Source organism: Silene latifolia, chromosome 5 (assembly GCF_048544455.1).
Source record: "Silene latifolia isolate original U9 population chromosome 5, ASM4854445v1, whole genome shotgun sequence".
NCBI classification, from domain to species: domain Eukaryota; kingdom Viridiplantae; phylum Streptophyta; class Magnoliopsida; order Caryophyllales; family Caryophyllaceae; genus Silene; species Silene latifolia.
In genome coordinates, this window is record NC_133530.1 from 63,181,097 (window position 1) to 63,253,185 (window position 72,089).

Below are 72,089 nucleotides of genomic sequence, written 5' to 3' on the forward strand. Positions count from 1 at the left end.
GAATTGGTTTTGGTTTAGCGCTGCGACTACCGTCTTAGCTCCACATATCCATAGCGTGCTTTGGCACAAACCATTTCTATCCCTTTAACCCATTTGCCACCTTTATTGTCCTTGATACATGTACTTGTGTCTACATATTGGATGCATACTAGTTGGGAAAATCTCTATCACATTAGATTGGATGCATGTTTCATAAGTTGAGTGAATGTTTTTACTTATTTCTATCTTCACATATAAATCACCCTTACATACTTATGAGTGCATGAGTGAATCCGCGATAATCCGACTAATTTGTATTGCAAGATCGAAAGGTATTTGGCATTTGTCTATAGTATGGCGACATGAGACTTGAGCTACGTTTTCTATTTCCCGTACCTTTGAATTTGTTTTATTGGTACACTTTGGTTATTGCTTTGTTACAGTTATGGATAGCTCGGGATTTGTATGCATTAAACATTAGCTCCGAGTTATTTGTTTGCCATTTGTATGATTGCCTTATGTTATGTGTGATGCTTTGCTTGAGGACAACCAAAGAGATGGTTTGGGGGAGTTTGATGAGTCATAATTATATGCATATTTATGCCTCCCCTTAGTTACTTTTGATACGGTTTTCGTACTAATTTATATTAAATACATGCCTTTTATGTTAGAATGTTGTTACTTCCGCTATTTGATGTTTAATGCAGGAATGATGCATTTGAGGAGCAAAGGAATGAAATGGGCATCGCGGAGTGGGCATGAAGGAATGCACGAAGCATGGCACGGGAATTTAGAAGAATAAAGGAAGAGAAGTTAAGAAGACAACACGAAGAAAAGATAGAAATAAAGTGGATACTCGATCAATCCCACCTAGGCTCGATCGAGGAAGTAGTGTACTCGATCGAGTGCACCTAGGCTCGATCGAGGATCCTATATTCTCAGGGATTTTTCGCAATTTCCATAAGTCGGTTGTGTTTTACAATAAATACCCAATTCGTACCCTATGTTTATTTACGCATTATTTTACCTAGCTACGCTTTATATTACCCTAGAAACTCTTAAATACTCTTAGTTTTAGTTTTATTTTTACTGTTCGGATCTTCTAAGCTTGTTCTTCATTATTATTACGGTATTGTTTCTAATCTTTCCTTAATTATTAATAATTCAATTGCTTGTTCATCTTCTATGCTTTTAATTATGTTTTCCTTTACTATTATTATTATTGTTGTTCCCTCTATTATGCGTAGCTACACCTCTAATCTAAGGTGAATGGGGATCTAGGTTGTTAGAAGGGGGATCATATTGATGAATTGATAGTTAAATTGCTCTTTGTTGTTGATAGAACCCTGAACTAAACTCCAGGAGGTAGAAATCCAGGGTTAATCCAGCTTAGTTAGTTCAGTACTAGCAGCCAAATAACAAGAAGAAGGCAGATGAGAAGTAGGAGGAATGTCAGTATCAATGTCACTATCACCTTTCCTTAACTGTTCAGACAAAGGCTAAAGTGAAGAGCTCGAAGAATGCAGGTTTGCCCAACACCTTTTTACTAAACAACAAAGACAATTAGAGTTTTTGAAACTCTAAAAAGAGCACCACCACAGACCTGCATCAGAATAAGAAGCCTGCACCAGAACAAGACAAAAGGGACTGAACTGATTTCACCTTGCTTTAAGTTGACTCCTTTTGGAATATATTTATTTTATATTGTATGTTTCCTAGATGGATTTTTAGCCCTTGGATCAATCGTACTCAGAACTATAACCTAAAGCTGACCTATATAAGGACCAGGCTTCTACTGAATTCAGCAGACTTTTGATGAATAAAAAATTAAACCTTGAGAATTCTCTCAACTTTCAAACTTGTGCATTGCTGTAGTTTGAGTCCAGGCCTAACTAACTTGTGCCTTGCTGTAGTTAGTTGAACAAAGTCTGTTGGCATAATTGAGTCAATCCCGTGCACTGCTGTGGATTCATTCAGTTGTGTTGTTTCAAGTCTGAGTCTTAATCCTGTGCCTTGCTGTGGATTTGAGTCTTAAATTTATTAAATTATTATCTTAAGTTTCCTGTGCCTTGCTGTGGAACTTGAGGTCATAGTTATATGCAGTCACCAGTCCAAAATCCAAAGAGTCATCCAAATTAGCCTGTTTTTCCTTAGAATAGTAACTGCCCTAAGGTATTACACTACAAATTGGTAACCAGAGCCAGGTTATAACACAATTCCACCTTTATGTTAGTCTTGGGTTGAGAGAAGTGTGAGTTCATTATCCCTACCTACAACAAAAACACAAAAACAACCATGAGTGAAGAGACTCTTACTGGCATTGAAACCAGGACAGAAACTCTTGTAGAAAATGTGGATACACTACTCAATGCTGTCCACACAGTAATTGAGAGGTTTCCAAACCATGATCTAAGAAGACAGCCACCTGCCAGAGGAAGAGGAAAAGGCAGAGGCTTCTTTGTGGGAGCAGGGAGAGGACAACCAATACATGAGTATGAGTCAGATTCTGAAGAAAGCAACAGGACTCCAGAGGAGGTTCCTGAACACACAGACAAGCATCTAAAGGTAGAAATCCTTGAATTTTCTGGTAGCCTAAATCCTGATGATTTGTTATAATGGATTAGGGATATTGAGAAAATCTTTGAGTATAAACGTTACACTGATATCAAAGCCTTTAAAATTTCTATCTTGAAATTAAAAGGTTATGCTTCTCTATGGTATGATAATTTGAAACACCAAAGGATTAGGGAAGGGTAATAACCACTTAGGTCTTGGTCTAAGCTTAAGAAAAAAGATGCTGGGTAAGTTTGTCACCAAAGATTATACTCAAGATCTCTTTATTAAACTGTCCAAACTTAGGCAAGATGAGAGACCCATTGAGGTCTACCTGAGGGAGTTTGAGCAATTGACCTTACAGTGTGAGATTAATGAGAAACCTGAGCAAACGATTGCTAGGTTCTTGGAAGGCTTAGATAAGGGTATTGCTAGAAAGGTTGGGATACAACCTCTGTGGTCTTATGATGATATTGTCAACTTATCATTTAGAGTTGAAAATATGGGATAGACTAAACCCATAGTACCTAAACCTACTACTAGACCTGTGTTCAGGCCTTACACTAGTGTCAGGATTAGTGAGACACCTAAGCCTGCAGCCCAACCCATACCTGATAAAGGAAAAGGAGTCCTGGACCCAAAGCCTAACCCAACCCCAACTGAGAACATGATCAAGTGTTTCCAGTGTCAGGGTTTTGGTCATTTCAGGAAGGATTGTCCTTATAAGAGAACAATGACAGCCATGGAAGTGGAAGAGTGGGAGAGAGATGGGATATTTATGGCTAAACAGGAGGATCTTAGTGGGGAAGAGACATCTATTGAGGAAGGGCCTAGTCAGGATATGATCTTGGCTCACCCTGATACAGGCCACGTTTTGTCCTTTGGAGAGTGATGCACTCTCAGCAAGCACCATTTAAAGAGGATCAAAGTTCCCTGATTTTCAGGAGCAGGTGCACCATTCAGGGTAGAGTGTGTAACCTGATCATTTATGGAGGAAGCTGTACTAATGTAGCATCTATCACCTTGGTTAAGAAACTGAATCTCAGCACTCAGGAGCACCCACACCCTTACAAGCTCAGGTGGTTGAGAAAAGGAACCGAGGTCAGGGTTGACAAGCAATGCTTGGTCCCATTTTCAATTGAGAATGTTTACAAGGATGAGATTCTGTGTGATGTGGTTCCTATGGATGCCTATCATCTACTCTTAGGCAGGCTATGGGAATTTGATAAGAACTCAGTTCATCAAGGGAGGAGAAACACCTAATCCTCTAGGCAGGGTAGCAGGAAGATAACCCTGACTCCTCTACCTCCTAAACAAAAGAGTTATGGAAGTCCCAGTATGACTGATGGACTCAATGGGGTCTTATTCTTGTCTGAAGTAGGGATGATTAAGGAAATACAGCAAGAGCAACCTGTTCTTATCCTGCTGTTAAAGGAGATTACAGACAGGGAGGAACCTCAGGTTCCTGATGGGGTTAAACCATTGATTGAGCAGTACCAAAATGTGTTTCCTACTGAGCTACTCAGTGGATTGCCGCCCTTGAGAGGCATTGAGCACCAGATTGACCTTGTGCTAGGATCTGTACTCCCTAGCAGACCTGCCTACAGGTGTGATCTTGATGCTACCAGAGAATTGAAAAGACAAATTGATGAGTTGATGGCTAAGGGATTTGTAAGGGAATCATTAAGCCCTTGTGTTGTACCAGTCTTGTTGGTACCCAAGATAGATGACACCTGGAGGATGTGCATAGACAGCAGAGCTATCAACAATATAACTGTTAAATACAGATTTCCAATTCCCAGAGTGGATGACATGCTTGATGAGTTGAGTGGTGCCAGGGTCTTCTCCAAGATTGATCTCAGGCAAGGTTACCATCAATTAAGGATCAGGGAGGGAGATGAATGGAAAACTGTATTCAAAAGAAAGCAAGGGTTGTATGAGTGGCTTGTAATGCCATTTGGATTGTCCAATGAACCTAGCACATTCATGATGTTGATGACTGAAGTGCTGAGGCCATGCTTGGGCAGGTTTGCTGTGGTGTACTTTGATGATATCCTGATCTACATTAAAAATAAAGATGAGCATCTGAGTCACCTTGACTCTGTGTTCAAAATCCTAAGGAACAGCAAGCTGTTCGGTAAACTAGAGAAGTGTACATTCCTGACAACTGAGTTAAAATTCTTGGGATATATAATCTCTGGGAGAAGGATCTCTGTGGACCAAGACAAGATTGAGGCAGTTAAGTCTTGGCCTGTTCCTCAAAACATTACTGAAGTAAGGGATTTCTATGGCCTTGCTTCCTTTTATAGGAGATTCATCAAGAATTTCAGTGCCATCACTGCTCCTATCACTGAATGCATGAAGAAAGGAGAGTTTAAGTGGACCGAAAGTGCCCAGCAGGCCTTCAGAAACATCAAGAAGCTGCTGTGTGAAGCACTTATCCTCAGGTTACCTGATTTCAACTGTTTGTTCGAAGTTAAATGTAATGCCAGTGGTGTGGGTATATGAGCTGTTCTCATTCAGGAGAAGAACCATGTGGCATATTACAGTGAGAAGCTGAATGGGGCCAAGCTGAGTTACTCCACTTATGACAAGGAGTTCTATGCTCTTGTCAGGGCTCTTATGCATTGGAGCCATTATCTCAAACCTAAACCATTTGTGCTGCACTCAGATCATGAAGCCTTAAAGTATATCAGTGGCCAGCACAAGTTGAACCACTAGCATGCTAAGTGGGTTGAATTTATACAGTCCTTCACCTTTTCAAGCAAGTATAAAGAAGGCAAGCAAAACATTATTGTTGATGTCTTGTCAAGGAGGCATTCCCTACTAACAGTCATGAAACAAAGGGTGCTTGATTATGAATTCATGAAGGAACATTACAAAGATGACCCTGACTTCTATGAAGATTGGCAAATTCAAATTGAGGGAACCAGGGTTCAGGGAACTAAATTCTTACTGTAGAAAGGGTTCTTATTCCATGGGAATAAGCTGTGTGTTCCAAGAGGCTCCTACATGGACCTGTTGATCAAGGAAGTCTACTCTAGTGGACTAAGATGACACTTTGGGGTCCAGAAGACATTGGAAATATTACAGGACCAGTTTTATTAGCCCAAAATGATGGGGATGTTCAGATTTCCCTGAGAAGGTGTTCTGTGTATCAACAGGCCAAAAGTTCTTTTCGGGCTGGGCCTTACACTCCATTGCCAGTGCCTAACAAGCCTATGGAGGATGTTAGTATAGATTTCATGGTGCCATTGCCTAGGACCCAGAGGGGCAATGACTCTATAATGGTGGTTGTTGACAGGTTCAGCAAGATGGCTCATTTCATAGCTTGCAAGAATACTGAGGATGCTGCAAGTATTGCTGAAATCTACCTGAAGGAGATAGTCAGGCTACATGGTGTTCCTAAAACCATTGTATCTGATAGGGATGTGAAGTTTATGAGCTACTTCTTGAAAACCTTATGAAGGCTGCTAAACACCAGGTTGCTATTCAGTACCTCTCACCACCCTTAAACAGATGGCCAGACTGAGGTCACAAACAAAACATTGGGAAAGTTTCTGAGGTGCATTGTTAACAAGACCCTGAAAGATTGGGATTTGAAGCTATCCTAGGCCAAATTTGCCTTCAACAGGGCACCAGCATCTGCAACTGGTCATAGTCCATTTGAGGTGGTCTATGGGGTCAATCCTTTAATGCCCTTAGATCTGTCAAGTGTGCTAAGGAAGAAATGAGCTATGATGCAAAGAAGCAGGCAGAACAGATGATGAAATTGCATGCTGTAGTCAGGAGGCAGATTGAGAAGGCTAATGAATCCTACCGGAAACAGACCAGGGTCACAAGGAAGAAGAAGGAATTTGTGCCAGGGGACTTAGTATGGATCCACCTAAAAAAGGAAAGGTTCCCAGCCAAGAGGAAGAGCAAGCTAATGCCAAGAGATGATGGTCCATTTGAGGTCATTGAGAAGGTTGGTCCAAATGCTTACAAGATTGACCTTCCTGGTGACTATGGAGTGCATGGAACATTCAATATTGGGGATCCAAGCCCGTAAGATGGAGAGTCAGAGGATAAAGAGGAACCAGGCTTGAGGTCAAGCTCTTTTCAACCAGGGGAGGATGAAGCAGGAGCTGACATACAGGGCTCAGTTGATTCTAGCCCGAGCTTAGAGCTAGGGTCAACCAGGTTCCAGTTCAGGCAATGCTCAGGCTTTCAGGAGGATGACAAGGTCTAGCTATCAGCTGCCTACCTAGCCAGCAGATAGAACACTCAACTAAACTCCAGGAGGTAGAAATCCAGGGTTAATCCAGCTTAGTTAGTTCAGTACTAGCAACCAAATAACAAGAAGAAGGCAAATGAGAAGTAGGAGGAATGTCACTATTAATGTCACTATACCCTTTCCTTAACTGTTCAGACAAAGGCTAAAGTAAAGAGCTGGAAGAATGCAGGTTTGCCCAGCAAGCTAAACAATAAAGATAATTAGAGTTTTTGAAACTCTAAAAAGATCACCACCACAGAACTGCATCAGAACAAGAAGCTTGCACCAGAACAAGATAAAGGGGGACTGACATTCACCTGTTTCACCTCTGATTTCACCTTGCTTTAAGTTGACTCCCTTTATAATATATTTATTTTATATTGTATGTTTCCTAGATGGATTTGTAGCCCTTGGATCAATCGAACTCAGAACTATAACCTAAAGCTGGCCTATATAAGGGCCAAGCTTCTACTGAATTCAGCAGACTTTCGAAGAATGAAAAATTAAACCTTGAGAATTCTCTCAACTTTCAAACTTGTGCGTTGCTGTAGTTTGAGTCCATGCCTGTTAACTAACTTGCGCCTTGCTATAGTTAGTTGAATAAACTCTGTTGGCATAATTGAGTCAATCCTGTGCACTGCTGTGGATTCATTCAGTTGTGTTGTTTCAAGTTTGAGTCTTAATCCTGTGCCTTGCTGTGGATTTGAGTCTTAAATTTATTAAATTATTATCTTTAGTTTCCTGTACTTTTTTGTGGAGCTTAAGGTCATAGTTATATCCAATCACCAGTCCAAAATCCAAAGAGTCATCCAAATCAGCCTGTTCTACCTTGGAATAGTAATTGTCCTAGGGTATTACACTACAAAAGTGAAAAGAATCAAACCGTGCAAACCCCTATTTAACTCGGTTTTAGACCTCGTCCTAATTTGAGGTCTAACTCCAAAACCGTCTAAGAAGTCATGGCTCCAACCATCCTTATTCTTATCTTGGGTGAGTTTGGGATGTTTTTGTGTAGGATCTTTTATCTCCAAGAGTTACCATTCAGAAACTATTTGAAGAATCATTGCAAAGGTACAAGGGGAACCGGTTTTGAACAATGAGCTAAATGTCGCTTTCAAACTTTCCTCGTTTGATCCAACAAAGCTCAAAGGACTTTTGGGAGCTGCAGAAGAGCCTTACATGGTTCCACAAGGCCTTCAAATCAGTCTATATATCATAAATAAGGAGTTGAGCTAACAAACAAGGAGGGTTGGACTATTAGTTTACTTTATCATTTCTTTGCTTGCTTTATGTCATTTTCAATTTCAGCATTGTGTAAGGCATCGATCGGCTGCCGTTTTTCTTGTAATATAACAGCTTAATTTGGGTCCCTTGGATGTAACTTATAATCAAAGGTCAAGATTGTAAGCCTTGGTCAATATAAACCAAGCTACATACAAGAGAACTTCAGATTTGATTGAACCTTAATACAAGTGAAAACCTAGTTTTTCTCTCTTAAATTCTTTGCTTAGTGCAAGAAAACCATCCTTTGCTTAGTGCTAGGGGCTGAGTGAGTTCTTGCTAGATGCTTGGACAAGCTCGTAGTCTTAAACCTTGGCTTTGTGTTTGGTTTAATTCATATCCCATTCACTCAACTCTTAGCATTTGAGCATCCATTTTCATGCATAATTTCTGTCCAAAATCGAGTCTTTTATGTTTTACTTCAAATTGGTACCAAGAGCCTAGGTTATAACGTAATTACATTGTTGTGTTAGTCTTGGGAAAAGCCTTTCTTTGTGAGTTCATTATACCCCAACTACTTTAAAAATACAAAAACCAACCATGAGTGAAGAGAGGCTCACCGGAATTGAGGGCCAAATGACACAACTTTCTGAAAAATGCGACTTGTTACTAGATGCTTTCAACACCATAATGGCTAACATTCCAACACCAACAAGGAGTGGGAGACCACCTAGAGGCAGGGGTAGAGGCCGTGGCCTCATGGGGGGAGGACGAGCTCATGGTGGCCGTGAGGAAGAGGCATTTTCAGATTCGAAGGATTCCATGGCCGAGGCATTTCAAGGAGAGCCCAACAAAGACTTAAAGGTAGATATTCATGATTTTCATTGTAGTTTAAACCCCGAGGATTTGTTAGATTGGTTTAGGACCATTAAAAGTGTCTTTGAGTTTAAAGGTTATTTCGATAGCAAAGCTTTTAAAGTTGCAATCTTGAAACTCAAAGGCTATGCTTCCCTTTGGTATGAGAACTTAAAAAATCAGAGAAGAAGGGAGGGTAAGGAACCTACTAAGTCTTGGTTAAAACTGAAAAAAAAGCTTAATGAGAAGTTTATACCTAAAGAGTACACCCAAGACATTTTCATTAAGCTCACACAACTTAAATAAGACCAACAACCACTTGAGTCATATCTTAGACACTTTGAACAACTTACTTTGCAATGTGAACTCAATGAAAAGCCCGAACAAAAGATTGCTAGGTTTGTTGAAGGTTTAGATGCTAAGATTGCTCATAAGGTTCGAATACAACAAGTATGGTCCTTTGATGAAGCCGTCAACTTGGCTTTAAGGGTTGAGAAATTGGGTAAGGGGAAGGCCACAACAACTAAACCAGCCGCCAAAACCTCCCCATACAAACCCCCAACCGGTGTCAAAATTAATGAACCCACTTCTCAAAACAAACCCTCTATACTTTGACAAAGGAAAAGCACCCGAAACCACATAAAAAAAAGACAATGCCTCTAAAAAAATATTACCAATGCTAAGGTTATGGTCACTTTGCTAGAGAATGCCCAACCAAGAGAGCCCTTAGTAGCTTTGAAGTGGTCCATTGGGCTGATGATGAGATCCCTGTGTGTGATGAGGATGAGGAGGGGACAGACCATGAGGAGGCTGATGTGGTCATGCCGGATGCGGGTCTTAACTTGGTTACTTGGAGAGTGATGCATACCCAACCCCAACCCTTGGAAATGGACCAAAGACAACAAATTTTTAGGTCTAGGTGCACCATTAAGGGAAGAGTTTGCAATCTTATCATTGATGGGGGGAGTTGTACCAATGTGGCTTCTAGTAATCTTATTGAGAAGCTATCATTACCTACACAAGATCATCCTAATCCTGATAAATTGAGGTGGCTTAACAAAGGGGCTGAAGTTAGAGTGGATAAGCAATGCCTAGTGTCCTTCTCCATTGGTAAGAACTATTCGGATGAGGATCTTTGTGATGTCTACCTATGGATGCTTGCCATCTTCTTCTTAGTAGACCTTGGGAGTTTAATAGGGATTCGGTACACCATGGGAGAGACAACACTTACACCTTCAAGTTTGGCTTAAGAAAGGTCATTCTAACACCACTTCCACCCGTCCTTAAGCACACTACACCACCATCCATGCTTGAGCCTTCAAGAGAGGTATTGTTGATCAATGAGGCTGAGATGTTCCAAGAGTTAAAGGGTGATGAAGATGTATATGCTCTTGTTGTAAAAGATGTGTCTTTTGGGCAGAATATTTCACTACCTAAAGAGGTCCAAGAGCGTCTCCAATCCTATGAAGATGTGTTCCCAAATGAGCTTCCAAGTGGCTTGCCTCCTCTTAGGGGCATTGAGCATCAAATTGATTTTATTCCGGGTGCTACATTACCAAACAAGGCTGACTATAGAAGTGATCCTAAAGCTACTCAAGAACTACAACAACAAATTAGAGAGCTTGTGAGAAAAGGCTTTGTGAGGGAGTCCCTTAGTCCGTGTCCTGTCCCGGCCCTCTTAGTGCCAAAGAAAGATGGGTCTTGGAGGATGTGTACGGATAGTAGAGCCATCAACAACATTACCATCAAGTATAGGTACCCCATGCCTAGGCTTGATGACATCTGGGATGAGCTTAGTGGAGCTCAATTGTTTTCAAAGATTGATTTAAGGCAAGGCTACCACTATGTAAGGATCAAGGAAGGAGATGAATGGAAAACGGCTTTCAAAACTAAGCATGGGTTATATGAGTGGCTTGTGATGCCCTTTGGTCTTTCTAATGCACCAAGTACCTTCATTATACTCATGACCGAGGTACTTAGGCCTTACTTGGGCAGATTTGTGGTTGTTTACTTTAATGATATCTTGGTCTATAGTCTATCCAAGGAAGAGCACCTCAAGCATTTGCAAGTGTTGTTTGAAACTCTTAGGGAGCACAAGTTGTATGGCAAGCTAGAGACGTGTTCTTTTTGAAAGATCATAGATCCTAATTAGACTCTCTAATTAAAAATAAATTATCTCATAATATGTTCATTTAGTGATCTATGTAACATGCATGCAAATATAAAAGCATAAAAATAAAAGTTAAGGAAAAACAATTTCCTTACATTGATATTTATGGTAAAAATGGGCACAAACTAGATCACCTATCTAGTTTGTTCTTGAGCTAAATAACGATGGATGATCCTCCTAGAAAAACCTTCAAAAAGAAAGTCTCCTTCAAGTTGCACCCAAGAACAACACCCAAATAATCTTACAAGTATTAACTAGATACTTGTAAAATTTAACCCTTGATAATATGTGAATATTACTAAAGAAAACTTAGTAATTATTTTCTTTTTACTAACAACTTAGTAATTTATGGGTTTTATTATTTTAGAGAGATGAAAGATATACACATACAAATGTTCAAAGTGTAGTGTAAAAATGAACAACAATTGGAGTGTATAAAGGGGGAAAGTGGCGGGTGGAGTGAGGTGGAGTGAGGGAGTGATTTTTCTTTTTTTTTTTTGTCCAATTCATTATTACATGCATAATGATCACATGACAACTTATGGAAGAAAAATCAAGCAAAGTTAAATGATTATGATCATCCACTACACTCCATTTACACAGTCCAATGTCCCATTTACGGGTCCATTTTGGTTCTTATATTTGTCGCACAAATACGTGTAAATTTTATTTAAACATTGTTTTATGTTTAAATACTTCCAATTAATTTCGTCCAAATCACTCCGTAAATATACGTGTACCGCTACACATATTATTTACGTGCTAATATTAATCACATTAATCAATTAGTACAATTTTAGTGAATTAACAATTAATTAACTAAAACCCGTCTCCCAAAAATTTATTATTCAATTATCGCATAATTAAATAATAACTGTCGTGCCTCGAGTTCGCAACTCGAAATCTCTCTAGAAATAATCGACTAACCTTTTAGTCTATAAATCAAGGGACTAAATAAATTGTATCTCATACAATTAATTAGTTATCAATTGGGGTTCGTTCCTATAGGTGTGACCGAAAGGGGTCAGTTGATCACCGCCGTCTCACGACAATAACGTCAAACTCTAGTTAGCCAACCGTTATCGATTTATGTTAATCAATTGACGAGGATCAAATAATTAAATATCCTGATGATATTCCTTTAATGAGATTTATTATGTAAATGCACTATTGTGGAGGACACTAACTCCAACAATCTCCCACTTGTCCAACACAAGGTGTGCGCGACCAATTCTCTTGTCCATTTTAATCTCCCACTAAATGCAAGGTGTCTTTCAGGTCGCACTTGCACATGAACATATCGCGAGTGGTTTTCTCGATCAGGAGTGTGATTATCTGAACGGAAAATCTCCCACATATTACTTCCGAGCGTGGCCACGCATTTGTAGTCATTAACTCCTCGAGTGGCCTTGAGATATAGTTACTCAACGTGGGTGGACAATTCCTGTATGCCCTATCTATCTTTGCCCAATACAGCTCATCATGACTCAGAAGATGTCCTTTTAGCCTCCTTTCATGGCACGACCTAGGACAAAACCCAAAGTCACTCAGAAACTGCATTGACTTGGATAATAGTCTCCAGTCAAAAGAATCGACTCATAGGAACATCTTAGAGATCCCTGCCATGACTAGGCGTCTATAATAGAACTTAGGGACTCTCTAAATGATCACTGTTCGGCAAAGTGTCACACACTCTGCCTATATAATCGACTAGTCATCACGTATGACCTCATGGTGTTGAACAACCATCAATCGACTTACAATCTAGTGACTCCGAGACGTCACCTCATTAAGTGACTAGGGACAAAATACAATGTTCATCTTATTCACTTGAATAGTGTTCAACATTGTCTCCACAACTTATTCAGATAAACAAGGTATTAAAAATTTAGTCACACTAAATAAAAGATTCATAAAAAAATGAATGCAAAAACAATGAATGTGATTATCATATATATAAAATAAGAGATACACTCTCCAATTATTACATATCCATAATCTAAAGAAAATCTGGTATTCGTCTCAATCCCATTTCGATGACATGACCATCATGCTTAGCCTTTGATAAAGGCTTGGTTAAAGGATCAACAATATTATCATCTGTCCCAACCTTACAAATGTCAATTTCCTTCCTTTCCACATAATCTCTAATTACATGGTATTTCCTTTCAATGTGTCTAGATTTGTTACTAGACTTCGGCTCTTTGGCTTGAAAAATAGCTCATTTGTTATCACAATATAGAGTGATCGGATCTTCGTCGGAATGGACTACTCCTAGTCCCTCCATGAATTGCCTAATCTAAATAGCTTCCTTTGCAGCCTCAGACGCTGCAAGGTACTCAACCTCTGTTGTAGAATCCGCGGTAACGCTTTCCTTGAAGCTCTTCCAGCAAACATCTCCTCCATTTAGCATAAACACATAGCCGGATTGGGATTTCATATCATCTCGATCGGCTTGGAAACTTGCGTCTGTGTAACCTCTTACACGCAACTCAGTTTCTCCTCCAAACACTAAGAGCGAATCCTTAGTCCTTCTCAAGTACTTAAGGATGTTCTTTACGGCTATCCAGTGACTCTCACCAGGCTTGGCTTGATAACGACTTGTTATGCTCAAGGCATACGCAACGTCGGGACGAGTGCAAATCATAGCATACATGATAGACCCAACAACGGAAGCATATGGGACGGTCTTCATGTGTTCAATCTCCTTAGGGGTAGAGGGAGACTGTGACTTGCTCAAAGTAATCCCTTGGCCCATAGGTAGAAATCCTCTCTTGGATTCTTTCATATTGAACCGGTCAAGAACTTTGTCAATATAAGCTTCTTGACACAATGCTAGTATCCTTTTGGACCTATCCCTATAGATCCGGATACCCAAGATTCATTGTGCCTCTCCCAAGTCCTTCATCTGGAAGTGTTTCCCTAGCCACTCCTTAACGGAAGTGAGCGATGGAACATCATTCCCGATGAGCAATATGTCATCCACATATAGGACAAGGAATGCAACTTTACTCCCAATAAACTTCATGTATAAACACGGTTCTTCAACACTTCTAGTGAAACCGTATTGTTTAATGACATGATCAAAGCGATGGTTCCAACTCCGAGATGCTTGCTTAAGACCATAGATGGACTTCTTGAGCTTACACACCTTCTTAGGGTTAGATGTATCCATAAAACCTTCAGGTTGTATCATGTACACTTCCTCTTCTAGAATCCCTTTTAAGAAGGCGGTTTTGACATCCATTTGCCAATCTCATAATCATGAAATGTGACAACCGCTAAGATTATCCTAATTGACCGAAGCATAGCGACTGGAGCGAAAGTTTCGTCATAGTGTAAACCATGAACTTGGGTGAAACCTTTTGCCACCAATCTAGCTTTGTAAACATCTATATGTTTATCCACGCCGAGCTTAATTTTATATATCCATTTACACTGAAGGGGTCGCACTCCCTCAGGTAAATACACCAAGTCCCATACTTTGTTCTCGTACATGGAATCTATTTCGGACCGTATGGCTTCTAGCCAAAGCGAGGAGTCGGGACAAGACATGGCCGATTTGTAGGTAGTGGGTTCATCACTTTCCAAAAGTAACAAAACACCTTCCTCTTCGATGTTACCAAGGTAGCGGTCAGGTGGATTAGAAATCCTACTTGACATTCTAGGAACAATTACCGTTTAAGAGGAAGAGGAAATGCTATCCTCCACGTTCTCATCTACCTCATTCTCGGTTTGTGGCTCTCGAACTTCGTCAAGTTCAAATTTTCTCCCACTCTGTCTCCTAGAAATAAACTCCTTTTCTAGGAAGACAGCATCATGAGCTACAAACACTTTGTTCTCGTGTTTATTGTAGAAGTAATAGCCACGTGTTTCCCTTGGATATCCTACAAAAAGACATTTGTCAGACCTGGGTGCAAGTTTATTGTCAGACTTGATCTTGACGTACGCTTCGCAACCCCAAATGCGCATAAATGACAAATGATGGACTTTCCCTGTCCATATCTCATATGGAGTCTTATCGGCCGCTTTAGTCGGGCTTCGATTTAGTGAAAATATTGCAGACAAGAGGGCAAAACCCCAAAATGAATCAGGAAGCTCGGTTCGACTCATCATAGACCGAACCATGTCTAATAAAGTTCGTTTTCTCCTTTCGGCCACACCATTTAATTGTGGTGTGCCAGGAGGTGTCCATTGTGATATTATACCATAATCTTTTAGGTGTGAATCAAATTCAAAATTTAGGTATTCACCACCACGATCGGATCGTAGGGTTTTAACCCTTTTATCCAATTGGTTCTCTACTTCATTTTGAAACTCTTTGAACTTATCAAAAGCTTCACTTTTATTCTTCATCAAGTAGACATACCCATATCTACTCAAGTCATCAGTAAAAGTAATGAAGTAGTGAAAACCTCCTCTAGCGGTGATGGTTAATGGTCCACACACATCCGTATGTATGAGAGCCAAAACCTCACTAGTTCGTGTCCCTTTTCCCGCAAAAGGTGCACGAGTCATCTTGCCTAAAAGGCAAGACTCGCATGTACCATAAGATTCGAAATAAAATGGTTTGAGCACTTTTGATGAAGCAAGTCTCTTAATGCGTCTTTCGTTTATGTGGCCTAAACGACAATGCCAAAGGTAGGATTCGTTTGGATCACCCATTTTGAGCTTTTTAGTTTCCACATGATAAACGTTATTAACATCATTTAAAACATAAATGCCTCCAATTGAAATGGCCTTGCCATAAACCACATCATTCAATGAAAAAGTACAACTATTGTCCTTAATCATAAAACAAAAGCCTTCCGCGTCTAACGCGAAAATGGAGATGATGTTATTGGTTAAAGTTGGTACAAAATAACACTTATTTAAATATAACTCTAGACCATTATCTAAAGTGAGCACATAGGTCCCCACGGAAACGGCCGCTACTCTAGCTTCATTGCCCATGCGGAGATCCACATCACCTTTTGCTAGTGCTCGCACGTCCCTTAAACCCTGCAAATGATAACAAAGGTGAGAGCCACATCCGGTATCAGGTACCCAAGTGGAAATGCAAGCATAATTAACGTCTATCACATAGAGAGAGGAAATCATCTCAATAGGCGTCACACGCCCTTCCTTGAGATCCTCCAAGTATTTGGGACAACTACTCCTATAATGCCCCTTTCCATTACAATGGAAACATTCGGCCTCGGAGAGTTTGACACCTTTTGCCTTGGGTTTGCCATTCTCAACGGCTTTCCCCTTTCCCTTGTCTTGTTTCTTTGACGATTTCTTGAATTGGGACTTTTCCTTCCCCTTTCCCTTTTTAACTCCAAGGGACATGTTCTTTAACTTCATGGTTAGAACATCCCCTTTTTCACTCCCACTAGCTTCCATATCCGTCTTCGATTGGGTGAGGAGTGCATGAATTTCATGGTAACTCTTATCCATGCCATTCATGTTGTAGTTTACCCTAAAGTGGGCAAACTTGGTGGGAAGTGAGTGGAGGATACATCCACCACAAGAGTCTTAGCAATCTTACACCCTAGACGCTCTAGGATGTCGACATATTCGACCATTTTTAGCACATGGGGACCAACCTTTTGGCCCCTCTCAAGCTTAGCTTCAAAGAAGCGTGCCGCCGCATCGTATTGACGGACTTTAGGTGTTTGTGAAAACATAGTAATCATACGAGTGAATATCTCGTACGCATTTAAAGAAATGCATGAAAGCTTGAGCTTTGGGGACATCGACTATATCAACACATTTTTGATATCATTCGACATCCTCACATGGTCATCATAGGCGGTACGCACCGCCGATGTAGCCTTTGGACTGGGCTCGATAGGAGGAGCATCGGTTAAGTAAGTGAGCACGTTGTCGGACAACGCGGCGCTATTGATGTTGGATTCCCATTCAAGAAAGTTACTATCGTCATCTTTTAAGATACATTTATCCATTACGGACCTTAGCCATGAATCTTTGCCTCGTGAAGTAGTCGATGGAGTTGAAGAAGTTGCCATTGCGAATTAAAATGCTACAACAAATAAGGAAAAATTAACATCCATTGTTTTAAAATTACTTGTGAAAACATGTTTAACAAGTTTTAGCATTTATATAATGATCTCCCACTAAATTATATAAATGATTCCAAGACCCAAATATTAAACAAAAATGAGCATCGCTTGGGCGAAACATCCCATAATCGTGTAAATTCGATAAGTCAACGGTTGACTAATTCTACCTCTAGAACTCTTGGTTGACGAATTTCCTTAAATTCATCTAGTAGCCCCGGAATACAAGACCGTCTTATACCCCGTTGAGTCCAACCAATTTTGGCGCGTGATAACCGTTTACCACCCTACTTACCCAAGGTAAAAAGAGAACACCCCGCTTGGGCGAGCGTGGCTCTAATGAACAAGGGATTCATAGGTGTTACTAATTGGTAAGGCTAATATCAATTTTAGTTATGTGAGGGATCTTGTTAATTTAGTCATAAATTACCTATAAGTGAACTAAGTCGGTGAATGTAAATGACGTGAATTGACAAACGCGAAAATAAAATGCATGTGAATGGCGATTTTGGCATGCGCGAAAATAAACAAGCAAGCATATGAATAATCCTAGTATGGCCACCTAGTTAAAATAAACTAGACTATTACATATCAGAAACCAACTCCTTGGTCCCTTGCCTCTTCATTCCAAAAGTGGCTCCTTCTTGTGGGATTTGGAACACCTTCCAAAAATAGACTCCGTCTCGATGTAATCCGTCTTTTGGAAACGCCGGTAAGAATAACTATTACAATTTAAATTACATAGCTATTCCTATTATACATTAATTAATTAATAAAATAAATAAAACTATTAATTAATTACAAATCGACGATATGAGATCGTATTTAATTACAAACAAATCGCTATTCCCATTCATTTCGGGCAATAACGATTAAAATAAACTAGGCCATACTAGGTACAATAAAATAAATACTTTAAATAGATGAAAATCATTCATTCAACATAAATAAATATGCTTAAAATCGCCCTATCTATCAATCGTTGGTATCCATCTCGGTTTTGTGGATTTAATCGATTTTTAACTTGTAAAAATCAATCATCAACTCTTAAATCTCATTTAAGTCCAAACTAATTTTTCAAACTGTTTTGGACCTCAAAATTAGTCCTCACTAATTTAATGATGAATAATTAGTTTGATTTGGTGATATTTTGCTAACTTAATCGGTAAAATCATAACTTTTAAGTAATAAATCCAAAATAATTGAAACATTACCCAAAAATTGAAACAAAAATATTGAGTATTCTGGAACACTCTCAAGAACACCAAAATGTCAGAAAAATTGCCCAAAAATTCGGATAAAATTTTATGAAGAAAAATATCGATATTTATCGGTTTTTAACCACTAAAACCAATAAACATCAAAACAAGGTGAAATCATATTTTAAATTTAACTTTTACCTTTAAAATCATATTTTTAAATTTACATAAATTTATCATGGGCAGGAACAAATGTTTCGAGTATATGATTAATTTATTTCGCTTTTATCGACTTTTATCTCATAAAATCAATAAACATACAAAACTTCAAACCAACCTTCGAAATTTTACTTACAATCTGTAGAAAATATGCATGAAACACCATAAATATTTTATGACCCGAATCAACTTTTAACTATTTTTAGTTAATTCTTAACTAAAATACGGCATTTTGACTCGATTTTCTACCAAAAAACATTAAAAATAGCAAAATAACTTCATAAATCACCAAATTTTACCACAAACCTTTTGAGATCAGTAGGCATGCATGCCCAAAAAGTTTCGTGGCAAAACCGCATCTAACACAATTTTTGAGTTTTTATAAATTATCTCATAATTTATTAATATGCTTAAAATCAACATGCAAATTATAAGCCTAGCTCTGATACCACTTGAAAGATCATAGATCCTAATTAGACTCTCTAATTAAAAACAAATTATCTCATAATATGTTCATTTAGTGATCTATGTAACATGCATGCAAATATAAAAGCATAAAAATAAAAGTTAAGGAAAAACAATTTCCTTACATTGATATTTATGGTAAAAATGGGCACAAACTAGATCATCTATCTAGTTTGTTCTTGAGCTAAATAATAATGGATGATCCTCCTAGAAAAACCTTCAAACAGAAAGTCTCCTTCAAGTTGCACCCAAAAACAATAGCCAAATAATCTTACAAGTATTAATTAGATACTTGTAAAATTTAACCCTTGATAATATGTGAATATTACTAAAGAAAACTTAGTAATTATTTTCTTTTTACTAACAACTTAGTAAATTATGGGTTTTATTATTTTAGAGAGATGAAAGATATACACATGCAAATGTTCAAAGTATAGTGTAAAAATGAACAACAATTGGAGTGTATAAAGAGGGAAAGTGGCGGGTGGAGTGAGGTGGAGTGAGGGAGTGATTTTTCTTATTTTTTTGTCCAATTCATTATTACATGCATAATGATCACATGACAACTTATGGAAGAAAAATCAAGCAAAGTAAAATGATTATGATCATCCACTACACTCCATTTACACGGTCCAATGTCCCATTTACGTGTCTATTTTTGTTCTTATATTTGTCCCACAAATACGTATAAATTTTATTTAAACATCGTTTTATGTTTAAATGCTTCGAATTAATTTCGTCCAAATCACTCCGTAAATATACGTGTACCGCTACACATATTATTTACGTACTTATATTAATCGCATTAATCAATTAGTACAATTTTAATGAATTAACAATTAATTAACTAAAACCCGTCTCCCAAAAATTTATTATTCAATTATCGCATAATTGAATAATAACTGTCGTGCCTCGAGTTCGAAACTCGAAATCTCTCTAAAAATAATCGAATAACCTTTTAGTCTATAAATCAAGGGACTAAATAAATTGTATCTCATACAATTAATTAGTTATCAATTGGGGTTCGTTCCTATAGGTGTGACCAAAAAGGGTCAGTTGATCACCGCCGTCTCACGACAATAACGTCAAACTCTAGTTAGCAAACCGTTATCGATTTACGTTAATCAACTGACGAGGATCAAATAATAAAACATATCCTGATGATATTCCTTTAATGAGATTTATTATGTAAACGCACTATTGTGGAGGACACTAACTCCAACACTTTTATGCAAAGTGAAGTCCAATTCTTGGGTTTTATCATCTCTGCCCGGGGAATTCTAGTTGATCAAGAGAAGGTTAAAGCTATCAAAACATGGCCTAATCCAAAGAATATCACGGATGTAAGAAGCTTTCATGGGTTAGCCTCTTTTTATAGGAGGTTCATCAAAGATTTCAGCACCATCACGGCTCCCATAACCGAGTGTATGAAAAAAGGGGAGTTCAAGTGGAATGATAAGGCCGAGAGCTCCTTCCAAGCTATCAAGGGAATGCTTTGTGAGTCTCCAATTCTTTCCTTACCAAATTTTGATAAGTTGTTTGAAGTAGAGTGCGATGCTAGTGGTATTAGCATAGGGGCTGTCCTATTGCAAGAACGCAAACCCATTGCTTACTTTAGTGAGAAATTGAGTGGTGCCAAGCTCAATTATTCAACCTATGATAAGGAGTTCTATGCTATTGTTCGAGCCTTAACCCATTGGAGACACTACTAGAAACCACAACCATTTGTTCTCCATTCGGATCATGAGGCTCTCAAATACATTAATGGCCAACACAAGCTCAATCATAGGCATGCTAAATAGATGGAGTTCCTACAATCCTTCAACTTTTCAAGCAAGTATATAGAGGGAAAAGATAATATAGTGGCTGATGCATTGTCTAGGAGGTTCATTATGTTGAGTTTCATGGAGCAAAGGGTCCTTGGGTTTGAGTACATGAAAGAGTTATATGTGGAGGATCCGGAATTTAAAGAAGAATGGGAGCTCCTTCAATCTAGCCGAATCAAGCTTGGGAGCAAGTACTTGGTTTAAAATGGGTTCTTATTCTTTGGAAACAGATTGTGTGTGCCTAAGGGACCTTATAGAAGTTTATTGATATGGGAAGTGCACTCCAATGCTTTTGCCGGGCACTTTGGCATTCAAAAGACCTATGACATACTCCAAGAGCAATTCTATTGTCCTAAGATGCTTGGGGATGTCCAAGATGTGATCAAGAGGTGTGCTCCTTGTCAACAATCAAAATCCTATTTCCAAACAGGCCCTTATACTCCTTTACCGATTCCAAATCAGCCATGGGAGGACATAAGCATGGATTTCATTGTTGCTTTACCAAGAACTCAAAGAGGGAAGGATTCAATCATGGTGGTTGTATATAGGTTTAGCAAGATGTCACATTTTATTGCTTGCAAGAAAACTGAAGATGCAACTAGTGTGGCCGAGCTCTATTTCAAAGAAGTGGTCAAGCTCCATGGTATTCCTAAGTCCATTGTCTCGGATAGGGATTCAAAGTTCATAAGTCATTTTTGGAGGACCTTATGGAAGCTACTCATGACAAGTCTCTTATTTAGCACCTCCCATCACCCTCAAACTGATGGGCAAACAGAAGTTACCAACAAGACCTTGGGGAGGATCCTTAGATGCACGGTTGCTAAGTCATTAAAAGATTGGGACCTCAAACTAGCTCTAGCCGAGTTTGCCTTCAACCGAGCACCCTGCACAACCACAGGTAAGTCTCCTTTTGAGGTGTTTTATGGCGTGAATCCTATGATGCCTACTGATTTGGAACCCATCAAGAGGAATACCATTGATTATTATGCTAAGAAAAGAGTTGAACAAATGCTCCATGTCCATGAACAAGTCAAGAAGCAAATTGAGAAGGCTAATGAAACTCATAAGGCCAAGTCCAAGGGTGCTAAGGGAACCAAAAGCTTTGAACCCGGAGATCTTATTTGGATACACTTGAGAAAGGAAATATTTCCATAAAAAGGGAAGAATAAGCTTATGCCTAGAACTGATGGTCCATTTGAAGTCCTTGAGAAGTTTGGGTCCAATGCATACAAGATAAACCTTTCCGGAGAGTATGGTGTCCATGGAACTTTCAATATTGGAGATTTAAGTCCTTACTATGAAGAGATTGAAGAGGATGTGCTCAAGGATTTGAGGGCAAATCCTTTTCAAGAAGGGGAGATTGAAAAGAATCAAACCGTGCAAACCCCTACTTCACCCGGTTTTGGACCTCGTCCTAATTTGAGGTCTAACTCCAAAACCGTATAAGAAGTCGTGGCTCCAACCGTCCTAATTCTTATCTTGGGTGAGTTTGGGACGTTTTTGTCTAGGATCTTTTGTAACACCCCCATATACCGAGGAGCCTTATCTAGACCTCCTTAGCATATAAGGGCGTTACCATCTCGGTTGCCAGAGGTAAATAATCATCAAAGGTGGAAAACAGAACAATTGTAGTTAAATTTACAAGTGTTACATTAAACCAACAAAATAAAGGTACAACTCGTCAGCTACACACTATCTCTATCAGTACTGGTGATGACTCATCCCCGCCAGAACTCCAGCCATCAACCACATCAACACCTGCTAAGACTGACTGCTCACCATAAGGGATCACGGCAGACACATAAACAAACAAGACAACCACACAAGGTCAGTAACCGAGGCAAGACTCAACATGAACCAACAACAATTATCAACACGACACAGCACAACCAGTCACACACAATCACACCCACTCCAATCAATCTCCATCACCCACTGTCCACTGGACCAGCCCTGCCAGTGGGGGACCGCAGCCGTTCCCACCTAAGCCTCACTCATCATACCGAGCGATAACCCTGTCCCATTAATGTGCACATCCCCTCCCGTGGCGGTTTCCACGGAGGGCGAAACTAGGGCGTGAAGCCACTCCCGCAAGTGACTCCACTCAGCCGAGGACGCACCTCGAGAACCAGAGACAAACAATCGCTGCATACAATTTGCAATACAACAACAACCAACAAACTGTATACACCAACCAAATACCGCATATACGCTGCCACACAAACACAACTACAACACAATAACCACGACACAACAACCGACACACTAGACCATCCACATAAACTGAGTAGGCGAACCTACCTTTAAGCAACTGCAACCGTTCCATGCCAACACACGCAATATCCAGCAATCAAGCAACACCTATATACACAATACAATCATCTATTACTACCATTCTAATCCTAACTGAAAACACAAGACACAGATGATAATGACGGCATACTTACATAAGGAAAACTTGGCAAAGGACTGCTACCCGACTCAAGCTACGCACTCCTAAGGCAATTGGGCCTTCAAGGGCTTCCATGGAGGACATATGGTGAAGGGAAGAGGAAAGGGCGACATTTAGGTTTAGGAGAAAGAGGCGGAAATGATTTGCGGATTTAACAAAACACGATTATAAACCCTCGTTGAAAAGACGTTACTCGATCGAATGGCCCACCTACTCGATGGAGTGGCCCCTACTCGATCGAGTATCCAAGCTACTCGATCGAGTAGCCTCTACTCTATCGAGTACCACCCCTAACTCAAAACACAGGATAACTTTGGTACGCACTTCTAAGGACTATCACTGCTTCCAAGGTCGGTCAACGCTGGTCAACTGGTCTCTAAAAGGGCGGGTATTATAATCTTCCCCCCTTAAAAAGAACTTCGTCCCCGAAGTTCAACTCACCTAACCAAATCACAAGATACGGAAACAAGCAACATCACAACTCCTCCGACATAGGTCACTATTCTCGAAAACACTATCCCCCCCCCCCCCCGTGTCATCATCATCAACTATCTAACGCTCCATATAGATCGACCTATACAAACTACCACTTGAAATACTAACCTCACAACACGAACCGGCACAACCAAGGATTACCCAACACTTAACGAGATTACACTTTCACTAGCAACAACCATCAACACGAAATAAATCTCATTAACACAACTATGTTATCCAACGATACGGTTCTATTCCCAACACATGACATATTAACTAACTTTCAATGACCGTCTTTTAAGCATACTATTCAACTTTACTTCAACATACAAGTTACTCAACGAACAAGTGTAAACAGTTATAATTTCATACAAGAAATGTAACCAAAGTAATAGAAAACATTATAAACAAACAACAAAATAATTGCAATATCGGCCTTTTTATTTTGCGCCATTTTGTAACACCCCTATATACAGAGGAGCCTTATCTAGACCTTCCTTAGCATATAAGGGCATTACCATCTCGGTTGCCCGAGGTAAATAATCATCAAAGGTCGATAACAGAACAATTGTAGTTAAATTTACAAGTGTTACATTAAACCAACAAAATAAAGGTACAAATCGTCAGCTACACACTATCTCTATCAGTACTCGTGATGACTCATCCCCGCCAGAACTCCAGCCATCAACCACATCAACACCTGCTAAGACTGACTGCTCACCATAAAGGATCACGACATACACATAAACAAACAAGACAACCACACAAGGTCAGTAACCGAGGCAAGACTCAACATGAACCAACAACAATTATCAACACGACACAGCACAACCAGTCACACACAATCACACCCACTCCAATCAATCTCCGTCACCGACGGTCCACTGGACCAGCCCAGCCAGTGGGGGACCGCAGCCGTTCCCACCTAAGCCCCGCTCATCATACCGAGCGATAAACCTGTCCCATTAATGTGCACATCCCCTCCCGTGGCGGGTTCCACAGAGGGCGAAACTAGGGCGTGGAGCCACTCCCGCAAGTGACTCCACTCAGTCGAGGACGCACCTCGAGAACCAGAGACAAACAAGCACAGATAGCTGCAATACAATAGCAACCAACAAACTGTATACACCAACCAAATATTGCATATACGCTGCCACACAAACACAACTACAACACATCAACCATGACACAACAACCGACACACTAGACCATCCACATAAACTGAGTAGGCGAACCTACCTTTAAGCAACTGCAACCGTTCTATGCCAATACACGCAATATCCAGCAATCAAGCAACACCTATATACACAATACAATCATCTACTACCATTATAATCCTAACTGAAAACACAAGACACAGATGATGATGACGACATAATTACATGAGGAAAACTTGGCAAAGGACTGCTACCCGACTCAAGCTACGCACTCCTAAGGCAATCGGGCCTTCAAAGGCTTCCATGGAGGACATATGGTAAAGGGAAGAGGAAAGGGCGACATTTAGGTTTAGGAGAAAGAGGCGGAAATGATTTGAGGATTTAACAAAACACGATTATAAACCCTCGCTGAAAAGACGTTACTCGATCGAGTGGCCCCTACTCGATCGAGTATCCAAGCTACTCGATCGAGTAGCCTCTACTCTATCGAGTACCACCCCTAACTCAAAACACAGGATAACTTTGGTGCGCACTTCTAAAGACTATCACTACTTCCAAGGTCGGTCAACGCTGGTCAACTGGTCTCTAAAAGGGTGGGTATTACATCTTTTATCTCCAAGAGTTACCATTCAAAAACAATTTGAAGAATCATTGCAAAGGTATAAGGGGACCCGGTTTTGAACAATGAGCTAAATGTCGCTTTCAACCTTTCCTCTTTTGATCCAACAAAGCTCAAAGGAGTTTTGGGAGCTACACAAGAGCCTTACATGATTCCACAAGGCCTTCAAATCAATCTTTATATAATAAATAAGGAGTTGAGCTAACAAACAAGGAGGGTTGGACTATTAGTTTACTTTATCATTTCTTTGCTTTATGTCATTTTCAATTTCAGCATTGTGTAAGGCATAGGATGCCGTTTTTCTTGTAATATAACAGCTTAATTTGTGTCTCTTAGATGTAACTTGTAATCAAGGGTCAAGATTGTAAGCCTTGGTCTATATAAACCAAGCTAGACACAAGAGAACTTCAGATTTGATTGAACCTTAATACAAGTAAAAACCTAGTTTTTCTCGCTTAAATTCTTTGTTTAGTGCAAGAAAACCCTCCGTTGCTTAGTGCTAGGGGCTGAGTGAGTTCATTGCTAGCTGCTTGAACAAGCTCTTAGTCTTAAACCTTGGCTTTGTACTTGGTTTAGTTCATATCCCATTCACTCAACTCTTAGCATTTGAGCATCCGTTTTTAAGCATAATTTCTGTCCAAAATCGAGTCTTTTATGTTTTACTTCAAAAATCCTTACCTTAATCGTCTCTTGGAAGGTAAATTATTGCTAATAAGGCAAAATGTTGTGTCAATGGGAAAATTTCGTCTTAAAAATCATCCAAAATTTTCGAAACACATAACCTTATTTTAATTTTTTATACTCTAAAGACATGATTTACTTGCCTTATAATGCTTCAAACTTGGTTAATAATACAGAGTATTGTTCGGAATTGCAAATGTGTCTTAATACCTTCAAATTTCGAAGTGGATAATGTGCAAACCCAAAGTTTTTATTTTTATGTTCAATCCTTATTCTAATTATGTCAAAGACTTTGACAATTGCTAAAAGTTTTGTGTATTGCCTTGAATTGGGATGAATTGCTACATAGTTTCATAAAAACTCCATTTTTCCGATTTTGTGTTTTGAGTAAACCTTGTGTGGAAATGGGCCACCTACATGCCAAACCAATCTGTGGACGTGCAACAGTCGGAAAGCCACGCTCAGTGGCTCAAAAATACTTTCAACCAGATCGCTTTAGAGCGGTCGGTTTCGTCTCGGGGAAGGTTTCGAAACGATGCATAGATGTTCGGAGTCGCCACCACGCAATTATGGGATTCCTGAAAACCGTTCGAATCCACTTTGTACCTCGGTCAAACGAAGCAAAAAGCGGTGCTTGACATAGGTACTAAAGATAAGGAATCGTCCCTCTTTAGCATCCTATCGCTAGAATGACTCTCGTTCACCCTGGATAAGGTCGTCCACTATCCAAAATTTCTGAGTAAGAGGTGATGGTACATATTGGAAAGCTCTTTATTCAAACACCCAATCCCGCCTGCGGTAGCTGCTTCTACTGATCGATCTTGTTGGTTGGTTAAGTGCAAGAGTTAATAAAAAAGGGTTAAATGCATGAATGCGCATCCACAAGTTTAAACCTAACATGTGAGATTTTCTATGTCGGTTGTTTATCCAAGTATCAAGTAATTGATGTCAAGTTGGATTTAATGTTAATTTGCATACAAGACGGAAATTAAACATCCATTTACCAAGTTAGGTTTGTGGTGCTTAACACGATCCATTTGTCTTAAAAAGTGTTTTAGAATGCAAAGTGTAAAATGCAAACTCATCAATCTGACCTGTCCTGTATTCGGGTTAACCAAAGTCGGGATCATCCTCGATGAGTGCTGGAAATAGGACAGGAGCAGTGCCAGACAGTCATTGAGGCGTGAGCCTATTGGCGATGCAAGAAAGCCTGTCCAGATTGAAATGTGGAAAACAGGAGCTGCCTTGGGGCACGAGCCATCGGGCGACTTATAGAGACTCTCTTGGTTATTAAAAATGTTTGTGAAATCATTTGTAAAAGGGTGCTAAAACCCACTTTTGTTGAAAAGGTCGCTAAGACCGTTTTTTGTGCTAATATGAAGAACGGGACTTGGAAAAATTATCATTGTCTTGATAATATTCGATGTCGGGTTCGGTTTTGCAAGCTTGACATGAATAGTTTTGGAAAAAAAGGGTGTAGAAATGTTTGATATGAACTAATTATATTAAGTTCATTGCTTTGTAATTAAAGTGTAAAAAAATGCTTGATATGAACTAATTATATTAAGTTCATTGATTTATAATTAGTCAAAGTTTATCAACGTACTCGGGTTAACCGACATGGTATGTAGAACCAAGGACGATTATTTATGTATGACTAATATGTTTTTTTGCAAATGTAAACGACTGAAAAGAGGGCTTTAAAATACCTTTAGAAAAATGTAATTAACCAAATATTATCACTGAGTCTCGGATTAAACCGTCATGGTATAAGGAACCAAGGGTTATTATGATTCATGGTTAAAAATGCTTGTTATAAAAATGGTTTGAAACATTTGAAATGGTAAAAACCGATTGCAAATAAGAAATGAAATGAAGGAAAGACGAACTCAAACACATTTGAGTTCTGACCTGGGGTGCCATAAGAGGCGCGAGGTACCTAGTTGTGACTAGGAGCTTCTGCCTCAGGTCAAAACTCGGTTTTGGCCCGATAAATACATATTTTAGATCACGTTATGCATGTTTTATCATGTTAAAGTCATAAAAACAGATAAAAGAACATGAAAGAAGAGGATTAATTACACCCTCATACTTACATTCTAGGTTACTTGACGAGAAATCGACAAAGTGTAAAAACTCGTGAGTCGGAAAACTCAATTTAAAATCATTGTTGTAAAATATGGAGTATTTCTTTGCTTTAGTGATGGTGTAGTTGGTAGAAGTGGTAAGTCAAGTGATTTAATGTACGATGATAGTACCAAACAATGTGTAAGGCTTGTATTTTCAATCGGTAGGTCGAAAATACGCGTCGTTTGTTGACTCGAGAAGTCGAGGTATAGAATTTTAATATCTTTTATCAATAACTCGATTATGGAAGGATAATATATGGCGTAGGAGTCTATTGAAGGTGGTTTTATTGAGGTTTAAGGCAATGGGTAGGAATGAGACGGGAATAGGAAACATCGAAAGATTGTTGCGTGTTTTTGGTAAGTAGTATGTTTTGGTTTTGGGAAGGGATTTCGAGCTAGGTTTGGCAAATATTATGGAGGATTATATGATTCTTGGGGACCAAGGACAAGGGTGGCTAGGTTGTGGTGGTTCGTGGCTCGAGCCATGGCTGGAATTTGGGTTCGAATGGTGCGGGTTTAAGGTGCGAAAATAGAGCAGGAGAGTGCGTGTTTGTGCTGCTCTCTTGCGGGTCTGTTTTTGCTTGGTTGGTTGCTGGGTTTGGGTTTGGATCATGGGTAGTAGGTAATCTAAGTGAGGACTCGGGATAGAGCCAAGTAGGTGTCAGATTGGGTGTTGTTGGAGCTAGTTTCGAGATGGGTAAGCGAGCTGAAACGAGCACGGGTTTGGAGGGGATTTGGGCTATTCTAAATGCGAATACGGGAAGGCATTTGGACGTGGCTTGGGTGGCAGTTATTGGGGCTTGGACACGAGTTATAGGAGAAGGGATTGGGCTAAAAACTGCATCGAAATTCGTGCCCAAATCGCATAGAAAACGACTCTGAAATCGTGTATAAAACCGTCGTAAAATCGAGTTTTTCAAATACGATTGATAAAACAATTTAAACTTTCAAAATGGATTTTCAAATCAAAATCTATTTTGTTTTTAATAAAATAAATTAGAAAATAAATTCAAATTAAAATAAATTAAAATAAATAAAATGAATTTAAATTCTTTATTAATTTGAATATCATTTAAATTAAATAACGCTTCATCGACAACGCCCGTTCTACGTCGTAAAACGGATCCAAATAAATGACAAATGCCAACTAGGAGTACATGCTTTCCTATCATCATCGGGTGTTTGACGGGATTCTATAAATTTTAGTATCGACAGATATGGGTATCTACACCTCTGAACCCATAACCCTCCATGGTACAGACGAGAAGTCACCTGCCTACAAAGCCGGTTCTTCAGAAGATCTGATGGCAGGCTACATACTACCTAGATGTGGGTGGGATGCAACTTACATAAGGAAGGCTATAAAGGCTTGCCAGTGGTGGTTCAGATCAGCAAAGAGGATGTCAGATCTAGAAGCAAAAGCAAAGAACGATTTAGACATTTTCAGTATCACGGATGGGAAATTGTTTTGCCCTTTAAGGCAAGATGTTCAAGACAGATGATAATTATGGGCCTGGGTCTGAGTCTGAGTTGAGTCCTAGGGTTGAGTCTAAGGAGTCAAGTGTTGAAAACACCCCATCTCCAGTCTTCCTTTTTCATGTACCCCTTTCTATTCTAGTATTCCGTGGCATGTCCCGAATACCCCTACCTCGCCACTGACCTCTGGTCAGTTGGTTCAAATGCCGGCTCAATTCGCGCGATTTCAGATCAATAACAACATGAACTAGTTTGCTTATGACTTGTCTTTTTTACATTGCAATTCGATTTTTGAAAATGATTGTTTTAGTAATGACATTGAGAATGAGGTCAAAGACGAACAGGTCGAAGATGATGAGGAATTTGAACCACCTCCAGAATTGGTCAAAGGGTTGGAGGAATATGATCAAAGGAATTCGATAATTGAAGATACCGAAACCATTAATGTGGGGACCCTAGTAGAACCACAAGAGCTTAATATAGGAACTACCTTAGATCCCGGTCAGAAGAAAGGGTTCATTGATATATTTGGTGAGTTCAAAGATGTGTTTGCATGGTCTTACAAAGATATGCTGGGAATTAAGAGGGAAATTGTAGAGCATAGAATTCCGATTAAACCGGGTTTTAAGCCAGTAAAACGGAAGCTACGCAGAATGCGAACCGAGTGGTTCTTAAAAGTTAAAGAAGAAATTGATAAACAGTTCAAAGTTGGGTTCATCAAGGTTTCGGAATACTCATATTGGGTTGCCAACGTGGTGTTAGTACCGAAGAAAGACGGGAATGTTCGGGTTTGCGTCGATTTTCGTGACCTAAACAAGGCGAGTCCGAAGGACGATTTACCATTACACTAGTAGAAAAAACCCCTATCACGACGCAATTATCGTGGCGGTTCTAAAAGAAACAACGCGAAAAGCCCAATAAATTTGCGAGAAGGAAATTTTTAAGTATATAAGAGGTCTATAGTTGCGGTTTAAGTAAGAACCGACGTGATAACAAAAGCTTTTTATGGCGGTTCCAAATAGAAAATGCCACCATAGGTCAATTGTGGCGGTTCTATTAACAACCGACGTTAAGAATGACGCTAAAAGTTAATACAAAGTGACAATTTTTTGGGCTAAAAAACCGCCATTATTTGTTTTTGTATCAATTTTTAATTAAAACCGACTTTAATAGAAAAAAATTAAAAAAACTCCAAATAAAAACCCTTTACAATTCCCTCACAATCAAAACCCAAAAACTCTTTACAATCCCCTCACAATTCAACTCCGGCAACCACCGACATTAGGCCTCCCCCCACTTTCCCACCACTGCATCCCGTCTGCGAGACCACCAACAAAGCGCCGACCACACTTATCTCTCCTTTCTTCCATTCGCCGCTGCTCACGAGCACTACTCACCTTACAATCACCACCAAATATTTGTAATAAGCTGTCACAGATGCATATATGGAAGATTACAGATTTGATTACTCCGACGACGATGCCGATGAACTAATTGTCGACATTGAGGACCAATACTACAATTCCAAAGGCTGCTTCTTTTAATTAATTTTAAGCTTTTCGATTTTGTCCAGTTTTTAATTGCTTGATCGCTTATTACGGTTTTAATTATTTGCTATAATTTGTTGTTGGTGTACTTTAATCATGTCATTGATGCATTTCAAGAAGCGATTTTGATGGCTGTTCCAAACACGTAAACATTATTGAACCTTTGCGTCTAAACAACAACCTTGGTCACAGTGTGAATATAGGTACGGTCTAAAGTTCATGCTTCTTAAAAATAGTTGGCCAATTTTTAAGTGTTTGCTTATGTGGTTGTGTTCTTTATGCGACTGAGATAGTGTTAGGAAAATGGCTGCCATCTTGTGGCAAGAAGTAAGTAAAAAGCTTGAGGTGTAGTGGACATGATTTTTTTATCTTTGGACTTCTCATTTTATTAATGGCAACACTTGATAACAAGTTTTGTATATATTTACAACTTCAAAGCTTATTTGTGATATTTTCTTGCATAGAATGGCCATATGTTTGGCTTAGAAACCTTGAGGATCATGCTCTATGATGAATAAAGTGAAATTAATGCATAATCACCTCGATGTCAAAACTTGTTAACCGTTGGGAACTGAAATGATTTTAGAATTTGACTTGGTTACCACAGCTGTGCTTTTCTGCAAATTCCTTTGCAAATGGATTGATAAATTTTGTACTGCCTCTTATTCTAAATAACTCTCCCTATTGGAGGGTATCACGGGAATTAAGGGTGTTTAAATTAAATAAGCTAAAGTCTTGTAGTAGGGTGAAGTAATTGTAGTGAGGAAAGGTATTGTGGGGTGAGGTGATTAAAATAAGTATTGTTGTGGGATGAGGTGATTAAAATAAGATAAATTATTATACTGTGGGGGTATAGTTGTGGGGTGAGGTGATTCAAATAAGTATAAAACATTACTAAAAAAAGGAAAGGGGTAAAGTATTGGGAATAGATGAATAAGGAAAAAGGGAGAGTTATTTAGAATAGGAGGGAGTAATTAATACGAAGTATAATTTTGAAACCATTCTTGCCAAGCTTGCTATCTATTAACGCATACAAACAAAAACACTACCCCGGTGCCTCAAGGGCTCCCACAAATTGCGGGGATAGGGTAGGAATGTCGAAGGTGTAATACATCAGATATTTGAGCTTTTGGTTACTCTATCGAGTAGGAATTACTCTGTTGAGTATGTCTTGGTTTCATTCTGGACAGTATTATACTTCATAGTTACTCGATCGAGTAGGGCAACTCGATCGAATAGCCGGTACTCGATCGAGTACGTTAGTTACTCGATCGAGTAAGTCGGATTTTACGGGTTTTTGGCCGGGTTTGATAGTAAAGCGTGAAGAGCTATATAAAGTCAATTCGACAGTTTACCTTTACTTTTTAATTTCATTCTCTAAACTTTTTACAAAAGAAAAACAACGACGTTCATACTCTTCACTCTTTACTATCAAATCAAGGGCTAGGGTTGTCGGATTTATGAGTTCATCGTACCTTTGTGATCGTCATATTGTTGGTAAGATTCCTATATTATTTTTATGTCAGATAGTTAATGTTGTTTAAACCCTAATTGGGTGATTGGTGGTTTTTAGGAGTATTATGTGATAGATTTGTGATTATGTGATTTTGAATATAGGAGGTGATTTCGTAAAGGAGCTTTTTTGATCTGCTGCGTTGGTTGTTGGTGATTTCGTCTCAAGTAGGGTTTCCCCACTCAGTTGACCATGTAAATATTATAAGATGGCTTGATTGGTTGATTGGCATGTTATTGTTTTCGTTAATTGGAACTGGCATTGTTTACATTGGTATTGTGGATTGGTTGTTTGTTTGCCTATGGTTCGCAAGGTGCGCCTTCGGCTGAGTGGAGTCACTTGTGGGAGTGGCTTCACGCCCTTGATTCACCCCTTGTGGTTCCCGTCACAAGGGGAATGTGCACATTAATGGACATGGATTATTCGCTCTATGGCATTGAGCGGGGCTTAGGTGGTACGGCTGCAGACCCCACTGGCGGTGCGGAATATCTGTTGCAATGGATATTCTGGAAGGGCTACACACTTTAGTGTGTAGTCAGATGATTGGTGATGATACGGAGTTGGAGGAATATGATTGTGTAATTAACTGTTGTTATTGGCTTATCTTGTTTATGCAGTAACTGACCCCGTTTAAATGTTTGTAAAACTTTGGTGATCCATTCGGGGATGGTGAGCAGTTGATTAGTAGGTATATCTTGGATACGCGCGGGATCTAGCTGGGGAAGGAGTCACCACGTGTCAGAGTCGTAGCCTTCCACTGTTTTGTCATAACACTTTTGCTTTAGTTGGATTTTGATTTTGAGACATTGTATTTTACTTCTCAGATGGTTTTGTTGTACGCACGTTTAACTTAATTGCTTAAAATATGTTTCTTTATGGTCTACTTTGATAACTATACCTCGGGTAACCGAGATGGTAGCATCTCCATGTGCTAGGGTGGTCTTGGTAAGGCACCTTGGTGTTTGGGGCTGTTACAAAGTGGTATCAGAGAGACGATTTTGGAACTTATAACCAATGAATTTAATGAACTTAGGGAGTCTAATTAAAATGAAACCGGGTAGGAGTTGTTCGGAGCTAATGCAAAGGCTTGGGAGACGTCCTAAAGTCGCAAACTCGCCTTACAACTTTGAACCGGTCACTTTGGTGTGTCATGGGATCGCTATTTGTTTATTGTTGTCTCATATGCACATGTTGGATAAAGATATGATTGATTTGAATGGAAAGTGTTTGATTGTATGCTGGATAAGTTGAAGGATATACATGACCTTGATGAATGTTAATGTTTGGCTTAGTAGTAGTAACATGCGATAAGAGTGTGATATTTGTATATATATATATTTAAGGTGGAATATAGTGGTATATGAGGCATGCTTTGGTGTTTCTTGTATCGCTTTTGATTAGTTAGTAACTTGTGGAATAAGAGATGTTAGTCAGTAACATGTGAAACCGAATAGTTATGTTGTTCGATTATAGAGGAGCTATCTTTAAACTATTATAACTTGAGATTCATATATGATATTGATGTGATTCTAATTGGATATGATAGCTTGTTCTCTTACGATTCTAACGATAGGTCACATGCTAAAAACGACCAAGAAACGAGTGAGATACGAAAATTTTATGAAAATTGGACAGTGCTGAGAACTGCGTAGGTTACTCTATCGAGTACACCTCTTGGTACTCGATCGTGTACTCCGTACTCGATCGAGTAACCCTGGTAATTTATTATGCGTGCTTCTGATCTTCACCTACTCGATCAAGTAGGTTGTACTCGATCTAGCTGTAATGCTACGGTTTTCTATGTCTATGGGTACTCTATCGAGTGGGGCTGACTCTGTCGAGTAAGTATGTTTTGACGCAAAACAGTAGTCTGCCTGTTGGGTACTCGATCGAGTACGTGTGGCACTTGATCGAGTATGGGGCACTCGATCGAGTAAGTCACTTACTCGATCGAGTAAGTGAGTCTTACGGGTTATTTTAGCCGGGTTTTATTAATAACACGTGATTAGTATAAAAGGATTTCATCATCTTTCTTAATCACTTTTTCATCTTTCTAAAACCTTTCAAAAGAAAAAGAAGTTATGTAGTTCTCTTCCATCGCGTTGTTAGCAAATACCAAGGGCTAGAATCGTCGGATTGTCTTGTTCTTTCTGCCGTTGAGATCGTCGTGTCAAGGGTAAGCTTCTTGTATAATTTTTATAATATTTCGTTGAGTTTGATTAAAACCCTAATTGGGTAGAATTGAGGGTTTCGGGAGGATTATATTGATTAGGTGATAATTGTATGTATATGTGAATATAGGAGGAGGTTTCGTAGAGGAGCATTACTGATTAGCTGCTGTGACGGTCTTGTTGTTGCTTATTCCACGTAGAGTTTCCCTACTCGGTTATTATTTACATAGTATGGTTAATGGTTGATCATTGTTGTTGGTTTGTATCATTTTGGAATTAGTAACTGATAATTGTTTAGGTATAATGTGGTTGGTTGTGATTGTTTGTCTGTGGTTCGCGAGGTGCGTCCTCGGCTGAGTTGAGTCACTTGCGGTAGTGGCTTCATGCCCTTGATTCGCCCTCTGTGGAACTCGCCACAGAGGGGATGTGCACATTTAGGAACTTGTGTTATCGCTCGGATGAGATGAGCGGGGCTTAGGTGGGGACGGCTGTGGTTCCCCACTGGCGGTGTGGAATATTTGTTGCGATGAGTATTCTTGTAATACTACGGATTTTATAGGCTGGTACTCGACCGAGTATGGCCTACTCGGTCGAGTAGTGTGTGTCGTGGAGTCTGTTTGGCTACTGCCGAGGAACACTCGGCCGAGTATGACGAATACTCGACCGAGTAGAGGATACTCGGCCGATTATACTCTATACTCGACCGAGTGTCCGGTCCGCGAGTGATATTTTAGCGGTTTGATTCGGGAGTAATTAGAGGTTATTTAATCTCGATAATCAGTTTCTAAACATCATTTTACAAAACCTAATCCAACGTAAGACGCTCTAATCACTCTTAATCTCTCCTCTATGTATGTGTGGACAATCTTAGCAATCGCATTCAATCCTTCATCCTTTCGTGGGTAAGTCTTTATTCCCATAATTGTTGATGATTAATTCTAGGGTTTGCGTTTAATCATGAATTGGGGGAAATTGGGTTTTGCAGTTAGTGATTGGAATTATGTAATTGTTGTTTTAGGTGACGATGTGGTATTTGTTATGCATTTGTATGGTTGATTGCAGCGTAAGTGGATTGCGAAAACGTAGGGTTTCCCTACTCAGTTACTGTTAATTGATTTAAGATTGTGTTCATATTTTAATTGTTGTTATTTGTTGATCATCGGATTATGGGTGTGTGGTGATGGTGGTGATGTGGTAGTGTTGTGACGGTGGTGGTGATGTGACAGCTGTGATGTTGTCGCACTGTGATGTGTGTGTTTATTGTGGTGGAGTCACTTGCGGGAGTGGCTTCACACCCTAGTTCGCCTTCCGTGGAACCCGTCATGGGAGGGGATGTGCACATTAAGGGACATGGATTGTTCGTCGCTCGTTGATGAGCTGGACTTGGTGGGGATGGGCTGCGGTCCCCCACCGGCGGAGTGGATTACCTGTTGCGATGGGTAATCCGGCAGGGCTACACACTTTGGTGTGTAGTCAGTTACTGTGGAGGATGATCAGCCGGTTAGATTATTTGTTTGTTTTATCTTGATTGAACGGTACTGACCTCGTGTTGTTGTTTTGTAAAACCTGCGGTGATCCATTCGGGGATGGTGAGCAGATTATGACAGGTAATGCAGATTTTAGCTATGGGACAGTCATGGGGAGTCATCACTCGAGTCTAGCTTCCGCCGTCAAGAGACTTAGCTTGCATTCTTTGTAGTTGTTAGACCTTTCACAGCTATACTTTGGTTTGGTTTTGAAAACATGTAATCACTAACTCTTTATACTTTAAGAAAGGTTGTTTGGAATTGGTAACTTTGATATACTAACCTCGGGAAACTGAGATGGTAACCCTCTTTCATGGTAGGGTGGTCCTGGTAAGGTACCTTGGTATGAGGGGGTGTTACAAAGTGGTATCAGAGCCGAAGATTCCGGCACCTAAAACAAATGAACATAATGAACTTAGGGAGTCTAAATAGAATGAACCTGGGGAGAGTAGTTTGGAGCTACCGCAAAGACTCGGGAGACGTCCCGGAGTCGCACTATGGCCCTCACAAACTTAAGCCGGTCACGGGGAGAACTGTGTTTTGTGTTTATTTGATTCATGCGTGTGGTGTGTCGAAAGTGAATGCTTGGAACATGTGGTAGAAGGTGTAATGTGTAAAAATCTGTGAAGGACATTGTGGAAGTGGTAGAAAGGCATGATGGAATTGATGTGTGAAATCAGTTGAAACAGTTTTGGCATGAAAAGTATTGGCATGTTACGTGTTTACTATGTGGCTTTCAGATTTATGACGTAATATGCTTAACCTTGGGTAGCGATGCATAGTATATAGAATTGCATGCTTAAGTATGCTATCGTAAGTTTATGTTGTGTTTAATGCACGTGTGGATATGATGAAAGTTCACCTATGTACTGGTTTTTAGAAGTATTGAGTTGTTATGGTTTGCTTTATTCATGTTCAAGTTGTTGTGTTTAGAAAATTTGATTTGTATGAAGATCGATTACGGAAGGGTTGTCTTAAAACTTTCATAAGTCTAGTTTTAGAAATGATATTGCTGTAATTCTAAATTGAGGTGATAGCTTGTCTTCTTACGATTCTAACGATAGGTCACACGGCCAGAATGACCAAGTAACGAGTGAGATATGACTGTTTTACGAAAACTGGACGATGCTGAGAACTGTGCCGATACTCGACCGAGTAGTCCCTACTCGGCCGAGTATCTTTCATACTCGACCGAGTATTCCATATTCGGCCGAGTAATCTCTCTGTGATAAGTCTGTTTAGCTTCTGGAGTCGTGACTCGGCCGAGTAGTCTCAATACTCGACCGAGCACCCTGTACTCGACCTAATATGCTATATACTCGATCGAGTACCTCACTGGGCGGTCATTATGAGTCGTTGGCTATGTTCTTACCTTTGTTTTGAGTCGGTGGCTATGTTCTTACATTGTTTTGAGTCGTAGGGTAGGTACAGATGTATGTTTTTGAGTCTTAACGTGTTCTTTTATATATATGACGGTCTTGATACGTAAGCTACCCGATGTTATGATAGGGAGAATGCCGGCTTATGAGGGATATGTGTTGGATAAGGAGACATGTGTTAATGTGGTTTTGAGATATAGTGGAAAAAGGAAAGGGAAGAATGATGAGCTAATCGAGGTAAAGAGCATGTTTTGTGAGATATGATGAGTGATACAGTCGTGTGTTGAGTAATATAAAAGTAGGGGTATATGGGCAGGATAATGTAAGTGTAAAGAAACGTGAGAACTAAAGATTGAGATGAGGGATACGAATAGTGGCATATTGGGAGGTGTAAGGATCTATGGAGGGAGACGGTTAGGATTTTGTTGGCTAAGGATATATGTGATGAAAGTTCGTTATAGAGGGATGGAAACCAATGGTGCACAATTAGATCGAGTTATGCCGCGATGGGAAGATAGTGGTCGAGTTTGGGAATTTGGAATATCTAGAGGTGAGCCTAGTGTGTAATTCTTTGGGCAAATAACGGTATGAGGTGAATTTTGGTTTCTAGAGATACGAAAGGGAGATACGACTAATTGAAGAGTAACCGTTAGTGTGTGGACTTGATGGTGACAAGGGTGGATGAGAAGAGAGATGAGGGGGGATAAGTGATAAGAAAGAATGAGAAGATATTGATATGAATTAATGGAATTTGAGTTGTGGAGCAAACAGAAGGTAAGCGGATTACTAAAGAGTTAGGTAGGAGAAGAAAGGAGATGAATTATTAATCATTATTATGGGGTGGAAGTAAGTTGGGAGAACATTGAACAAAGTGATGGGACATGGAAATAAGGAATCAGGGAAAGGCAAGATAGCATTATGAGAGGATGTTAGTTAATAGTTATATAGGAATTCAGGACGGCATATTAGTCGTCGGTTTTGAGGTATTAAGGGAGTAAGAAGCTGGCAGAGTGTTTACATGATATGAGGTTTTGGGTGGAGAGTTAGGTGACGATGCAATAAAAGGTAGAATTGGAAATAATGTCGAGGTGAATTTTGTTGATGAATTTGATGTTCGTTATTTGGGATGATAACCAAAGAGAGGAAACAAATTGTTATATTAAGAAATGATAGTAAGAGAGTGGTCACATGAAGGGTGGTGGTGCTTTAGTGTTGTCACTAGTGGTTGAGGATGATGTTACTTTAGGGAAGTTAGTTGTTCTAATGAGGTTGATTTTGTGGAGGTGATTAGTATGATTGGTTGTGAGGGAGTATAAGATGTGGATATATGAGGTGTTCGCTGGAAGTTGGGTACTGATGTTATGGCTACATTTGCCGGAGGGATGATAATTGTGTGTATGAGAGGATATGTTATGAAGGGCACCTGAGTTAAGTCCGGATGAGAAGTATTCATTGTCAAGTGGTAACTTACGTGATCAGGATTGGCTAGTTAGATTCGATTATGGGTCCATGAGGTGTGTAAAACTTTTTGTGAGGTCCTGGCCTCACGAGTAATGGTGTGGCGTGATAGTTATGAGTCGTTATATGTGTGTGTTCCGCGTCATATGTTATACTTATATGTGTATGTATGATCTCTGTAAGTAATGGTGTGAGGTTCCGGCCTCAAGAGTCATGGTATGGATAATAATCATAAGGTTGGTATTTGTGATCCCGTCAAATATGTTGTCTCGTGATCTGGTAGACCAGTTTTAAGAAAGTCTTGTGGTCAAGGAAGTTGTGCTGAGTCAGTGTTATGAGATTGTAAAAGTTGTGATGGCTATCGATGTGGTTGTTGTGCATTATGCACGGTAATTCGTGTTGTGATATGAGTATTTTCGTGTTGTCATAGATTGTTGTTTGTTTACTGCTATTTCTTGTTAGTGTCGGTCGGGGCATATAGACCATTGTGTTGTTTTCCGATGTTTCTTACCAGTGTCGGTATGGGTATGGCCCTATTAGTTTTTATAGAGTATGATATGAAAGAGAGTTGGGTATGGTTCTGTTGTTGTCATGGTAAAGTAATATTCTGTTAATGGGACAACGTTGTGAGAGGTTGATTGGAGTACTTTTGATCTTGTTTTAGATGAGGCATTGGTGGACATAGTTGTGGCAAGAAAATTGTGGAGCATGTGTGGTATTGAACTGGAACTACATGTGGTTTAACACCTTTTCTTAAGACAGTGAGTACGGAGTTTTGGGACTTAGCATCATGTCAAGTTAAGGGTGAGTTTTGTGGTAATAAAGGAGATGAACTTGAGAAGCTAATGTAAGTATGTGTAACACTTGAGGATTGTGAGATAAGATTGTGGAGATGAGTGTATATGTATATAGAAGTATGTCGTGTTTGTTGGGAAATGTGTCCTCAACAATAGTGCGATCATATGATTTAAATATCATTATTAAATCTCATACTAAGAATACGTGAGGGATGATTCTTTATATAGTCGACTGACCGTCATTAATCGGTAATGATTGGCTAACTAGAGTTTGACATTACTGTCGTGTGACGGTGGTGGTCAGTTGATCCCTTTAGGTCACACCTATAGGATGAGGCCCAAATAGATATTTAATTAATTGTATGCGATACAGATTAATTAATTCCTTAATTATGGGAGTGTAATTTTGCGTCTTATTGTAATGTGATTAAATAAGATTAAATTTAGTAATTAAGTGTTAAATTACTAAATTGGTTGAGGTATTATATAAGTTTTGAGGTAAAGGTAATTAGTTATTTAAAGTTACAAGAAGTTGTAATTTTAACCAACTAGTGATTATGGGACCCATTATATGTTGATATAATTGAAGTATACTACTCAAAAAGTGGAGTGTATATTATATTATTAATTGTAATATTTAAGTGTTAAATGATTACATTAATAATTAAATATGTAAGATAGTTAAACATATGACTTATAAGCATTTGTGGGACAAATGACAAAAGGCAAAAATGGACCAAAATAAGTCCAATATTTCGGTCATATTAAGAGCACAAGAGATGCTCTTTTGTCTTTTGCTTGTGTTGGTTATTGTGTGATTGTGACATATCACACAAGCCTTTTCATGCTACATCTTACACACTTGCTCCCTACACTCTACATATACTAAACAAAAGAGTAAAAACAAAAAGAAAAAGATTCCCCCATGACCATAAGGCCACCGGTTTTTTGGCCTTTTAAATGGGCATTTTTGGTTGCTCATTTGGGGTTATTGAAGTCTTCACTTGTTTTCTCTCAAGTTTTTTCTCACATGCAAAATCATAAAACCTCTCTAAAATACTAATACTCATTATCTATTACTAGAGGTAGTAATACAAGAACATTAGTATTATTAAGGTTATATTTCTACTACATATCTAGTTAATATTAGTAGGAATTTTTGGGATTAATCTTGGGTGCAATTTATTGGAGTGGCTTCTATACTTGGAGTCTCAGGAGGATCATCCATCATATTTAGCTCAAGAACAAGTGAAGGAAGGTGACCTTACTTGTGCCCACATTTTCGAAACACATAACAATGTAAGGAACATTGTTGTTTTGCTTATAAATCTTTCATTTTGTTATGCATGCACTAGATCTAAAGAACAAATAGTTAACAAGTTAATTAGTTCACTATTAGAGGAGTCTAATAATAGGTATATGAACCTAACAAGTGGTATCAGAGCATAAGGATGTTGCATGCATAATCGGTTATTGTTTTTCCGAGTTAAAAGGTTAACATATAAAACTAAAAATTTGTGATTTATGAGTATAAGCCACGAAATCACCATACATGTTATATATTCTGGTCCTAAAATGTATTTAGGTCATTTTTATGATTTATGGAAATTTATTGCTCATTTTAATGTTTTTTAGTGATTTTATTACATTTTTATGAGTAAAATGGGAATTAAAATGTTAAAAATAGTTAAACTAAGTTTATGACCTTGGAAATTTTATATGACCTCACATGCATATTTTACAAGTTGTGTGTAAAAAGTCGAGTTAATTTGATTAATATTGCATGATTTATGATTTTTATGAGATAAAAATGGATTAAAAGAGGTAAAATGGTTAAAAATAGTTATATTTCGAATTAAGCCATGATATTTTAATATGATATCACATGCATAATTTACAGATAGTATGTAAATCTATAGATTAAAAGATCTCTTTTAGCATGATTTATGGATTTTTAGAGTAAAAATGACATAAATAGTGACTATTTTAACAAAATTAGCTAAAACGATTTTAATGGCTTGAGAAAATTATTTTAAGTTGCATTAATATCCCACTAATCATATCTAAGGTTGTAAAAATTATTGGAGTAATTTTTGGGTACTTTAAGTATTTTATGAGATAAAACCGATAAAATACAACTATATTTTCTCAAAATTAATTCGAAACTTTTAACCATGATTTTTGACATTATGAGTTTCATGGAATTATTCCAGAATGTTCAAAAATTTAAAATTCAAATTTTGAAATTTTTATAAATTAATTTGGATTTATTTCATATAAATAATGATTTTAAGGTAAAAAATGAGCATAAAATTAAATCAAGTTGAATTGTTGTCAAAAATTATGTGATGAATAATTTTTGAGTCCTAAAAAGTGTTAGGATAATTAACTTGAGCTTAGATGTGATTTAAGTGTTAATTAGTGATTTTAAAAGGTTATTATCACGCATTTCCATAAAACCGGGTTATATGTACGACATAAGTTAAATAGGGCGATTTGGCACATCATTTGGCATGATAGATACATATTATAATGCTGCATATTTCAATTGTTGAAGGTCTTTTATTTATATAATTTTGAATTATGTAATTTTATCTTAGTATGGCCTTAGTTTAATCGATATTACCCGTAATGAAAGGGAATGTTGATTCGGTTGTAATTTAATGTGATCTCGTATCACTTTTAATTTTATTTTATTAGTTTTTCCATTTTACAAATGTATAATAGGAATAGCTTTGTATTTTTATTATTATTTGTAATTATTGAGCATCTTCAAGACGGTGCCATTCGGAAAGGTGATCTGACAAAGATGGTGTCTTGGGAGGCGTGCCAATTGAAGATTCAAGGGACCAAAGGAGTTGGTTTCCGAATATGTAACAGATTATTTGATTTTCTATTTTCAGGAAGGCCATACTAGGAATTTCATTAATTGCTTTGCATTTCTTTTAATATGTTGCATGCATTGCCAAATCGCTATAATAACACATGCATATCATATCGAGTCATCGACCGTGTCAATTATAATTATCGTAGTTCATCGCTTTAGTTCACTTAAAACGTGATAGATAATAAATTGACAAGACCTCTCACATATATAATTGAGATATAGCCTTACCAAATAGTAGAACCCATGAAGTACCAATTTCATAAGGGAGTTAATCCGGCTTCACCGTAATACAAACCTTGTTACGTTGGCGAAGTGGGGTAGTAAAATGTTATTACATCGAAATTTGGATTGAGCTCAACGGAAGTATTGTTGACCGTAGTCGCATGTGTTCCGGGCTAAAGATGAAAATTAGAGTATTTTTTATCGACCGAGAGTTCTAAAAGTAGAATCGATTAAAGAGTTAATCCACCGAGTTATATTAATAAGGGATGAATCGGCTCACCGTGCCTGAGTTGATATGAATTTGGATCTCGGAATCATTTATGTAGTTGGGTGGAGGTCACTATATAAATGCAATACTTGTAGTTAAATTTACGAGTATTATTAAAACGATAGATGAAAAATTAATTCCTTCATTTCCTATTTTGTAGTCAAATTTGTTTTATCAACCGCAATGGCAACTCCAATCACGTCCGCATCCACTAGTTCCACCACGCTTACCAATGTGTCATGGCTCCGATCCTTCATGGATCGATGTAAGTTAGAAAAGAATGGGTCTAATTTCGCCGATTGGGACGCGCAACTTCGCTTGGCCGCGCAAGGTGACGACAAGCTTCGTTACCTTACCGAGGCATCTCCCTCCTAACTTAATGCTAGGTCCACCCCCGCCGCTAGGCAAACCTATGAGGTTTACCAAAAGGAGTCGGCCGCGATCAAAAATGTGTTGATCTTTGCTATGGAGGCCGAACTCCAACGAAGTGCTATAAAGATTAGCACCGCTCATGAGATCTACATGAAGCTTGTGAACATGTTTTCACGAGCTCCTAGGGTCATTCAATATGAGGCGGCTTCCGCATTCTTTGATCTTAACATCAAAGAGGGCCAAAAAGTGAGCCCTCATGTGCTCAAGTTGATGGAGCATGTTGAGACCTTGAAAATGCATAAGGTGGAAATTCCCAATGAACTCGTAATTGATCGAATTCTTCATTACCTCAACAAAATCAAAGCATATGTTCAATTCCGGGTGAATTTTAATATGCAAGATAAGAAGGTTTCCCTTGATGAGTTGCACAAAATGCTCGTGCAAGCCGAAAGGGACATGGGGCTAAGTGTTAGCAACACCAAAGATGTGCTCAATGTCAATCATAAGAGCAAGGGAACCTTCAAGAAGAGCGGGAAAAAGGGAAAGAAGCGAACTCCCAACAGGAACATAGCTAAGACTAATGAAGCAAGCTCCTCCAAGCCCAAGTACAGTGCCTCCTCCGGGGACAAGTGCCACTATTGTTGTGGTGTTGGACATTAGAAAAGAAATTGTTCCAAATACCTTGGCGATATCAAAGCTGGAAAGGTTATTCCAGTAGGTATATAACTATCCCTATCTTTTATGTTTCTATCTCAACCTTGGTATGATGATACAAGTTGTGATGATTACCCTTTTTATTGTAAATAGGGCCTCCTACCAAGGACAAAGGCAAGGAGAAGCAAGCCTAGAGGATCATGTGGAAAGCTAGAGTAGCCGACCGTGGTGATGGATCAATGGAAGCTTGGCTTTTATTTGCTTTGTCTTTAATTTTATGATGTATTTTAAGTTTTTAGAACTATTTTGATTTCCTTGTGTGACTTGGAAATTGGCTTGTATCCTTTAAACACGGGTTGTATTTTGGATATTGGTGATTTAGCTTTCAACCCAAATCACTTGTTTTATTATGTTATTTGTTCTAAAATCATCATCATAAATTACTTGCGTAGAGAAACATTAGATAAACAACTTAAATTGATCAAATAAACGACTATGATGATGGGATCATTATATGTCCATAAGCTATGAATTTAATTCTCCTTATGTCATTATTACTAAAAGCAATAACTTACTTATGAAAGATCAATTACAAAGTTGTAATGAGTTTTTGAACTCATCAAGTAGGGAATTTACAATACCATATGGACACATTATTCTAAACGGATGGTCAACCATGAGATACCTAGAATAGAGAGTCTATTAAACTAAATTACATGGATCAGACTGCCATATTACATGTATCAAGCTGCCATGTTTGGGATGGCCTTTTGAAAGCTAATACATAGTCTAGATAAACTCCTAATATTCCGTTAAATATATATGTTTGTGACTCACAAAACTATCTCTCAAGAATATAGATGTATTTCTGAGAGATAGAGTGGGAGTAGATTGTATCGTAACAAACATCTCTTATAGTCTAAATGTTACTTTGTGAAAGTAATAGAATTATAGAGTGGGAGTTGGTATTGAACTATTGTCTATGAAGATAGAATGGAAGCATAGTTCAGTGGGAGTTTATCGCACATGCCTTATTGTTCAAAAATATTACTTTGTGAAAGTGATGGTATCATGACCTTGTTACATACGAGCCGTCGCATTACAATCCAAAAATTGTTACTTAAGAGTAGATTTACTTTAAGGCGAGGGTATCCTCAAAAGTAAATAGTGCTCTACAATACATTAATGCATAAGATTTACATGAAGATGTTGATCAAGATAAATTGTGTTAGGAATTGCTGCATTTCATTTTACATGAAGGATGGCAAATAAAAATTCGCTTTTCTAAAATGGGAATTTAGGGAAGGAAGTGTTTGAAAGAAGGAAGTGTTTGAAACACGAAACCTTAGATGAAGATCTAAGAATCCTAACATATTATGCGTAGCTATCTTAAGTGATCACAAGATGATCTTAAGCTAGCATTAAAGGATTATACTTTTCGTTCATGTGATGATAGTGAATTGTTTCATTCACGTGATTGAAGTATCATGATATACATGAAGTTAAGTGGGAGCTAGAATTGTTTCTCCATGTCTTATATGTTGATCACATATTACTTATTGAGAATAATGTACCAATGTTCTCTTCTGGTAAGAGTAATTGGGAGACTTGGAAAAGGATGCAAAATATTCTAGATTTTGAATCTATGAGAGAGAATATTGGCATAAAGTTAAGAGTCTTATGAGGATAAGTTCTTTCGTATCTGTTGTACATCAACAAGGTTGAATAGGCTATTCATGTTGATAAAAGTGGAATTACAATGATGGAGTCATAATCATTCACTGAACCTATTAAGTTGTTGATCACATGAAATCAATTGCTAATGTTTCCTCCATTAGAATGATCATGTATGCCAACAAACGCACATGCCATGGTGTGACATATGCTGAGAGCATAATGAGTCAATAGAAGGGATAAATCCCATGATATTTGAAAGCCTTAAAGAACATCCTTGAGATTCTTGAGAAGAATTAAGGATACGTTCACATGTTTGGATGACAAACTAAGTTAGGTGTTCAAGTGTTGCACAAACATTAGTTTTCAAACTGAAAAGGGATTTGTTGAAATCCTAGGATGACTTATTGACTAAGGGGTAAGAGACTAGTTTCGCACATTGCAAATTCTACAAAAGGAATCTACGTAAATTGTGATAAAATCGTCAGTGTATGGATTAAGGGTGAATCTCTCTACAAATGACTTTATCACAAGTTATGTGATAACAGTGGGAGCATCTTTCAAGTTAAAAAGCCCAAGTCTAGCAAGAAGTCTAGACATATACTTAGATAAATTCATGTTATTTGAGATGACATTGAATGGAAGGAAATAGCAATTAATAAAGTTGGAATATATGGATATTCGGTATATCCACTTGCCAAGCTTGTATTGCATTTTAACTAGTATTAATAATACACTAAAGATTATAGAATATGAGGTAGTAATAGTGTATTGACTATTCATATGTGATAATCACATTTATCGTTTGAGTTTTATTAAAATCACACGCTACCTTGTCGTATCCGAATGGGTTGTAGAGACAAATTGAACCCCATTAAAGTGAACTGGATTGACATGGTATTCGCCCCTCGTTACTTATATGAGGTGAAGTCTCGAAGTGACTAGAGTGTGATGCGATTGATGGCAAGTTCAAGTGCCATAGAGTCATATGGGATGACTAGTCGATCACATAGGCAGACTGTATAGGACACTCTGTCGGGCAGTGACCGCTTATAGAGTTCTGGTAATTCATAAAGCCTGGTCGTGGCAAGTGTTGGAGCTTGTGTCATCCACAAATTAGTGTGATAACATTTGTAAATCTCTTACAGGTTCACAAGGGTATACTTCGTATATTTAATCAGTTGATTAACGTTTACCTAATAACGGTTGGCTTGCTAGAAAGTTTGACGTTATTATCATACAGATGGCGGTGATCAACTGGTCCCTAAAGGTCACACCTATAGGATGTGTTTGAGAAATGTGGTTATAGAAATATAATCACATTGATGCCCAAAATGACTAAAAAAGTTAGTCAATGTGTTGATGAGATAATTATTTAATGAAAATTAAATAATATTAGTTGAGACGAATTAACTGTCAATTCGTAAATTAAATATAATAAGTTATATTTAATTAAATATATGTAATGTTAGCTTGGACGAATTAATCTGTTAATTCGTAATTAAATATAATCAGTTATATTTAATATCAACAAGATGAATGTGTCATAGTGGTAATAGTGAGGGTACACATACCAAGAGGTCATGGGTTCGATCCTCACTAGATGACAATTCAACACATTTTATATATTTTTAGAAAGACCAAAAATAAGGAGAATTTTACTCCTTATTTCGGTTAGCTTGGACGAAAATTAGGAGATTTTTATCTTTCCTAATTGACTCCAAATTTTGGTATGTATAAAAAGAAAGTTAGAGAATTATTTCTACCCTAATTCTTTTTCTTGACCTAGCCTCCTCTCTCATCAGGAAAAACACAAAACAACTAAAATTTACAGAAAATTTTAGATCGATTCTAGCACAATCAATAGGGCATATCTCATATCGTCTTGGGTGCAGCTGATAGGCGAATATCAATTTTGATATTGTTCTTAGGCCAATTTTGCTAAGACCGAAGGTTAATTCTGAATCCTTTATACTTTGTTTATGTATTTTGTTTATGACTATTGATCATCAATGTTAAATTCGTTATAATCCTTCAATATAAAGGGAAGTATACAGATTATTTCCCACAAGTGGTATCAGAGCTTTAGGCTACGATTTTAATTTTGATGATTTTCATAAAATTTGTATGTGAACAATAGGATTTTCGAAAAAAAAATTAGGGTTTCGAATTTTTATGGTTCGAAAATTTTTTGTGTCGTTTTTCCTGCCGTTTTTTTTTTCTTTTAGTTTGATGATATTTTTCCATTTTATTTTTCATATTATAGTTTATAATCAGTTAAAATTATCATATGAAGAATTGGTAGTTTTTGATTAAATGCAGATTAATTAAAATTAAATGGAATCGTCATGTTTATGATAAAAAAGATTGTTTTTGCTATATAGTTTTTGGCATATGAATTAATCATGTTTATTGTTTCATATGCTAATCATGTTCTAATAGCAAAGGTAAACAATTTAGTCATCAAATCTTGTTTTAGGGCTTATTGCCACAAAAGAAAAGAAAAAAAAAGGGGGTCGATTTTAGGGTTTGCCGAAAAAAAAAAAATTTTTTTTGTTTTTGTTTTTGGTAAACCGAGAATGAGAAAGAAAAAATAAAAGGAAAGTTTTGTTTTCTTGGTTTTTTTTTTTTGCCATATTGCCGAAAGAAAATTTATGGAAAGTTTTTTTTTGGGTTTCCTAATTGCCGAAAAGAAAGAAAACAAAAGGTAATTGGCTGTTTTTTTTTTTATTTCGGCCGTGATATAAAAATAAAAAAAATTTTTTTTTTTATTTTTTTTGCCGAGACAAAATAAAAAGGGGAATTTTTTTTTTTTTTTTTTATTTTGGCCAATTAGTTATTGTGAATCGGTTCACAATTTAAAGATATCGAGTTATTTTAAAGCGGTTTAAAATTTAGACGGATAGAATTCATATTACAAGTTTAATATGGATTAATATGAAATTAATGTGATTAAATTGCGGAATTGTCACTTAATTTAATTTAAATAGGTGGTTTGGATAAATTAATCAACATAATTAATGTATTGTTATGTATGTTTAATTTATTTTAGTTGATGCTTTTAATTTTGTTGAATGAATCGGATGAATGAATTTTATTTACGTATTTATTTTTGCAATCGGTTGTAATTTGTAATACTTAGTGTGGCCTTAGTCAAATTATGTTTTCGTAATGAAGGAAACATGATTTCTTATGTAATTATGAGATCTCGAATCTCTTTTATTTTAGTTTTGGGTTTTGAAATTAGCATGTAATAAATAGGTCAATTATGTAATTTTATTTATTGTAATTTCAAAGAAGACTAAAGATGGAGATTGGAGCTCACTCCCGCTACATGGATCAAGATGGAACATCAAAACAAGCTTCTCGGGTCCAAGGATGGATTCCAAACTTGTATTTATTGTTCATTTTGATAGGATAGGCCACACTAGGACTTTTACTGTTTTTACGTTTTCATTCTTATTGCTTTTCATTCAAATGTTAGTTTTATGCATCATATTCCGCCTAAAACCAAACCACCTACTACTAAATGGATGAAAATTGACTCATATAGATTGTATGTTAGTTTTCATGGACATGCAGATGTCACAGTCTTTAAGCCATCACCTTAGTTTATTCATCCTCGCATGCTAGATTATAGTTCACTTAAAATGAATTAAAATTAAGTTGATGGGATCTTCCTCTAAAACGGAAATTGAGATTAGTCTTTATAAGGGTAAACATCTATGAATCCCTTCTTCGTCGGTAGGCCTAATATGACACCTTCTACGTTGGGTAAGTAGTTCTGTTGACTTAGTTTACCTCAACATCATAGTCCGAAGAGTTTCTCGTGATTATGATGGACTAAAGATAGTATTTATAGAAATTTATCGACCAAGAATTCTAACGGTAGAATTAGCTAAAAGGTTAGCTTATCAGTTTACAGAAAATTGAGTCTTGGGGTCATTTATATAATTCTTGAGGGAGGTCAATTGTATAAATGTTTTTGAGTCTTCGCGTTATGACATTAGTTCATTAGACTTAAAATTAAAACGATGCACATGCTTATTATTTTATTCTTTTTTCGCAGTGTAGAACACGTTTATTATCAATAATCTTTGTTACAACAAATGGTGGAAATAACGCAATCCCAATGCCTAGTGCCACACTAGATCGTTCATCCTGGCTAAAAGTGTTCATGGACCAAATGAATCAGTCCACGCGATTGAAGAATGATGGGTCCAACTTTGCGGATCGGGAGGCGGCACTACGGAATGCGCCATTGCGATGGTAAGCTCGGGTATTTAATCGAGCCAATACCGACCAACCCAGGCCCAAATGCAGGAGTCAACGAGTCACTCGCTTATAGTGACTTCGTTATGGAAGCGGGTGCGATAAAGAACGTACTCATCTTTGCAATGGAAACCAATTTGCAGAGACGCTTCATTGCCCAAAGTGCAAACAAGATTTTCACTACGCTCACTAACGAGTTCTCAAAAGCACCAAGAATCGTTACATATGAGCATACCTGTCGCTTCTTTGATGCGAAACTCCAGAAGGGCCAACCAGTTAGCCCACACATTCTGCACATGATTGAGAATGTCGAGAAGCTGGAGACACTGAATTGTAGAATCAGTGAGAGCATTGTAATTGACCGAATGCTTCATTCTCTTCACGATGGTTTTGCCCTTTTCAGGGCAAACTACTATATGAATGACTTGAAAAAGAGTCCTCATGAGCTACACTCCCTTCTCGTACAGACCGAGAAGGATATGAAATTGAGTGGGAGCATGAAGCAGGATGTTCTCACGATTCACAACAAGAGTAAAGGTAAGGGCAAGGCTCATGGCGACCTAGCTGTAGGTAAGCCAAAGTTCAAGAAGCCAGGAAACGGTAAGAGTGCGCCTGGTTAGACTAGTGGCTCACAGGGCAAGACAAAGAGCAAGGGCGGTGACATAGAGTGCCACCATTGTCACCAGACTGGACATTGGAGGAGGAACTGTCCCGTCTACCGTGAGGACATCAAGGCAGGCCGCGTCGTTCCTGTTGGTATGTCATCTTATATTCATATGATTGAGATTAACCATGCAAGTTTCGGAACTTGGGTACTAGATACTGGTTGTGGTTCTCATCTGTGTAATCATTTGCAGGGCCTAAAGAACATCATACCTCTCGAAAAAGGTGATGTGGACCTGCGAGTCGGGAATGGAGCACGAGTTGTTGCTGCCTCGAAGGGAACATATGTAATCCAACTCCCTAGTGGTTTTGAGTTATCTTTAAATAACTGTTACTATGTACCCAGTTTATCTAAGAATATTATTTCAGTTTCCGTACTTGCTAAAGACGGTTTTACATTTTCAATAAAGGATAATAGTTGTATTTTCTCTTTTAATGAAATGATTTATGGCAAAGCAGTTTCCATGAATGGAATTTATATCTTAAATCAAACCACGGAAGTATTACACATGAATAATAAGAAATTAAAGGTTGGTGACAAAGATCAAACATATCTATGGCATTGTCGAATGGGACACATAAATTAGAAACGCGTAAAGAAACTCGTCGATAATGGGACTATTCCCTCATTCGGATTTTCTGCTTATGGCACGTGTGAATCATGTCTCATTGGCAAGATGACTCGAATTTCCTTCAAAGGTGTTGGAATGCGCGCTGGTGACCTATTAGGACTCATACATACGGACGTATGTGGACCTATGTCAATTACCGCTAGAGATGGCTATAGATATTTTGTCACTTTCACGGACGATTTGAGTAGATACGGATATGTCTACTTAATGAAGCATAAAAGTGAGTCCTTTGAGAAATTCAAGGAATACCAGAATAGGGTACAGAACCAACTGGGTAGAAAGATTAAAGCACTTCGTTCGGATCGGGTGGCGAATATCTTTCAAATAAGTTTGATCAACACCGAAAGATCGTGGAATCGCTTTGCAGTTAACTCCACCTGGAACACCTCAATTGAATGGTGTGTCCGAACGGAGAAATCGAACCTTACTTGATATGGTTCGATCCATGATGAGTTACACCGTAGTGCCTGATTCATTATGGGGTTATGCTCTTTTGTCAGCTGCTCTTATACTTAACCGAAGTCCGTCTAAAGCCGTCGACAAGAATCCATATGAAATGTGGAAGGGAGCAGTACCTAACTTGTCCTTTATTCGGGTTTGGGGCTGCGAGGCTTATGTCAAGTGGAGACACGAGGATAAGCTCGGCCCGCGATCGGTCAAGACATACTTTATAGGTTATCCAAAAGGAACATTTGGTCATTACTTCTATTCGCCTACCGAACATTGAGTTTTTGTTGCGGCTAGTGCGACGTTCTTGGAGAAAGAATTTCTCGAGAACAAGATGAGTAATAGAACCTTCGAGCTGTCGGAGATTCCAGAATCAACGACCGAGGAACGGATGGAGGAAGTGGTTCCTCCAACTGATGATACGGTTAATATTCCTGAGGAACCTAGGAGGTCGAGTAGAGACTCTCATCCTCCGGACAGATACATTGGTATGGTCGAGGAGAATGACGTTTTACTTCTAGAAAGTAATGAACCCGCAACCTATAAAGGTGCTATGGCCTGTTCCGACTCAAAGCTATGGCTTGAAGCCATGCAATCCGAGATGGACTCCATGTATGAGAATAACGTATGGGATCTAGTTGATTTACCTAATAAGGTAAAACCTCTATAGTGCAAATGGCTTTACAAAATAAAGCGTTCTGTAGACGCGCAACCAGATATCTATAAGGCACGACTTGTGGCAAAAGATTTCACTCAAGTCCACGGATTGCATTATGATGAGATTTTTGCACCTGTAGTCATGCTACATTCCATTCGGATAATCTTAGCGATTGCCGCATTTCATGATTATGAAATTTGGCAAATGGATGTGAAAACCGCCTTCTTAAACGGTTATTTGGAGGAAGAGTTGTACATGGTGCAACCCGAAGGTTTCATAGATCCTGAGCATCCTAAGAAAGTATGCACGCTTAAGCGTTCCATTTATAGACTTAAGCAAGCTTTTCGGAGTTGGAATCATCGTTTCGACCAAGTGATAAAAGAGTATGGCTTCACTCGATCGGTCGAGGAACCATGCTTATATATCAAGTCGAGTGGGAGCAAGATTGTATTCTTGATATTGTATGTCGATGACATACTCTTGATTGGGAATGACATTCCTCTCCTATCTTCGGTTAAAGAATGGTTGAAGAACCATTTCCAGATGAAAGATCTGGGTGAGGCACAGCGCATTTTGGGAATCCGTATCTACCGAGATAGATCACGACGGACGTTATCACTTAGTCAGGAGTCTTATTTGGATAAGGTTCTTGAGAGGTTCAGCATGACCAACTCCAAGAAGGGGAACCTTCCTATGACGACTGGGATGCAGTTGAGCAAGTCTCAGTCACCCACGACGCCTGAAGGGATTGAGCGCATGAGTCGTGTTCCTTATGCATCTGCAATAGGATCGATCATGTATGCCATGATATGCACACGTCCAGACGTGGCATATGCATTGAGTATGACGAGTCGGTACCAAAAGACTCCAGTGAAAGGTGAAACACCTTTGGATAGCGAGTCAAAAATATCCTCAAGTACCTACGGAGGACTAAGGATTGGGTATTGACTTATGGAGGCGATACTAAGCTATGCGCAATCGGTTATGGTTTGAGAGATGCTAGCTTCCAAACGGATCGAGATGATTCAAAATCTCGGTTCGGGTTCGTCTTCACTCTTAATGGTGCTGCGGTCACCTGGAAGAGTTCCAAACAGAGTGTTGTAGCAGATTCTACTACTGAATCCGAGTACTATGCCGCTTCGGAGGCAAAAAAGGAAGCGATATGGATGCGTCCATTCTTACAAGGGCTTTCGGTAGTTCCTAGTTCGAATGACCCGATCACCATCTATTGTGACAATAGAGGTGCCATCTTCCAGGCTAAGGAGCCAAAGTCTAGCAACAAATCTAGACATGTACTTCGGAAAGCTCACCTGATCCGTGATTACGTGGAGCAAGAAGAGATAGTGATTGACAAGATTGCGACGGATGATAACATCGCGGATCCTCTCACCAAACCGTTGAATTATGATAAGCATGTAGAGCATGTTAATTCCATGGGAATTAAACATGTTCCTGAGTTGTAGTACTTGATTATGGATTTGATACATTATCTTTTTCATATACTATTTATAACTTCATCGTTTTATATATAATATTTTGTTTTTCATGTGGATTGTACTGACAACATTGAACGCCACAAAGTGAACTGAATTACATTATATTTTGTTTTGGTCCGTAATCGCCAATGTGAGCTGATAACTCCGGCTATTATATTGTGCAGTCGATTGATGGTGGGTTCAACGAGCCATAAGTCAAACGGTTGACTGATCGATCACAGATACGAGATTATGATGATACCTCGTAGGACAACTTTTTGTGACAACATAATGGAGTCCTAAATGTTTAATAACATTCGGTGCCAGGTCGTGGATAGGACATCCGTTGTGTTCCTAGAGTCGATTCTTTTGACTATCGACTGTCTCTTGAGATTAAGGCAATTTTTGGGTGACTTTGGTTTCTTTCTCACGGTCTGCCGTGAATCGGAGGCTAAGTAGATTTTTTCGGGTCATTTCATCTTTGTGCTTACATCTGCAGGATTCGAGTTGAGGAAAATATCCAACCCTTATCAGGTATAGTTATTTCTCAGGGCCACTCGAGGAGTTGTAACAGAAATGCATGGCCATGCTCGAATGTTGATTCGTTTATCAGTTAAGTTACTCTCTAGTCGGGGAAACCACTCTTGATATTGATCGCTTGTAAAATACGACCTTTGTGAATTCGGATTTGCAAATTGTTTTACATTGAGTGGGAGAAATTTTATAGGATATGAGAATCGGTTATCGCACATACACTTGTGAGGACAAGTGGGAGTTTGTTGGAGCTTGTGTCCTCCACAAATTAGTGTGATAACATTTGTAAATCTCTTACAGGTTCACAAGGGTATACTTCGTATATTTAATCAGTTGATTAACATTTACCTAATAACGGTTGGCTTGCTAGAAAGATTGACGTTATTATCATACAGATGGCGGTGATCAACTGGTCCCTAAAGGTCACACCTATAGGATGTGTTTGAGAAATGTGGTTATAGAAATATAATCACATTGATGCCCAAAATGACTAAAAAGGTTAGTCAATGTGTTGATGAGATAATTATTTAATGAAAATTAAATAATATTAGTTGAGACGAATTAACTGTCAATTCGTAAATTAAATATAATAAGTTATATTTAATTAAATATATGTAATGTTAGCTTGGACGAATTAATCTGTTAATTCGTAATTAAATATAATCAGTTATATTTAATATCAACAAGATGAATGTGTCATAGTGGTAATAGTGAGGGTACACATACCAAGAGGTCATGGGTTCGATCCTCACTAGATGACAATTTAAGACAGCTTTTCTTAACGGTTATTTGAATGAGGAGGTTTTTGTCGAACAACCCCCAGGATTTCTCGATAGCAAGTTTCAAAACCATGTTTTTAAATTAGATAAAGCATTATATGGGTTGAAACAAGCTCCGAGGTCATGGTTCAACAGATTGTCAAAATATCTTCTTGAAAGTGGTTTTAAAAGAGGATCTGTCGACAAAACCCTATTTCTGAAAACTGAGGATTCCGATTTATTAGTTGTACAAATATACGTTGACGATATTATTTTTGGTTCAACTAATAATCGTTTATGTAAGTACTTTTAAGATTTAATGACCTCAGAATTCGAGATGAGCATGATGGGAGAACTCAAGTTCTTCCTTGGACTCCAGATTCAACAGACTTCTGAAGGAATTATGATACACCAACAAAAATACATCAAGGAGCTAATCAAGAAATTCGGTATGGAAAATTCTAATTCTAAGCCAACTCATATGGGTACTGAGAAGAAGTTGACTTTGGATGAAAACGGTAAGTTTGTCGATGAGACGACTTATCGAGGTATGATTGGCTCACTTCTTTATTTAACTACAAGTCGTCCGGATATTATGTTTAGTGTGTGTGTCTGTGCTCGATTCCAATCGTGCCCTAAAGAATCGCATATGATTGCAGTTAAGAGGATCTTGAAGTATTTAATTGGTACATCTAATTTATATCTATGGTATCCTCTTGAGTGTTATTTCGATCTCATAGGGTATTCAGATGCAGATTATGCAGGTTGTTCACTTGACAGAAAAAGTACTTCCGGGATAGCCACATTTGTTGGACCGTGTATCATTACATGGGGGTCAAAGAAGCAAAATTCCGTTGTATTATCTACTGCTAAAGCCGAATACATTGCCGCTGGGTTGGTATGTTCTCAACTTTTATGGCTTAAGCAACAATTATGTGATTACGGTGTTAATGTTGGTTGTATACATATTTTATGCGATAACACGAGTGCTATAATTATATCTAAGAACCCCGTGCAGCACTCACGAACTAAGCATATAGACATTAGACACCATTTTCTACGTGATCATGTAGATAAGGGCAACATAAGACTGAAATTTTGTAGTACAGAAAAACAATGGGCTGACATTTTTACCAAAGCATTGGCTAGAGAACGTTTTGAGATTTTACGGTTGGAAATTGGTTTAATCGGTGGCACCTAAACTTGTCACACATATTTTACTCTCCGTATGACTGACTAGACTTGACGAGATTGTATGACTGTGTCCGTATTTTTCGTTGCAAGTTTATTTATGTCAAAAGTTATTTTATAATATGAGAATATTCCATTTTCTAGTCATGTATATCTTAAGTTTTATTACGAACCAAAAAGTCGTAACAAATTGCTTATATAATCTTGCCTTAATCGAAATTCTTCACTATAATTATATCTCTTGCCATATCTTATCATATCTTTTAAACAATCTACCCTAACCACTTGTTTCATCTTTTGGTAAGTAAATCAAAAAAAACAAAAAGGCAAATTTCTTTACCTACTTCCACACGCCACCTCCACTTTCCTTATTTCCCTTAAACTCTTTTACCATTAACATTCCCTATAAATACCCACCTCCCACCGTCACAATCAAAACACAACACCTAAAGATTTTGTTTTTAGACTTTTCTACACATTACCTCCAAAATCAATCATCATCATGACTCCTCCCTCAACTCGCTTCCACTCACCCTCTATTCGGTCCACAACTCGGACCGAGTCCTCCAAATTACCATGCAACAAAACCTATGTCCCTCTCAAAACTCCCTCACCTTCATCAAACCTAAAACCAACTAACCCCGATCATAACCGGGTTGATCCTAACTTAGAAGGGAAAAGACGGAAGTTAAATAAAGGGAAAAAGAAGGTCGTAGGGTTTGAAGGTTCGGTGGAAGAAACCGAGGTTGTGGCTACTCAAGAAGGTCATCAAAGGGCAATGTTTCGAGAGTATATGCCGAATACAACATCAACGGGGCTTAATATGCTTCGACACACCGCGGACGAGAGAACCTGCATCAACTATGTTATGCGATATGGTATTCATGGTGGTCGTTCCTTCTCCGACAAATGGTATGGAAAAATCGAAGCTTTACAATTCTTTAAGGATTTCTTGAATTTTCAAGAATGGAAGAAAATTTGTTCCTTTGTTGGTCCGGTTTATCCTATTGAGGTAATCCAATTTTACTCTTCCGTCTCTGTAAAAAATAACGTGTTGCATGCGGTGGTGCATGATTCCGAAGTCAAAATCTCCCTTGCCGATTTTTGTACTCTAGTTTCAGTCCCTGATGATGGGATCGAAATAAATCCGAGTGCGGAATGGGGAGATGTGACGGAGGAAGAAAAGCTTAAAATTAAGAAGTCGTTTGATGTTGATGCTACAGGGTCAAGTAATATGCTTGCGGGGTCGTTCACTCCAAAATTGAAATTCTTTCTTAATTTTCTTTGGAACACGGTTGTTCCGAGGAGGGGTGGTCGTGATAAATTGTCAAGTTATGAGATGGTATTGATGTCTAAGTGTCTTGAAGGGTCCAAAATTAGTCTTCCTCGTCTCGTGTTTCATAAAATCGTTCAAATAAGTATTTCCGTCACTGAGGAAAAGTTTTATACTACTTTGGATTTGCCGTATGGTATGTGGGTCTCTCAGCTTTTAGAAAACAAAGGGGTAATTGGGACTTCTAGCTATGGTGTAAAGGTGAAAGATGAGATGTGTGATACTCATCTTAAACTTATGAAGATTGGTGCAATTGGCCCCGATTTGGTGTTTTTGGCGAAAGGGAATGTCGTGGAGAAGTCGTCGGATGTGGTGTCGGTTGTTGAACAAAAGTTGGACTTGTTTATGGCAAGTATTTGTGAAAAATTGGATGTACAAAATAAGATGGTTGCGGAATTGGTCTCGGGTTTGGGTCAAGACAAGAATGGGGCTTTGGGTTCGAAGGGTTAAGATCTTGCTGCGGTCTTGTCTTATTTGCATGGGTTGGAATCTCGGGTTGATGCTATGGCTCAGGATGCGGCTAGGGCGGCTAAGGAGTGTGTCCGTCATTCCGGGTCCCCGGCTAATTTAGCTAGTCAAGGAGGGGCAATATGGCGTGAAGGGAAGGCTATGCATGAGGATATGCGGGTTGTTTACGAGGCTACTAAAGCCTTGTCTTTGAAAGTGCTCAATTTCGAGAGGTGTCTCAAGGCACAAGCTAACCATGTCCGCTCATGCTTTGATCGTCTTGACTCTCTTGAGTTTAGGATCCGTCCCGGTTATGTGAACCCGAATGTCGTGAAATGTGACTACCCTTAACCCATCACTATCCCTTCCTTGCTTCTCTTTTTGTTAGACTTTCTGTTTTGAATAATTGTCTAATTCGGCCCATTTTGGCTTGCTTTTCCATTCGGCCCATTTAGCTTTATCCCTTGTCTTCTTATTCGGCCCAATTGGCAATTAGACTACTTTGGTTTGTAGTACTCTTATTTTATATTTGGCATGCTTAATGTAGATTACTTTCTCGTTTTATAATCTTTCTTTGCATGATTAATACGTGTCTCGATCTATATCATTCTAGTTGTTTTATGTCTTTTCTCGTCTTTTCGATGATGTCAAGAGGGGGACGAAAATTATTATGACTTAAATATTTGCCTAAGCTTGCTCCTTGTCAGAACCTTTAATCTCTTGAGGTCCTTAGGTGCTATACTTTGTATATTAGTGGATTGTTCTTGCGTTTGACTGACTTTGACTTTTATAGTATTATGTTAAGGGGGAACATTCACTTAGTCACAAATCGTAAGAGACTTGTCATCATCAAAAAGGGGGAATTTGTTGGACCATATAGATATATGATTAAGTTTTGATAATGACAAGTGTGTGTCTCATTTTATATATACTCTTGCTCGTAATCGTTTGTTTAGTCTTTCTTAGATTGACTTAGGTTTACAAAGTTTAGCGAGTAATGTTATAGCATTTTTAGGTATAACATTGAAGATTTGTGAAGCATCATTCAAGTAATGTTATAGCAGCTTGAGCTATAACATTGAAGATTCTTAAAGCGTCATAGTAACTGTAACAAGTTTCAAGTATGATGATCACTCAAGCAAAAGGCTAGATCAAGTCTTCAATAAGCTCAAGATGAAGAGCTTTTGGTCAAAATAAAGAGAAGATCCTATCACTGAAGATCTCCAGGAAGATTAGCTAGTATAGGTCTTCATCTAATGACGGTATCTTAAGAAGAGAATATTAGGAAGGTAAAGTTATAGCTATTTCACCTATAACTTTACTTACCAAACTTAAAGTTATAGCTGTTTCTACTATAACTTTGGGTAGCATTTTAATAGCACGATTTTAATAGTTTTAAAATCATTTTTCAAAGGATAAAATTCTTTAAACATGTTTTGAAATCATTTGTATCTATAGTGGAGTTGATTTGTGGTTGTTATAATGGATAACTTGCATATCTCTATTGGTTAGTAAAACGACTTATGGGTCGTCATGCTACCTAGGGTTTGCTAGTTTATTTTTAACCTAATCCTAATCCAAGAAGAGAGACTTTCGTCTAGATGGACACGGGCCTAAGGTTTCGGCCGTTGGTCATGAATCCTTAGGTTTTGCAAGTCCTCTAGTTCAAGTAACCTATCTAATTAAATCTAGCTTATATTTTTATAAGATATTCTCTTATCTTAAATATATACATGATTTAATTTGTTTACTTATCTGAAAATCTTAAAGATATAGTTATAGAAAAATAAAATTCGCTTTTATCTTATTTACCTAAACTAAATATATCTTGGATTAAATTAGGAAAGAGATAAAGATTTATCTCTTGTGAGATAAACCGCCTATGTCACGGCATCCTAGGGTTTCGTGCAAACCCTAATTTCTTCCTCTACTATAAATACATATGATCATTCCTTAAACAAGCTAAGCTTTTCGAAATATTAAAAATCCCTTGCAAACAAAATTGAGTTTAATTTTTAATTGGTTATTCTTATTGTTTTGCGTTTGGAAAATCTTGCGAAAAGTCCTGCTCTTTAATTTGCTTATTTTTCTTAAGGTTACGTCATAAAATAATAGTAGTTCATATTGTTTCTTACTCGTTCAATTGTGTGAACACTTAGAAGAACAATCAAGTGCTTTCTTAGTAACTTAAGATAGTCAAAACCGAATATCTAGTGATATTCAAATTGAGTTATAGCTAGAGTTAGCTATACGAGTTGGGTTGATAATTTGGTAATCCGGAGTAAGGTACTAAAATTATTAATCGAGAATAGTGGACGTAGGCTTCGACGTGTGAAGCTGAACCACTTCAAATATCGTGTGTCTTTGCAGTTTTCATTTCATTACGTTAATAATCATCTAGTTAATTAGTTAAAGTTTAATCAATAAACTTTAAGTAATTAATTACTTTGATATAAAATAAAAAGTAGGCATAATTTTTAAATACACAATTCACCCCCCCCCCCTCGAGTATTTCGGGTGTGATAGACTCTTCAGTCTATTTATAAGAGGGGCAACCATAACAAGATGAGGGCTTACTCTTCGGGGTCAGGGTTCAATGGTGGAGCTTCTTTTGGGCGTGGCTGAGGTGGTGGTAGTAGCAGCTAAGGAATATCTTGCTTTAACTGTGGCGGTATGGGCCACAAGAGATATGAGTGCACCAGTGTTGTGGGCAGGGGTTTTCAGAGGCAGTCACATGGGAGTTTCTCTCAGGGTCCATCTTAGAGTTATGCTAGTAAGAGGCCGGCTGGTTCATGGAGTAATTAGGGTGGTCAGAACAACAACAACAGTGGGGCTAACCGCAATGGCGGTAATTCATAATAGAGACCAGCGACGAACAACAACCAGGGGTCGGCTGCTAAGCCATCTACTTCTGCCATTACTGTCCAGGGAGGTGGACAGAAGACCAGCGGCAAGCTTTTAATGATAGATAAGAAAGAAGCTGAGGATGATGCTCACATAATCACGGGTACTTTTCTTATTAATAGTGTCTTTACCTTTGTTTTGTTCGATTCGGGGGCGTCACAATCTTTTGTATCATCGAGTTATGCTAAGCTTTTAGGTTTGAGAGAGTTTGAGTCTGTAAAAGAGGAAGTTTTTATACCGTCGGGTGAGTCTGTATCTTGTGGGAGGTTGTATAAGGGTGTGTCTATGATAGTTGGGCAGGTTAACCTACCGGTGGACTTGTTAGAGTTTCCTATGGATGGTTGGTCGAGCTCACTCACTTGGAGCTTTACTTTTCGGTTACTTGTCGTTAGGAGCACCTAGACCAAAACAATATTTATACCGTCACAAACAACTCTACTATTAGTAAAGAGGCAAGTAAAGGTCGGATCCCAAGGGACGGGTATTGATGTAGGATTTTCGATTGCAAGTAGCGGTGTCTAGGGGTGTCACGATTTGGGGTTGAGATGAGAAGATCACTAAACTAAATAGCAATAAAAGTAAACAAGCAAGATGATTAAAATGAGATGTAAAAATTGATTAAAAGCACTAGGGTGTCATGGGGTCATAGGGGATTCATGGGAATTAATCATACAAACATATTCTCAAATTATAAGCAAGCAATTATTGTTGTGATGGATCGAGCTGGTTTATATCTTACAATCCTAGGAAGGTTTGGGTCCCGGAGCCGAATCGATTAGATTGTACAACACCTACAAGTCGACTTAATCCTCCTTACTCAACTATATGCATGGTCTAATGAGACTCGAGTTGGTTTATGTCTTACAAGTCTCATTGAAAAGATAGGTGATGGGTAAAAAATGCAAGGATTCATAGGCTCGCATTTCATCAAACATAACATGTGCATAAGTTGAGATCACAACAAGCAAGCAAATAAACTATGAAAACATATTAAATTAAGCATGAATCATTCCCCATGTTGGTATCCCCTAATTACCCATTAACCCTAGTTAAGGAAACTACTCACTCATTATCAAGTTTAACATGTTAACAAAGTTGTCAATCACATTAACAAAGCAAAACACGATGAATAAATGAAGATGATTAACAATAATTAAAAAGGGATTAAGAGGATTATACCTACTAATGATTCCAAAATAAAGCAAAGAATAATAAAAGTACTTGATGATTGATTGGAAGGTTGTTAATCTCCCAATAATAACCCAAATAATCTTCAATTATCCAAAATAAAAGATGAACAAAAGAGAAATTAAGGAAATGAGATTTGTATTAAGACTTGATTAGAAGTTGATTACAAGATTAAGAAGAGATTAGAATGATATAAACTACACTAAAGATTGATAAGAAGAACATGATTATCTAACTAGACTAATGTGGTATTTATAGTTGGGAATAAGTACACAAATTAGGGTTTACTAAGGGCTTAATTGACGATTAAGTCCTTGAGGAATCACTCCTCTCAGAAAAGATGCGAGTCTCCTTTTTGCCGGTCTTTCATAAATATGCGCATCTTTCATGGAGGGAACAAAAGGACGTATGGGACTGTAAGGGAATCCGAGCGTCCAAGGTGTCGGGACGGGCGAATTTGCTGGTGGCTGGACGGGCGGATTGTTTTCTGGACGAGCGGATTGTGGAGTGTTTGGACGGGCGTCCCTTCTGCAAAGACGCTCGGATTCCTCACGTCTTGCACGGGCGTCTTCTTGGTTGGACGGGCGGATTGTGTCACAGCTTCCTTTTCTTCTTTTCTTCTTCCAATAATCCTCCGGGATTTAGTCAGGGATGCAAGGATTTCTTCATCAATGCCCATCTACTATATTATGTACAAAGGCCTTCTAGTCTTTTCTTCTCTTTGATGCTTGGTCATTAGATTCGATCAATTTAGCTCCATTTTGCCATGAAAATACAAGGTTTGCACTCCTCTCCTACCAAGGGAATAAAACCTCAAAGAATATGCAAAACCAAGGACTAAAGATAGTAAATGACCCAAATATGTACTAAAAAGCATAGGAACGAGGCTAATTCGGGGACTAAATGTGCTCAAATAATGGTCACATCAAATATCCCCAAACCGAACCTTTGTTCGTCCCGAGTAAAGAGGTGACAAAAACTAGGACCGTTATTTAATCTAACCTAATAGCATAGCCGATATGAGACTATTAGCGGGTCTCACTCCGCCCCTTAAACTCACAACAAGACAACCATGAGGTAGGATGCCTTCTTGCAAGCCAAGGTGGGTCTTGCCAAAATGGCGACACATCCAAACATTAAAGCACACAAAATCAAGTAAAGGATGCATCTACAAAAGAATAGCCACTTTCCTCATCTAAGTGGCGGAAATTATCTACAAGGGAAGCAATTCAAGGGTACACACTCCTTCATAGATGCAATTTCTTCAAGCTACTAAGCCTAGAAGGATACCAATAAATCATCTCCAAGTTGTGTCAAGCTATGGTACCTTTCTCCTCAATCGTTAAATGCTTTTGTCAAGAATAGACTCCCTATGGTGTTAGAAACACTGGAGGATCGCGGAATTCCCCTTCTTGCCTAGACAAGAAGAAGGGTCGTCCCCTCTCTACCATGCACAAAAATGGATACGATGGATAAAGGGATCGATAGTATTTGAGTTTCATTTGGGAGTTTGCTTTTGTTGTTTTTCCCCCGAATTTCTTGTGGCATATAACATTTGAGAACACTTTCTTGCCATTTCTTTTGATGTTTGGCATTTCAATACTTTTCAACTTTTCAACTTTTACATTTTTCTTTTGAACATTTTCAAAGTCACCCCAATTAGTAACGAGGGTGCCTTATATTTGAAGCATATGAGTTTTCATTTTTGTTACTCCTCTTTTCTTTTGATGCAATTTGCAATTTTTTTTTCTTTTCTTTTCTTGAACTCAAATTTTTGAACAATTTCTTTTTGTGCCCATTCCCTTTGATGACAAAAATGTGGTAGAACATGGATGATATATGGATGGTTTCAAGGGTCACCTTGGAATAAACGGTAGCCAAGGAGTTATCACACCACAAGGTACTCTTGACTAGGCCTTAATCCATGGGTCAAAGGATACTAGCATGACACATCCTAGGGTGTTTTACAAGTATTCTAACAAGCAAAGTCTTAAGAAGAAAAAGCATATACTAGGGCCTATATACACTTGTCAAGCTTCCCAGGTAGACGGTTTCACAAAATTTTTCTACCATGCAAACTATATGCTATGATGTAACTAACATTTATACATCCTAATGCATATGATTCTACCAACTAGTATGTCATGTAATCTAAATGCAAGTCCTAAATTCACATTGCTTTTACCGCATCAATCAAAATAAAGCCACATAGTCATTAACATAAAGAGGGAAAAGGAAATTGGAAAGATCATACCATGCGGTCTTCAATATCCTCATGTCTCAGATGTGGCGTAGTCGATCAATGTGAACAAGGATGAACAAACACAATATATACAAAGCAATATATACAAGACTACACTACAAAGGAAATGAACATATTTTTGGTTTTTTCGATTTTCAATATTTTTTGGATTTTTGAATAAAAGTCAAGTTAGAATTTCCCATCCCCACACTAGTATGGGCATTGTCCTCAATGGCCAATACGATAGGAAATTATGCAAGTATGATGCATGATTTCTAAACTAAATGCAAACTATACTAAGCTACACTACATGATGCATGGGTTTTTGTTATGGCGGAGAGCGTAATTTAGATTACCTCCCGATGCGTATGCATAGACTTCCCCAAACCAAAATAGACATTATTTCTAACGTCTTGAATTTCGGGGTAGTTCATGCACACGGAATGCAATGCATGAAACTATAAATTGTCATTTTGGATTTTACATGTGGGAACAATAAAAAGAACACCTCAATGAAGCCAAGGTGTTAGTCCTCCATGTTGCTAGGACTCCTCAATCAAATGATCAAAATACAATAAAGAAAACAAAAGAAGTAGACAAACCATAAGAGGGGTGAAAGAATGTAGGAGCCTCCAAGGTTTGCTAATCCTCCATCATATCATCATTATCATCATCTTACTCCATAGATGTGGAATCATCTCCACTCCCACTTTCACTTCCTTGCTCTTCCTCACTTTCTTCGTCTTCCTCTTCTTGAGATTCTTCTTCTTCAACATTCTCTTGAACCTCTTGTTCTTCACCTTCTTCATCAACACCCTCATCAACAACATTCTCCTCTCCACCCGGTCTTCCACCACTAGAGGTGCTAGGAAAGAAAACTTCCCTATCTGCCCAAATAGGCAAAGGACATGATGGATCAAGAAGTCCTTGCCTAGCTAGATGTAGGAGGGGTGGATATTGGGCCTTGTAAGCATCCACTCTATCATTGTAAGCTTTCTTATGCATTTCCCTCATGAGTAGAGTCAAGTAATCATTTCCTACCTCGACATCCTTGGGTGTGAACTCGTGATACTCAAATGGGTAGGGTGGTGTGACAATGGAGGAGGAGGGCTCATCAATCTCGCCTCTTTGTTGTCGAATAATATACTCGATCTCCTCGGAGAGTGGAAGAAGGTAGTTCGGTCGGTGAACACTCAATCGAAAAATCTTTGAAGGCAAAGTGAAGGATCTAGCTTCATTGGTTAACCACCCATATTTGGTGTCAAGAGGAGCATGCTTGACCCACTTAAACTTGTGAATCATGGTGTCCATATTAATGAGATGACCTCCTTTGACCGCCACATAAGTTTTGTCTTTGTTGAAATTTAGGTTGAAGTGCTTGGCCAAATAGGTAACTAGTCCTCCATTAACAATAAAAGCGGTGCCCTCTTTACCACAATCGACATTAAGCCATCGTTCAACCAAAAGTCTTAGAGCATTGTATGGCTTAGTATATTCCCTTCCTATGTTCAAGGCCGACTCAAGAAGAACAAAATCGAGCTTCTTAAGATGATTAGTGCCATTTCTTGCTATCAAAGTATTCCCAATGACCTTATGCCACACTCTAATGCCCGGATGGTGGACTAATAGAGCACGACAATCATGAAAGCGCACAAATTTCTTTCCGGAAATTGCCTCCCAAAGAGGAGCGGGGTCATACTTTTCGAGGATCTTTTGATAGTACAGGGTATCACTAAGGCCTAAAATCTTACTCAATTCACTAAAAGTGATGCGTCTATTGACATTTGCAAGACGAAACTCGATGTGGGTTCTAGTTTTCACCCTTGTAACTTTCAAGGAACTCAAAAATTAATGTGAGGGAAGGGTATGTCAATTCTTTCATGGTAAACAATTTACCCAACCCCATAGCCTCAAAAAAGGTTTTGGTTTGTTCAAGAACACCCAACTTTGTCAAAGCATCTTTACAAATAAATTTTGTAGGCATAATGGTCTTCTTAGCAAAGAGAACAAATTTATCCCTATGAGAGTCGGAAGTGAAAATTACCTTCGGATAATTAGATAATTGCTCAATGACCGGAGTTGTTGATGTTGTAGCTTCCATAGGGGGACCTTGTTGAATCTCCAACCTTGCCTCATGAACTACCAATGCCTTTGACAATTGTTTTGCTTGAAGAGTTTGTTGCCATTTTAAAAGTGTCTTCTTTGGGGGTGCCTTGTTACCTCCTTTAGTTCTTGCCATTGTTGATTACACCAAAGAGAGATTGAAATATTCAATTTTTTGTTATACACAAATCGATTTAAGATGAAAGAATGTTGCTTTGTATCTTAAAAATCGACTCAAAGATTGAAGATTTTGGTGCTTGAATGAATTGTTGTTGTAAAAGGAGTGATTAATTTTTGTTGTGGGGAAGTTTGGATTTGATTTTGTTGAATTTGGTTGAGGAAACCTTGTTTTGTTGATGTAGAGGATGAGGGTTTTTGGGGTTTTTGGGTAGTGTTTGAATGAAGAAGAAATGAAAATGAATGAGGGAAAAGGGTTTTAAAAAGACCCGTTAATTTTGAAATAGCAGCAGGGACGAGCGGATTCAGGACTGGGACGCTAGGATTCTGCATGTTTTGCTTCAGGAAAAGACGCTACAGGACGAGCGGCTTTGTAGAAAGACGAGCGGATTCTTCAATGTGAGATACAGGGTGATACTTTAAAATCCAACAGGAAAAAGACGAGCGTCTTTTCTGCAAGACAAGCGTCTTCTATCAGACGAGCGGATTCTTCACTGGTGTGCTCGGATTCTGCGACAGACCATTTTTTTGAATTCCACAGCTCAGCCAGACGAGCGGATGATGACATAGGACGCTCGGATTCTGCTAGACGAGTGGATTCCCTTTTGAGACGCTCGGATTCTTCCCTGTCCACACGGATTCAGGTCCATCCGTGGGTACTGCATAACCAGTATCATTTTTATTATTCAATTCTCGTGTTCTTCATTGTAGGGGCACTACAAAGGCATGAATAGCCTAGGCAATTGCTATCCCCACACTAAGTCAAAGCACTACACATCAATAAAATCATAAGTCCCTCCCTCACTTCTCTCAGAAATGATGAATATCTTGATCAAGGCACAAAAATATAAATCCAAAAATGACAAAAATGCAATGTAAAAATTGAAATGCAAGTTAGGTAGTTAGAATATTTACAAATGGTGGTTTAGGGAGGACTCCACCAAACTCTCATCCAATGTGAGATGTCAAGGGGGCATGTTCAAGGTGTTGTTGATGTTACTTAACACCTTGAAGAAGTAGTCGAAAGCTTGTTCATTATCATGATAAAGATCCTCAATAGACCTTTGCACTTGTTGTTCTCCATGATGGTCTTGGTTTATAGCATTACCAATGTAGGGATTGAATATCCCTTCGAACTCATCATCCCAAAGACCGCAAACTTTGTGTACTTGATCATTAAAAATCTCTTGAGTTGATAGAGACAACTCTCCTTCTTTCTTGTTTTGGTCAAAGAGGCCATCCTCTTCACTTGTCATGGGTGGGCTTTTCAAGCTCTCTTTGTTGCTATTCTCTTGCTCTTTGAATGGAGCATCATCGAATTTCTTTTTCCATTGGAATTCCGACTTCTTCCTATCATCCTTCTGGCTATAGTGATCAACCATAAAGCATGGCTCATGCAAACGGGGAGCTCTCATGGTCTTGTCAAGATTGAAAGTTATACTCTTGTCTCCCACTTCTAGAGTAAGCTCTCCGTGCTTCACATCTATCACCGCACCCGCGGTGTGCAAGAAAGGTCTACCTAGAATGATCGGAATATTGGAGTCTTCTTCCATGTCAACAATGACAAAGTCCACCGGGATGAAAAATTTCCCAACTCTCACGGGAACATCTTCCCATATCCCTAACGGTGTCTTCGTCGATCTATCGGCCATTTGAAGTGTGATGTTGGAACATTTAAGCTCTCCAATCCCTAACCTTTTACTAACCGAATACGGCATAACACTCACGCTTGCTCCTAGATTAGACAAAGCCTTGTTGATCGTGGTGTCTCCAATGGTACACGGTATTGAGAAGCTTCCCGGGTCTTTAAGTTTCGGAGGTGAACTCCCTTGAAGGATTTCACTACTCACCTTAGTGAAGGCGATAGTTTCAAGCTTCCGGATCGACTTCTTTTTTGTAAGGATGTCTTTCAGGTATCTTGCATAGACCGGCACGTGATTGATTAATTCCGTGAAAGGAATCGAGACTTCCAAATTCTTCACAATTTCCATAAATTTTCCAAGTTGGTCATCAAACTTAGGCTTAGCTTGACGACTTGGGAATGGAAGTCTAATCACAATGGGCTCCTTCTCCTTAGCCTTCTCTTCACTTTTCTTTGAAACTTCTTCTTTTGTTGGTTCTCCTTCCTTGGAGTTTTGCACAATTTCTTCTTTGCCACTAGCTTCCACAACTTTATCCTCAACTTGCTTCTTTGAACCTTCATATCTCGTACCACTCCTCAAGTGAATGACACTAAACGTTTCATGTCTTGGGGGATTACTTTGAGGTGGTAATTGCCCTTTTTGCCTTTGAGAACTTGAAGATGTTAGTTGGGTCAATTGAGTTTCCAACATTTTTGTGTGGGCTAGGATGTTGTTGATGTTGATGTCCTTTGCTTGGCTATCCTTTTGCATTTGAGTGAAAAACTCTTGTTGATTCTTTTGCATTTGGAGGACCACTTTTTGAACATCAAAACCTTGTTCATTTTGTTGATTGTATGGAGTTTGGTTTTGGTAACCTTGGTTTTGGTTGAAAAATGGTCTTTGATTTTGGTTTCTCATGGGAGGTGGGGTGTATGTTGGTTGAGGGTTTTGAACATTTTGGCTTTTGTATGAGAGATTTGGGTGGAATTTGGTGTTTTCATTGTAATAATTGGAATAAAGGGTACCACTCTTGTATGCTTGAAAAGCATTTACTTGTTCATTTGTTCCCCTACATTCACTTTGGTCATGTCCCAAAGTTCCACAATTCTCACATATCCCACTTGGGATTGATGAAGATGCTACCATGGCATTAACATGATGCTTTGGTGATTTTGAGGCTTCTTCAATTTTAGCCATAGCCTTCTCAAACTTCAAGTTTATGGTATCAATATGAGCACTAAGTTGAGCACCCAATCGAGTAATAGAGTCCACTTCATGCTTTCCTCCTCTAGTAGCCTTGCGAGGTCTACTATATTGTGAGTTATGGACTGCCATTTCCTCAATCTTGTTCCAAGTTTGATTATCGTCAACTTCGGTGAACATACCATTTGATCCCATGTTGAGAATGTTTCTTGAGTCTTCATAAAGACCATTCCAAAATTGTTGTACCAAGAACCATTCGCTAAGTCCATGATGAGGACATGAGCGACAAATTCATTTGAATCGCTCCCAAGCTTCATACAAATATTCTTCATCCCTTTGCTTAAAACCCGTAATTTGAGATCTTAGCATGTTAGTCTTTTCTGGAGGGTAGAATTTTTTGTAGAAAGCTAGAGCCAACTTCTTCCAAGAGTCAATTCCAAGAGTAGCCTTATCAAGGCCTTTCAACCATTGTTTTGCGGTGCCGATTAGAGAAAAAGGAAATAAGACCCATCGAATTTGGTCTTGAGTCACACCGGTTTGTGAAATCGCATCACAATAGTCACAAAAAGTCTCCATGTGAGAGTGCGGGTATTCACTAGGCATCCCCCCAAATTGGCTTCTTTCGACTAATTGGATAAATGCGGATTTTGCAATGAAATTTCCGGTTAAGTGTTGTGGTGTGGGAGTACCATTGGGTAGGTTCTCCTCGGTTGGTACAGAATGTGATGAAAATTTAGGCAATGTGAGTTGATTTTGTGTTGGGTTCTCCTCACCTTCTCTTGCAAAAGGGTTGATGAACTCAATAGTGTTTGGTTGAATATCTACAACCTCACCAATACCTCTCAAAGTACCTCTAGCAAGTCTTCTATTGTTTGTCAATGTCCTTTCAATTTCGTGATCAATGGGTAACAAGTTACCTTGTGATCTTTTAGACATGCAAAATATCAAACAACTTGAAAACAATTAAAACAAACCTTAAGGAGTTTTACTTCCCCAAGGCAAAGAAATACACAACTAATAACAATCTAAGAAAATCAAATCAAGTTAACACCGTCCCCGGCAACGACGCCATTTTTGGTTGAGCTCACTCACTTGGAGCTTTACTTTTCGGTTACTTGTCGTTAGAAGCACCTAGACCAAAACAATATTTATAACTAAACAAACAACTCTACTATTAGTAAAGAGGCAAGTAAAGGTCGGATCCCAAGGGACGGGTATTGATGTAGGATTTTCGATTGCAAGTAGCGGTGTCTAAGGGTGTCACGATTTGGGGTTGAGATGAGAAGATCACTAAACTAAATAGCAATAAAAGTAAACAAGCAAGATGATTAAAATGAGATGTAAACAATTGATTAAAAGCACTAGGGTGTCATGGGGTCATAGGGGATTCATGGGAATTGATCATACAAACATATTCTCAAATTATAAGCAAGCAATTATTCTTGTGATAGATCGAGTTGGTTTATATCTTATAATCCTAGGAAGGTTTGGGTCCCGGAACTGAATCGATTAGATTGTACAACACCTCCAAATCGACTTAATCCTCCCTACTCAACTATATGCATGATCTAATGAGACTCGAGTTGGTTTATGTCTTACAAGTCTCATTGAAAAGGTAGGTGATGGGTAAAAAATGCAAGGATTCATAGGCTCGCATTTCATCAAACATAACATGTGCATAAGTTGAGATAACAACAAGCAAGCAAATAAACTATGATAACATATTAAATTAAGCATGAATCATTCCCCATGTTGGTTTCCCCTAATTACCCATTAACCCTAGTTAAGGAAACTACTCACTCATTATCAAGTTTAACATGTTAGCAAGGTTGTCAATCACATTAACAAAGCAAAACATGATGAATAAATGAAGATGATTAACAATAATTAAAAAGGGGTTAAGAGGATTATACCTACTAATGATTCCAAAATAAAGCAAAGAATAATAGAAGTACTTGATGATTGATTGGAAGGTTG

The 72,089-nt window shown here is 38.4% G+C and overlaps 2 protein-coding genes and 1 non-coding gene across 3 annotated transcripts; all 3 read left to right on the forward strand.

Annotated features, from left to right (window-relative positions):
* Nucleotides 1-3,423: 3,423 nt before the first annotated feature.
* Nucleotides 3,424-3,795, forward strand: LOC141655439 (uncharacterized). The gene has a single exon (XM_074462520.1). It carries the CDS (start codon nt 3,424-3,426, stop codon nt 3,793-3,795), a length of 372 nt encoding a protein of 123 aa, XP_074318621.1.
* Nucleotides 3,796-10,013: 6,218 nt separating this feature from the next.
* On the forward strand, nt 10,014-10,994 carry LOC141655441 (uncharacterized). The gene is made up of 2 exons (XM_074462521.1): nt 10,014-10,561; nt 10,898-10,994. Exons 1-2 carry the CDS (start codon nt 10,014-10,016, stop codon nt 10,992-10,994), a joined length of 645 nt encoding a protein of 214 aa, XP_074318622.1.
* A 59,380-nt stretch (nt 10,995-70,374) lies between these two features.
* On the forward strand, nt 70,375-70,481 carry LOC141658054 (small nucleolar RNA R71). The gene has a single exon (XR_012548964.1). It is a non-coding gene; the product is annotated as a small nucleolar RNA R71 (small nucleolar RNA).
* Nucleotides 70,482-72,089: the final 1,608 nt, after the last annotated feature.

What these genes read in the sequence shown, in the direction of transcription:
- LOC141655441 (XM_074462521.1), top strand. Translation starts at nt 10,014, where the DNA reads ATGGATGCTTGCCATCTTCTTCTTAGTAGACCTTGGGAGTTTAATAGG. An exon ending in TTAGTGCCAAAGAAAGATGG is followed by an intron (nt 10,562 to 10,897) that starts GTCTTGGAGGAT and finishes CTTGGTCTATAG; the next exon opens with TCTATCCAAGGAAGAGCACC.
- LOC141655439 (XM_074462520.1), top strand. Translation starts at nt 3,424, where the DNA reads ATGCACTCTCAGCAAGCACCATTTAAAGAGGATCAAAGTTCCCTGATT.